The sequence below is a fragment of the Gigantopelta aegis genome, unplaced genomic scaffold (assembly GCF_016097555.1).
Source record: "Gigantopelta aegis isolate Gae_Host unplaced genomic scaffold, Gae_host_genome ctg1720_pilon_pilon:::debris, whole genome shotgun sequence".
In the NCBI taxonomy this organism is placed as follows: Eukaryota; Metazoa; Mollusca; class Gastropoda; order Neomphalida; family Peltospiridae; genus Gigantopelta; species Gigantopelta aegis.
Genome location: NW_024532780.1, coordinates 54957 through 127045, shown reverse-complemented (window position 1 = coordinate 127045; position 72089 = coordinate 54957). Strand labels below are relative to the sequence as shown.

The window sequence follows — 72089 nt, the reverse complement described above, 5'->3', positions numbered from 1 at the left end:
CAGTTCATTATTTTGTCACAAGTTCCCATTGTGTGCTATCTATACGTATACAGTATCATACAGGTAGAGTGTTCATTGACGTGTTAGTCGATTATAGTTCTGTCTTAAAGCGAGGCTAATCTCCTATGTATATTAGAGTCACTCTATAATGAAAAGTGATGGTACAACACACCCCCAACCATGACCAGACAGGATACACATGGCCTTTAGCAACACTGCAGGGGGTATGATCGGTAACAGAAAGCAAAAACGATTCACCAACAAAAGCCATTGACTAGCAAGACTGAAAAGATGATGAAGCTAGCCAAAAAGAACCACAATATAAAATATCATATCAAAGGTATTACTATATTTATACAAAATATGTATTTATATTTTTTCTTTTTTTTTTTTTTTTTTATAGTTTATATTAGATAAGATGTGGAATTATTTATTTTGACTATAAAAATGTTATAGCCAAGGATTTACAGATATCATCATTGAACATTTAAACTATCGATCATATTAATATTATCATTTCATATAACATCAAATATACCCACATTAGAAATTGCTATCAATAATAACAGACACCTTGTCTAAAAACATTATGTACAAGTTATTGACAACAGAGCAAAATTAGAGTTTAAAAACATCCACAAATAACCATCTTTGTATGTTAAATATCTTCAAGAAATTATCTTCAGCATAAAAGTGATTAGTGTATTTTGATATACTTAGGTATAAACCAATAATGTTCATATTAATAACAGTAGAAATTAATTCTAAATTGAAAGTGACTAGTGACATAACAATAACAGATTGTATTGATCAATAAGAGACCAATGATGTAATAGTATTTTGTAATACAAGTTTGGCAAGATTAAAAATCAACATTTCTCAGTAGCAAAGCCATCTTGCATTACAAGTTATAATATCAATCATATACTAAATATGGAGTCCACTGATTCACTTTGACCTCAATTACAAACTTCAGTGTAAGTCACCAACAATTATTTGATTATTTCAAGCAGGTTGAAAAGAAAAACCAAAAGAAACATAACACCATTAGCATTTGTTTATTAAAAACATGATCTATTAGTGCCAAAGCTTTTAGCAGTATTAAATGACTGTAGTAAATTAATGTCTTTTGACATAATTGTAACAAGATAAAAACATTATAAATAATGAACACTAAATTAGTCCCACTATACAGAATTAATGTACATTTACAACTTTGATACTGCTCAAATGGCCAAATTAATTCTTGATAAGTATTTTTCCATTATACAGTATATAAAAAGTACAAATGACATTTCAATCAGACATGTGGATGTGGTTTTGTGACTAGCTAACTAACATGACACCATTAGCATTTGTTTATTTAAAAACATAATCTATTAGTGCCAAAGTTGTAGTAGTCTTAAATGACTATTTTGAATTAATGTTTTTTGACATAATGTAACAAGATAAAAACATTATATTGGATTAAAAAATTAACAATGAACAGTAAATTCACAATGATCATCGTAGTGCTTGTGGTTAAGGCTAATGTTCACTGACAGTTCAGCACTTTTAGTGTACATATAATAATATAAAACAAAAGTGAATGAATGTGAAATTATATGTGACCTGATTTGCAAAAAGGGACCACTTCTGTCAGCAACATTTGTGACCTGATTTGTGAAAAAAAACACTGTTAAAACATAACAATAAACAGTTTTGCATACATGTAGAATAGTAATGCATATGTATCAACTGTATGTATACAAAACTAAGATGTTTGAGATGTTTTAACAGTAGTTTGTTCAAAAGTCAGGTCACAAATGTTTTGACAGAAGTGGTCCCTTTTGCAAATCAGGTCACAATACATGTGGTCCAAAAAGATTACAGGATGCCTAGCATGTTTTGAGAGCAATGCAGTAAAAAGACAAGATCTCTTTCCTTGATCTCAACTAAATACAAAAAAACGTAATTATTATTACCAATACACAGACCAATATATATTATTTAATACAAATTTTTGTTACATGTAAAAGTTACAAAACACACTTCAATCAGACAGGTGGATGTGACAATGTACTTAACAAACATGACACCATTACCATTTGTTGATTTATTTAACATACCCATTAGTGGAAAAAAGTTGATAGCAATCAAAAAGACTATTGCCAAAACCACCTTTGACATAATGTTAACAAGATATAAAACTATATTGAAAAAAATTAATCATGAAGACTCATATTGTGGGGGAGTCATTGTACAGTGTATATATACTTATTACACTTTCAATTGAAATGGCTATATAAAAGAAAAGCACCCATTGAGTATCATCAAAAACAAGATTTAGAAGATAAAGACTGAAGTAAATACATACAAAGATGTTCTTGATTATAGCAACTATAGCTTTGATCTGTTCTACTGTCAATGGAAACTGTCGTCATGATAATTCTATTTTATCACAATACCAGTGTTAATTTCATCATAAGTTAGTTCTATAGTACAATGTGACTATTTTTTCTTCCATAGATGATGTCCTATAGCTTGTGATTGTAAAAAATGGTTGAAAGTGGTGTTAACAAGAGTGGTATTTATTCTATAAAACTGATGGAGACAGTGCCTTTCAAGTAAAGAGCTTAGACAACTTGTATAATCAATAATTATCCCTCTCTACAGGTCTATTGTGATATGGAGACTGATGGTGGTGGATGGACTGTCTTTCAGAGGAGACAAGATGGATCTGTTGACTTTTATCGTAATTGGGGTGAATATGAGGAAGGCTTGGTAAACCTTAATGGAGAATTTTGTTTAGGCTTGAGTAAAATACATCATCTTACACCAGATGGAACAAAACACTCTACAAGGGATATTGGAGACTTTGAAAACAACACAGTTTATGCTCAATACTCTACATTCAGTACTGGAGATTGTATTACTGAGTACACACTTAATGTAGAAGGATACTCTGGTACTGCTGGAGATAACCTAGAGTATGGTCATCCCTCATTGGCATGAAATTCTCTACTAAAGACAAGTAATCATGACGTGGTGGTTCATGTGCCATAGACTACAAAGGAGCCTGGTGGTTTAATAATTGTATGCAAACTCATCTCAATGCACCTTATCAATGGACCTTACATCCCAATGGAGGACCTGTTAAAAAGTGGAGTGGAGTACTGTGGTATGACTGGAAAGGTAGCAGTTACTCCCTCAAGTTTTACAGAGATGAAAGTTCGCCAGAATTAACTAAATAAACACAGCTTCATTGAACACACAAATTTACAACAAAGCTATGAAATTGACATAATAATTATACTAAATCAAAAATAATTAATAATGAACAGTTAATATCAGTTTGTTTATTTCATTTAATTGTTTATCTATATGACATTATTGTTGTCCTTTAAATATAATGAACATATAAATTTTTCTTAAAAATTAAAGAATTATAAGAATGCCAATAAATTACAAATAGCAATATAAAAGTAGACCATAGTTACTCTAATATAATAATAGTATACAATTCTTACTACTTTGAGCCTTGATTATCATTCCTACTCTGAGATGTTTTCCATTGCTATACTTCATTAATTTTGCTACATAAAAGTACTTAAGTACTTAAATTGCACTACTTCCTATTGTACTTCCAATATCATATATCATTAACTTATATAGAATTATCCCTAATAATAGCACAAATACCTTGTATGATACACTGATTCTAATTATATGGTTTACTAACCAACTTTGTATGAAACACTATATAGTAAGAACAGCTTCTACAGTATTAATGTGTTCATTACAGAGAAAGTTTCATGCAAACTGTAGTAAAAGCTAGGTTCCTTAACAAGTTATTGAAATAAAATTTGAAGCCAAACACATCTTTTCTAAAAACTTTGAAAAAGATCGGTCATAACAAATGGTAAAGAATCTCACTCTCAGTTATTCATATGGAGTATACCAGCAAAGGGCAATGCATTAAGACAATTCCCTGATGCCTCTCTAGTTAATAAAGTAGAGAGAATATAAAAGCTAAAAGCAAGCTAGTTATATAGAAGAAGCTTCAAAATTCAATCAGACACACCCATCATTGTCGGACTCATGGTTAAGGGTAATGTTCTTTGGCAGTTAATGTTTAGTACTTTTATTGCTACATATAACAATACAAAACAAGTGGAATGCACACACACACACACACACACATACACATATATATACATAACATGTGGTTCAAAAAGATTATAGGGCTGCTGGAACATTTTGAGGGCATGGCAGTAAAAAGAAAACTCTCTTCTTTGTTCTCAACCAAACTACAAAAGTAATTATTATTACCTATACACAGGAAAATTTTGAAAAAAATTGTTACATACAAAAAGTTACAAAAACCACTTCTATCAGACATGTGGGTTTGAATTTGTGCTTAACAAACTTGACCCATTAACATTTGCTGTTTACTTAATGTGATCCATTAGCGACAAAGTTAATAATAGACTAGTCTTAAAGACTATTGTACATTAATGTTATTTGATATAAAGTAACTAACAAGAAGAAAATGTCACATTAAATAATGAACACTAAACTTGTCCCATATTCATAACGTGGGTGAGTTGTTTTTATATATATATACCTTCAAATAAAGTGATTGTATAAAGAAAGTACCATTGAGTAATCAACATTTAGAAGATAATGACTGAAGTAAATAATACTGTGAGTGTGATTTTGTGACTAATTAGCTAACATAACACCATTAGCATTTGTTTATTTAAAAACATGATCCATTAGTACCAAAGTTGTTAGCAGTCTTAAATGACTGTAGTAAATTAATGTCTTTTGACATAATGTAACACGATATAAAATAATATATTGGATTAAAAATTAATAACGAATATTAAATTCATACTGATCATCGTGTAGTGCTTGCAGTTAAGACTATGTTCATCAATAGTTACCACTTTTAATGTCACAATACAACAATATAAAACAAAGGGAGTGAACATAAATATATACATGTGGTCCAAAAAATTGATTATAGGACTGCCTGGCATGTTTTAATGCCATACACAAGCCAACATATAATTAACACAAATTTGTTACATATAAAAGTTAAAAACAACATTTAAATTAGACAGGTGGGTGTTACTTTGTATTAAACAAACATGACCCCATTAGCTGTTGATTTATTTAACATGATCCATTAGTAACAAAGTTGATGGTAGTTTAAAAGACTATTGTTCAAAACCATATTTGACATAACATAACAAGATATAAACACCACACAAAAAATTAAATCATGAAGACTCATATTGTGGTTGAGTCCATTATACAGTGTATATATACTTATACACCTCTAAATGAAGTGGCTATATAAAAGGAAGCACTGTTGAGTAATCATCAGAACAAGAACTAGAAGATAACGACTGAAATGAAAACTACAAAGATGTTCTTGATTATAACAGTGATAGCTTTGGTCTGTTCTACTGTTAATGGAAACTGTTGTTCACCTCTTCAATTTTATCACAATACTCGTGTTAATTCCATCATAAGTTAGTTTCTATAGTACATTGTCACTATTTCTTCTTCCATAGAATGTCCTATACCTTGTGATTGTAAAGCATGGCTTGAAGCTGGAGTTAACAAGAGTGGTATCTATCCTATCAACCCGATGAAGACAGTCCCTTCAAGTAGAGTACAGACAATTTGTACAATTAATTAATTATTTCTCTTACTAGGTCTACTGTGATATGGAGACTGATGGTGGAGGATGGACTGTCTTTCAGAGAAGACAAGATGGATCTGTTGACTTTAATCGTAATTGGATTGACTACGAAAGAGGTTTTGGTGACCTTAGTGAAGAATTTTGGCTAGGCTTGAGTAAAATGCATCGTCTTACACTAGATGGAGAAAAACACTCTACGAGTGGATCTTGGAGACTGTGAAAAATAACACAGCTTATGCTCAATATGATGAATTTGAGATATTAGATGTCATTGCTAAATATGCACTTGTTGTACAAGGTTACTCTGGTACAGCTGGAGATTCTCTGAATTATCATAACATCATGAGCTTCTCAACAAAAGATAAAGATCATGACATACACCAAGACAGGAATTGTGCACAAAATGCTCGAGGTGGTGGTGGTTTAATAGATGCTACAGGTCACATTTAAATGGTCCTTACATACCTGGATGTAACACTGATAATAATTGGTTGGTATTATTTGGTATAATTGGAAGGGGGAGAAAATACTCTCTCACGTTTACAGAGATGAAAGTTCGTCGCAAATAACTCAGTAGTATAAACTCTAACAGCTGATTAATACATTGATATCTTGATATTTTATTACTAGTGTTTGTTATGCTATAATAATTATTAAAACAATTGACTTTTAGTGCTATAATAAAACATATTTTGTAGTCTATTAACATTGAAGTCAATTAACGACTTATTTAAACAACAAAAACTTGAACGCATAACATTATGGATTTACAACTACATCATGAGTATTTATTGAGGACAAAGAAAAAGTATAGAGTCTGTCATTGGTTATGGTTAAGCTCTGTTATCCAAACATATCTACTAAATTGTTTCAATGTTTATTATTGTATACTTGTAAGGTCCAGTATTTTTTTTGGAAGTTATATTTTATTATCCAACCAGCCTAATTAAATCCTCAACAGTATTTCCACTGTACAGAAATATTAGTTAATAACAATGCTTCAATCAGACAAATAGCTGTAAATTTGTGATAAACAAAAGTGACTCTATTAGTGGCTGTTGACTTTTCTAATGCTAACATTAGTGGTAAAACTCTAAAATCTTTAAGCAATAAGATTATATTGGAATAATATTGAACACTAAAATTAGTCCCAATATACAGAATTAACATACATTTATGCCTTCAAATGAAGTGGCTATATATATATATATATAAACTTATCAATATTATTATTACCTTGTTACTGGCCAAATGGTCAAATTAATTCTTGATAAGTATTTTCCACTATACAGTACATAACAATTACAAACAATACAAACAATATTTCAATTCGGACATGTGGGTGTGGTTTTGTGACTAACCATTAGCATTGATTATTTAAAAACATTATCCATTAGTACCAAAGCTGTGTCAGCAGTCTTAAATGACTATAGTAAATTAATTTTTTGACATAATGTAACAAGATATAAATACCATACTGGAAAAAATTAATAATGAACACTAAATTCACACTGATCATTGTAGTACTTGTAGTTAAGGTTAATGTTTGTCAGCAGTTTACCACTTTTAATGTCACATACAACAATATAAAACAAAGAGAGTGAACATAAATATATACATGTGGTTCAAAAAATTGATTATAGGACTCCCTGACATGTTTCGAGTGTCATGCAGTAAAAGACAAGATCTCTTTCAACTAAACACAAATTAATATTATTACCAATACACAGACCAATATATATAATTTAATACAAATTTGTTACATATAAAAGTTAAAAACAACACTTTGATCAGACAGGTGAGAGTGACTTCCACTTAACAAACATGACTCCATTAGCATTTGTTGATTTAGTCAAATATGATCATTAGTGACATGATTGATTAGTAACAAAGCTGATGTTTAAAGACTATTGTTCAAAACCATATTTGACATATATGTAAGAAGATATAATACTACATAAAAAAATTTAATCATGAAGACTCATATTGTGGGTGAGTCATTGTACAGTACACTTCTAAATGAAGTGGCTATATAAAGAAAGCACCATTGAATAATCATCAAAACAACATTTAGAAGATAATGACTGAAATGAAAACTGTAAATATGTTCTTGATTATAACAACCATAACTTGATTTGTTCTACTGTTAATGGAAAACTGTCATGATGATGATTCACCTCCTCTATTTTATCATGATACTGGTGTTAATTCCATCATTAGTTAGTTTCTATAGTACATTGTCACTATTTCTTTCTTCATAGAATGTCCTATAGTTCGTGATTGTAAAGCATGGTTTGAAGCTGGCGTTAACAAGAGTGGTATCTATCCTATTAAACCTGATGGAGACAGTGCCTTTCAAGTGAAGAGTATATACTATTAAGAGTATAAATCATAATATCTTTTCTCTACAGGTCTACTGTGATATGGAGACTGATGGTGGTGGATGGACTGTCTTTCAGAGAAGACAAGATGGATCTGTTGACTTTAATCATAATTGGGTTAACTATGAGGAAGGATTTGGTAACCTTACTGGAAAATTTTGGCTAGGCTTGAGTAAAATCCACCATCTTACACCAGATAGAGCAGCAAACACTCTACTAGTGGATCTTGGAGACTTTGAAAATAACACAGCTTATGCCCAGTACTCTACATTTCAGTATTGGAGACAGTATTACAGAGTTCACACTTAATGTAGGAGGATATTCTGGTACTGCTGGAGATGGATTAATTAATGATGCAATTTATGGTGCTGCACATAACCACAGTGGTATGAAGTTTTCTACTAAAGACAATGACAATGATAATTATGGTGGTTCATGTGCCATAGACTGGAAAGGAACCTGGTGGTTTAATAGATGTATGCAATCTCATCTCAATGCACCTTATCATCCAATGAAGGGCCTGTTAAAGAGTGGAGTGGAGTACTGTGGTATGAAAGGTAGCAGCTACTCCCTCAAGTTTACAGAGATGAAAGTTCGCCAGCAATTAACTAAATCAACACAGCTTCATTGAACACACAATTTACAAACCTAGTTATGAAATTTGACATTAATAATTATACTAAATCAAAAAATTAATAACAAACAGTCAATAACAGTTGGTTTATTTCATTTAATTGTTTATAATATGACATTATTGCTGTCCTTTTAAATATAATGAACATATTAATATTTCTAAAAAAATTAAAGAATTATAGGAATGCCAATTAATTACAAATAGCAACACAAAAGTAGCCATAGTTGATCTAATATGATAATACTATACAATTCCTATTTAAGACTAATGCCTTAATATTCTGAGCTTTGTTTATTTAAAATCAGATCCATTAGGGCCCAAAGCTGTTAGTAGTCTTACATGATTTAATCTTTGACATAATGTAAAAAGATATAAATACTATATTAGATTTAAAAAATTAATAATGAACACTAAATTCACACTGATCATCGTAGTGCTTGAGTTAAGGCTATGTTCATCGGTAGTTTACCACTTTTATTGTCACATATAACAATATAAAACAAAGGGAATGAACATAAATATATACATGTGGTCCAAAAAAATTGATTATAAGACTGCCTGACATGTTTTAGGCCATACACAGCCAACATATAATTAACACAAATTTGTTACATATAAAAGTTAAAAAACACATTTCAATTAGACAGGTGGGTGTGACTTTGTATTGAACAAACATGACCCATTAGCTGTTGATTTATTTAACATGATCCATTAGTAACAAAGTTGATGGTAGTGTAAAAGACTATTGTTCAAAACCATATTTGACATAACATAACAAGATATAAACACCACACAAAAAAAATTAAATCATGAAGACTCATATTGTGTTGAGTCCATTATACAGGTGTATTATATATACTTGTACACTTTTAAATGAAGTGGCTATATAAAAAGAAAGCACTATTTAGTAATCATCAGAACAAGAACTAGAAGATAACGACTGAAATGAAAACCAAAAAGATGTTCTTGATTATAACAGTTATAGCTTTGGTCTGTTTATATTGTCAATGGAAACTGTCATGATGATTGTTCACTTCCTCCATTTTATCACAATACCAGTGTTAATTCTATCATAAGTTAGTTTCTATACTTATATAGTACAATGTGGGACTATTTCTTCTTCATAGAATCTCCTATAGCTTGTGATTGTAAAGCATGGTTTGAAGCTGGTGTTAATAAGAGTGGTATCTATCCTATCAAACTGATGAAGACAGTGCCTTTCAAGTAGAGCATAGAAATTTGTACAACTAATTAATTATCTCTCTCTACTAGGTCTACTGGTGATATGGAGACTGATGGTGGTGGAGGGGACTGTCTTTCAGAGGAGAAAAGATGGATCTGTTGACTTTTATCGTAGTTGGGTTGACTATGAAAGAGGTTTCGGTAATCTTAGTGGAGAATTTTGGCTAGGCTTAAGTAAAATACATCGACTTACACGAGATGGAACAAATACCACTACGAGTGGATCTGGAGACTTCGAAAATAACACAGCTTATGCCCAGTATTCTACATTCAGTATTGGAGATTGTATTACAGAGTTCACACTTAATGTAGGAGGATATTCTGGTACTGCTGGAGATGGATTAATTAATGATGCAATTTATGGTGCTGCCCATAATCACAGTGGTATGAAGTTTTCTACTAAAGACAATGACAATGATAATTATGGTGGTTCATGTGCCATAGACTGGAAAGGAGCCTGGTGGTTTAATAGATGTATGCAATCTCATCTCAATGCACCTTATCCATCCCAATGGAGGACCTGTTAAAGAGTGGAGTGGAGTACTGTGGTATGACTGGAAGGTAGCAGCTATCCCTCAAGTTTACAGAGATGAAAGTTCGTCGCAATTAACTAAATCAACACAGCTTCATTGAACACACAATTAACAAACCTAGTTATGAAATTGACATTAATAATTATACTAAATCAAAATAATTAATAAGAACAGTCAATAACAGTTTGTTTATTTCATTTAATTGTTTATTAATATGACATTATTGCTGTCCTTTTAAATATAATGAACATATTAATATTCTAAAAAATAAAGAATTATAGGAATGCCAATTAATTACAAATAGCAACACAAAAGTAGCCATAGTTGATCTAATATGATAATACTATACAATTCCTATTTAAGACTAATGCCTTAATATTTGAGCTTTTGTTATTTAAATCATGATCCATTAGGCCAAAGCTGTTAGTAGTCTTACATGATTTAATCTTTGACATAATGTAACAAGATATAACTACTATATTAGATTTAAAAAAAATTAATAATGAACACTAAATTCACACTGATCATGTAGTGCTTGCAGTTAAGACTATGTTCATCAATAGTTTACCCACTTTTATTGTCACATACAAACAATATTAAACAAAGGGAATGAACATAAATATATACATATGGTCCAAAAAATTGATTATAGGACTGCATGACATGTCTTAGTGCCATGCAGTAAAAAAGACAAGATTTCTTTTTTCAATCAGACAGGTGGGTGTGACTTTGTATTAAACAAACATGACCCCATTAGCTGTTGATTTATTTAACACATGATCCATTAGTAACAAAGTTGATGGTAGTTTAAAAGACTATTGTTCAAAACCATATTTGACATAACATAACAAGATATAAACACCACACAAAAAAAATAAATCATGAAGACTCATATTGTGGGTGAGTCCATTGTACAGTGTATATACTTATACACCTTTATGTGAAGTGGCTATATAAAAGAAAGCACTGTTGAGTAATCATCAGAACAAGAACTAGACGATAATGACTGAAATGAAATCTACAAAAATGTTCTTGATTATAGCAATTATAGCTTTGGTCAGTTCTACTGTCAATGGAAACTGTCATGATGATTGTTTACTTCCTCCATTTTATTACAATACCAGTGTTAATTCCATCATAAGTTAGTTTCTATACTTATACAGTACATTGTGATTTTTTCTTCTTCCATAGAATCTCCTATAGCTTGTGATTGTAAAGCATGGTTTGAAGCTGGTGTTAACAAGAGTGGTATCTATCCTATCAAACTGATGAAGACAGTGCCTTTCAAGTAGAGCATAGAAAATTTGTACAACTAATTAATTATTCTCTCTCTACTAGGTCTACTGTGATATGGAGACTGATGGTGGTGGATGGACTGTCTTTCAGAGGAGAAAAAGATGGATCTCTTGATTTTTATCGTAACTGGATGACTATGAGGAAGGTTTTGGTGACCTTAGTGGAGAATTTTGGTTAGGTTTTGAGTAAAGTACATCGTCTTACACGATATGGAATAAACTACTCTACGAGTGGATCTTGGAGACTTTGAAAATAATACAGCTTATGCCCAGTACTCTACATTCACTATTGGAGATGATATTACTAAATATACACTTAATGTAGGAGGATACTCTGGTACTGCTGGAGATGCAATTATTAATACTCAAATATGGGCCTCATCATGCCAATAATGGTATGAAATTTTCTACTAAGGATAACGAAAATGACAACCATGGTAGTCTAAATTGTGCTGCGCGCATAATAAAGGAGCCTGGTGGTTTAATGCCTGTTTTCGATCCCACCTCAATGGACCCTACTATCATGGAGGATCTGTTTCTAACTGGGAAAGGAATAATTTGGTATGACTGGAAAGGTGATAGCTACTCCCTGAAGTTTACTGAGATGAAAGTTCGTCACAACTAACACAAGTTCCTTGATAATAAAGTCTTATTGATTGTAATACTATGTAATACAACCTTGATAACTATACTTTTTATTAAAAAACTAGAAATGAACAGTCAATATGGCATTGTTCTTTGTATTGTATTAATTTGTTTAATAGTATTACATAGTACTCATTTGTAAATTCAAATTTAATCACTTTCTTAATACCAAAACAATAGTCTAACTTATTTATGGGATATGGTTTACAGGAATTTGTTATATCATCCGATAACCACCTGTCACATGACCTGTTATCATAGCTATATTCATACTAATGACTTAACGCCAAGTAAGATTTTTTGACTCAACAATCCTTACACTGTTAGAAAGTCAGCTTAAAGATTTTTACCTAGATATTTATTAATAAACTACTCTATATATTAAAGAAAATGACCATATGTACAATAATCATACTATCAAGAAAGTGAATCTAGCTGGATTATCACGTAATAGGTTTAAATTTTACAGTACAATAGATAGTAGCTGAAAAATGATAACAGTGTGTAGTGTATCTTTTTATCATATATACAACTCAATAATGCTTCATCATTGTCAGGTTCATCATGGTCACATAATGTAACCTTTATACCATTATTGGTAGCTTATCTAGCACTCTAGTAAACCAAGGCATTGGTTTGATCGAATTGCAACAAATCCTTTTCATCCTACAAGAGATCATCAGAAAACAAAGCATTATCATTAGATCCACTATGTCCTGACTCACAATAATAATTGGATCCAATTTCTCCTGGTATCATCATTGTCATTACAAGGCAAGTTAAGTATGGACATTAAGTACTTTCTCCATCCACATGCAAATGTTCATACATGATGATGTGGGTTAACACAATAAGTAATTGATATATCATTGACATAATAATTTTCAATAATTTGAAATTGAGATCTATAAAAAGCAGTTGGTTGACCATATTGGTACCCTACAACTTGTTCACAAATGTGAGTATAATACAAACCATATGTAGAATATATGGTAGATACACAACCAGCATCAGAAGTGGTAGGTCAACCACACAATCCATATCAATGTTGTTATATTGTTATAATGTCAGTCCAGGATGACAGGTAGCACTAGATTAGACATATTAAGATAGCCAACTCTAACCAAACTACTTTTACCATCATGGTGGGTTACTCTTTGCTTCACAGTAGATCAAATCAAAGAAGCCATTTCTGTTAAGAACTTGATAAACCCTGATTTAACAGATACATTATAAGTTAATATATCTTGACATAATTTGACTGTAGTGTGTTTTGAATATGAAAGTGGGAGAAATTTTCTAAAGTCTTTATTAACTTATTAGAGAGCAGTTCATTATTTTTGTCACATGTTCACATCATTGCTATCTATACTGTATACCGTATCATACAGGTAGAGTGTCATTGACTGTTTTAGTTGTATATAGTTCTGTCTTGAAAGGAAGTTAATCTCTTATGTCTATTAGAGTCACTCCATAATGAAGTGATGGTATGACCAGACAGAATACTGGCTTTTAGCAATGCAGGGGGTATGATCAGTAACAGAAAGCAAAAAAGATTCACCAACAATGCCATGACTAACAGACCGAAAAAGATGAAGGTAGTCAACTATAAAATATTATATACCAAAAAAGGTATTACTCTATTTATACAAAAATATTGTAATTTATTTTATAGTTATATTAGATAAGATGTGAATTATTTAGTTTTGACTGGTAAAAATGTTGTAGTCAAAACTGAGAGGATTTACAGATATCATCATTGAACATCTTAATTATCAATTATATTACATATTATCATTTCCTATATTTTTTCATAACATCAATATACCCACAACTTAGAAATTGCTATCAATAATAACAAACAGCTCATCTAAACATTATGTACAAGTTATTGACAACACACAAAAATTAGAATTTAAAAACATCCACAAATAGCCATCTTTGTATGTTAAATATCTTCAAAATTATCCTCAGCATAAAATGTATTAGTGTATTTTGATATACTTAGGTATAAACCCAATAATGTTCATATTAATAACAGTAGAAATTAAATACTAAATTAAAAGTGACTAGTGACATAACATAACAGATTGTATTGATCAAAAGAGACCAATGATGTAATAGTATTTTGTAATACAAGTTTCGCGAGATTAAAAATCAACATTTTCACAGTAGCAAAGCCATCTTGCATTACAAGTAATAATATCAATCATATACTAAATATGGAGTCCACCTGATTACTTTGACCTCAATTACAAACTTCAGTGTAAGTCACCAACAATTATTTGATTATTTCAAGCAGTTGAAAAAGAAAAACCAAAAGAAACATAACACCATTAGCATTTGTTTATTTAAAAACATGATCCATTAGTGCCAAAGCTTTTAGCAGTATTAAATGACTGTAGTAAATTAATGTCTTTTGACATAATGTAACAAGATAAAAACATTATAAATAATGAACACTAAATTAGTCCCAATATACAGAATTAATGTACATTTACAACTTTGATACTGGTCAAATGGCAAAATTAATTCTTGATAAGTATTTTCCATTATACAGTATATAAAAGTTACAAATGACACTTCAATCAGACATGTGGGTGTGGTTTTGTGACTAGCTAACTAACATGACACCATTAGCATTGTTTATTTAAAAACATAATCTATTAGTGTCAAAGTTGTTAGTAGTCTTAAATGACTATTTTGAATTAATGTCTTTTGACATAATGTAACAAGATAAAAACATTATATTAGATTAAAAATTAATAATGAACAGTAAACTCACACTGGTCATCGTAGTGCTTGTGGTTAAGGCTAATGTTCATTGACAGTTCAGCACTTTTATTGTTACATATAACATATAAAACAAAGTGAATGAATGTGAATATATACATGTGGTCCAAAAAAGATTACAGGACTGCCTGGCAAGTTTTGAGAGCAATGCGGTAAAAAGACAAGATCTCTTTCCTTGATCTCAACTAAATACATTATTACTACCAATACACAGACCAAATATATAAATTTAATACAAATTTGTTACATGTAAAAGTTACAAACAACACTTCAATCAGACAGGTGGATGTGACAATGTACTTAACAAACATGACACCATTACCATTTGTTGATTTATTTAACATACCCATTAGTGGCAAAGTTGATAGCAGTCAAAAAGACTATTTCCAAAACCACCTTTGACATAATGTTAACAAGATATAAAACTATTTTGAAAAATTTAATGATGAAGACTCATATTGTGGGTGAGTCATTGTACAGTGTATATATACTTATACACTTTCAATTGAAGTGGCTATATAAAAGAAAGCACCATTGAGTATCATCAAAACAAGATTTTGAAGATAATGACTGAAGTAAATAATACAAAGATGTTCTTGATTATAGCAACTATAGCTTTGATCTTCTGTTCTACTGTCAATGGAAAAACTGTCGTCATGATAATTCACCTCCTCTATTTTATCACAATACCAGTGTTAATTCCATCATAAGTTAGTTTCTATAGTACAATGTGACTATTTTTTCTTCCATAGAATGTCCTATAGCTTGTGATTGTAAAGAATGGTTTGAAGCTGGTGTTAACAAGAGTGGTATTTATTCTATAAAACCTGATGGAGACAGTGCCTTTCAAGTAAAGAGCTTAGACAACTTGTATAATCAATAATTATCCCTCTCTACAGGTCTATTGTGATATGGAGACTGATGGTGGTGGATGGACTGTCTTTCAGAGAAGACAAGATGGATCTGTTGACTTTTATCGTAATTGGGTTGAATATGAGGAGGCTTTGGTAACCTTAATGGAGAATTTGGTTAGGCTTGAGTAAAATACATCATCTTACACCAGATGGAACAAACACTCTACGAGTGGATCTTGGAGACTTTGAAAATAACACAGCTTATGCCCAGTACTCTACATTCAGTATTGGAGATTGTATTACTGAGTACACACTTAATGTAGGAGGATACTCTGGTACTGCTGGAGATAACCTAGAGTATGGTCATCCCCTCATTGGCATGAAATTCTCTACTAAAGACAACGACAATGATAATCATGAACGTGGTGGTTCATGTGCCATAGACTACAAAGGAGCCTGGTGGTTTAATAATTGTATGCAAACTCATCTCAATGCACCTTACCATCCCAATGGAGGACCAGTTAGTGTAAAGAGTGGAATACTGTGGCATGATTGGAAAGGTAACACTTATTCCCTCAAGTTTACAGAGATGAAAGTTCGACGCAATTAACTAAATCAACACAGCTTCATTGAAAACACATTTTCAAACCCAGTTATGGACTTGACATTAATAAATATACTAAATCAAATTAAATGAATATTGAAGATACAATATCAGTTTGATCATCTTAACTAATTGTTTTATTAGTATCACAATATTGCTCCTTTTTAAATATAATGAACAAACAAAAAATTTCTAAAAATTAACAAATTATGGGAATACTGTGTAACATACAAAAACTATATACTCCTAATATGTAATATGATATATCATAATCACCATATAAACGTTATCCTGAAACTGGCAGATGGTTAATATCCCAATATATATATATATATATTTATTTCTTTGTTCTCAACAACCTACAAAAGTAATTATTATTACTTATATACAGACAATTTAACATAAATTTGATACATAGCACTTCAATCAGACAGGTGGGTGTGAATTTATATTTAGCAAACATGACACCATTAGCATTTGTTGATTTACTTAACATGATCCATTAGCACCACAGCTGCCAACAGTCTAATTTTAAAGACTATTGCACATAAACATCTTCTGCCATAATGTAACTACATATAAAACACTATTTTGGAAAAATTAATAATGAAGACTGAATTTGTCCCATTATCATATAGTGGGTAAGTTGTTCCATGCATACATCTTCAATGGAGTAGCTATATAAAAAAGAATCATTGAGTAGTCATCATAACAACAAACAGAAGATAAAAATTGAAGTAAATAACATGTTCTTGATTATAACAGCTATAGCTTTGGTCTGTTCTACTGTCAATGGAAATTGTTATGATGATGATTCACCTCTTCCACTTTATCATAATACCAGTGCTAATTCTATCATAAGTTAGGTCCTATACTTATATAGTACATTGTGACTATTTCTTCTTCCATAGAATGTCCTATAGCTCGTAATTGTAAGAATTTGGTAAGGCTTGAGTAAAATCTATCAGCTTGTATCAGATAGAATGAACACTCGGATCTCAAAGATTTTGAGTGTAACACAGCTTATGCCCAGTACTCTACATTCAGTATTGGAAATAATACTACTGAGTACATACTTAATGTAGGAGAATACAACAGTACTGCTGGAGATGGACTAATTACTCATAGCATTCAAACTTTTCAACACAATGCTATCAAGTTTCTACTAAAGACAATGGCAATGATAATGAAAATGGTGATTCATGTACCACAATATACAAATGAGCCAGAAGATTTAACCCCAGTTTTTAATCCACTCCAACACAATTTATTATCATAGATGATCTGATTCTCAGTGGAAAGGAATAATTTGGTATGACTGGAAAGGTGACAGCTACTCCTTGAAGTTTACAGAATGAAAGTTTGTTACAATTACTAAAGTCCTTAATAAAGACCTAATGATTGTATAAGTATGTAATAAAACCCTTGATAATTATCCTTTTTATTAAATAGAAATTGAACAGTCAATGGCATTGTTCATTTAATTTTGTATTGTATTAATTTGTTCAATAGTTGAATAGTATTACATAGTACTCTTGTTGTCTTTTTATTACTTTCTTAACACCAAAACAATTGTTGAAGTAATTTATGGGATATGGTTTATAGTAATTTGTTATATCATCTGATAACTACCTGTCACATGGTCATGACAACGCATTATCATAGCTAACTCATCAAGATGGTAGTTCATATATCATTTCATATATTTTTTATAACATCAAATATACCCACATTAGAAATTGCTATTAATAATAACAGACAGCTCGTCTAAACATTACGTACAAGCTATTGACAACACAGCAATATTAAAACTTAACAAACATCCACAAATAGCCATCTTTGTATGTTAAATATCATCAAGAAATTATCCTCAGCATAAAATGTATTAGTGTATTTTGATATACTTAGGTATAAACCAATAATGTTCACATTAATAACAGTAGAAATTAAATGCTAAATTGAAAGTGACTAGTGACATAACAATAACAGATTGTAATGATCAATAAGAGACCAATGATGTAATAGTATTTTGCAAATACTAGTTTCGCGAGATTAAAAATCAACATTTCTCAGTAGCAAAGCCACGTTGCATTACAAGTAATAATATCAATCATACACTAAATATGAAGTCCACCTGATTCACTTTGACCTCAATTACAAACTTCCGTGAAGTCACCAACAATTATTTGATTATTTCAAGCAGAGTTTACAACATAAGTTTGAGCCTGAGTGAGCTTTAAAATTGCAATATTTCTTACCTCAACTTCTTTATACTACACTCTACTTGCTGATCAATCCACTGACAACGTCTCTGTTTGATTAGCTAAAATGTCATAAATATTAAGTATCTTAGCATCTGATACAACTGGTCAAATGAAGCTATTGTATGTATATGGCATCATCTGTACTACTAAGTTTAAAATTATCACGAAGAGAAATAAAGCTGTTTCATAAAGTTTCACATCAAAGACTTAACCATAGCTGATGACAATACCAACACAGTATAAGCTTGTAATATCAAGGAAAACTGTTCTAACTACAAGAGGAGAACTTAAAGGCAAGCTTAGTCACAAATTTATGAAACAGTATGAATTGACCAATACTATACATGTATATCCATCTCTTTTCTTCTTTTTTTAAAGGTCACTGACACAATCTGTATGCAGAGTATATATAACTTATTTCATATGTAATATGGGTGTTGCCAGTTATGATAAAAATTGAAAATAAATGTCCAGCAACAATATACTGCTATAATATTAATTCTGGAGTAAAGACATCTTCCAGATTGACTTTATCATTAGGTAATATTCTTATTAGTTGCTCCTTGAGTAACTTAGCATGTGACTTTTGATTTTTGGGTCTCAAAAAACAAATCATGTGACTATTTTACACCGTGGTCCCTTAACAACAAATGTCACCACCATCTCCCTCTATTATGTCATTGGTAACTCATTGTCCGCACATGTGCTTACATCAATATCATCCAGGTGGAATAAATAATAGAATAACATCATATGTTTCAATTATTAGCTCACTCAAGCTCATCTCATATTGGTTGTATATGACTTTATAAGTCATATACATCTTATTAAAGTCAAAGTGAAACCAGGTAGACATTAGTATTATAATACTGACTCACATTATTCCTTTAGAAGTGGCAATAGTAACAGCAGCTGGAGTACTATTCTTGAGACTGAAGAACAGACTAAATAAAAATCAAACAATAAGTATCAAAGGATCAATACTTGTTAATAAATTAATAACTATTAATTAATAACCATCTAAATTAATAACTATTAATTTAGATACAAACCTAGGATCTTATTCAATTATCTCTAAATAAAAGCCAGTGACACGTAATAGTTATACCAACAGTTGTGCAATGTATTAATATAAATACTTACTCTTACTCTCTTACTTGATTCTTTGCTGGAGTACTTCAAGTTCTTGTATTAAAAGAGAAGGTAACCTTTCAACAAGAGTACACACTTCATCACGTGAAAAACCTTTACTCTCTAATAAAGAGACTTCTTGTTGATTGATATAGCCGGATTAATGAGACAAGGCACTCGTTTTAACTATTAAATAGTTATATATATCATGCTAACATTATTAAAATAAGAACTTACATAACTTATAAATTTTTGTATTGATACTGCAGGTAAAAAAAGATTGTGAAGGTCCATTAAATGAGCTCTTAAGTTATTCTAAAGAAGTAACATAACAAGTTGAAATAGCTACTTACTCTTTATTATGTATTGTACATTATATGGGACAGAATGTGTTAGTTTTCTCATGCCTATTGTTATATTACTTGAAATAGAAATGTATTGACTGCTGTGTGGTCAAAATGTACAGCTATATATAACATTGAAGACTTACTGGGTTAGTGATGGTCATTATATGATGAGGACGATTGGTAATAATGGATGCTATTAATGAAGTGTCTAAGTATAGGGGTTTCCCACTCAGGACTTCTAGCAGTGAAATTAAATGATTGGCTAGAGAGAGAAGAGAGAGAGAGAAACTAGTATGTATTCACTACACACATACACACACACACACACACACACACACACACACACACATATAATTTATACCTCTCATTTGAAAGAACCCAGGGAATCTTCTAAGAATAAAATCAGGATTGATTGCAAACTGCTTCAAAATGCTGATCAGTTCACTTGTGTTTTCTCCTAACTTCACTTTTACTGGTCTATTAGTCTAAAACAGAGTAACATGAATGTCTTGTGATAACACATCACTGCTGTCAGACTCAAAATTATAAATAAAAACTTACCAAAGCATCTTTCAAACTAGTTTCAATCCATCTCCCTTGAAATCCTTTTGCCTATTAAAAAAGTGATTATTTGAAAAAATAAGCATGCTCACTCATACAGGGGAATAAATAAATATGATCCTTTACGATATCATAGTATACTAAATACAACAGATTATATACCTTGTAATTTACCATTAATGATGTATAGTAACTATAGTGATCATAACCTGTTTAAATTAACATTTGATATTTTTTTAGCAACTTTGTTACCAATAACAGAAAATTTAAATCACAGCTCATACAATAATTGCAATTATTATTATTATTATTAACTAAATTATTAAAATTAATACAAATTCTTAAAGCAGTTAAACGAGTCTTATTGTTGTGTTTTAATTAATTACTTATATCCTTTATGCTCTTCTACTAATGGGATATCTGCTATATAAATATGTTCACAGTTACTATTGAAGTGTATTATAAATACAGTTAAGAACTACATATTAACTTAATTGAAGTATGTTACAGTAATGACTAATGAACATTGACACTTCTTGAATACCCATATCACTGTTTTAAGCATTGAAAGCTAACAGAACATTATATACAAAATAAATTTTCAGAATATATTTTGTTAAAATACTTTAATGCACTATAATATATAATACCTCTGTCTCCATTATTGTCTGAACTGTCTCTGGTGATAAGGGACACACAAACAAGATACAATGATACATTAACATTGATTTTAGCTTTACACCTTGGAGACCAAATTTAGTTAACAAACTAAGATTCTTTTCTACCTATATAAAATAAAAAATTAATATCTCTATGTGTAAGTAAATCATGAAACATTACAAGCAAAGTTATAGACTACACAAGATATAAGTTAGAATATTAAAGATCACTAACTGTTTCTACTGATGATGCTCCTTGTATTAAACAATGAATATAGTCTCCTGATAGAAAATGTCGCCATTTAATATTGTACTTTTCTAAAAGTCGACAAAGATTGTGCAATGATTTGAAATCTATTTCCACACAGTAAGGAAGCCCAGGAATCAAAAGAGCAATTTCTTCTCGAGTGAATCCAACATCAGACATCTGTTGTATTCTAGAATCGATATCACTAGGGGCCACTCCTATTACTGAAGGAGCTGTAAAAATGTCTTTGAATGGTGTAAGATCAGCCTTGGCATCATGACCAAACTTTGTTTGAATATGGCTTAACAATTCATCTTGTTCTGGTAATGAAAATCTATCATACCGCATAACAAATGGTTCCTCAATGTTGAGATGTTGGGTTTTAGTTAAGATACTTTGACGTTTCTTTTTTACCTGAGTGGAGGTCTTTGGTATCTCAGTACTAGCTGTCTCTCCCTCCTCTTTCACTCTTGTGGCTTGTCTTCTTTTCTTTAAAGCTAGAGAGAGTTGTTTGGGTGACAATTTACGTTTGGTTAGTGTCCAATTTGGCAATTGGTCTAATTTCGTCTTATCACTCATTATAGGTCTCTCCTTGTCAGCTGTCGATTTTTCTTTACACTTAAGAGCTAGTGACGTTATTTGGACGTTTGGTAAAGTGATATGTCTTCTTAATTGGTAATACGTTATTGTATAGAGCACAGGACACCTCCATAGTGACATTGAGAATAAAGTCATGCAGTGACATGCTCTTGTGGGTGTGTCTAACGAATCCAATTAATTAACTAATTAATAATAACTATTAGATAATAATAATAATAATAATTATGAATAATTTCAAACAAACAAATTGGGACCTGCCCTCTCTACAAAACATGCATGCACGTTGTATACATATAAAAAATTATTAAATAATAGATATAAGTCAGTTATCAAGGCATATTGGCTCATATGTGTCTATATTGACATATTTAGGGAGTCATAAATATTATTTGAATTAGGTGGAAGGGTATCATATTTGGGGTGGTCAAGAGAATCATACTTTTGATCCAAGAAGTCATAATTTGAGTCTTTAGTTTGGTTAACTGCTACAAATGCAGGAATCATCTCGTAAACATGATCCTCTTCTTTGATTGGAGAACTTGACAATTCAGTCTCATGGTAAAGAGGGTTATCAAAATGTTTTATATCAGCCACTGTAGTATTGCTAGCAGCTTCAGAAACACCTTCATTGTCAGTAGCAAATTCATTACTTATATGTAGTGCTTTATCTTCATCAATGTACATTGGATTATAAATATTTCTCTCTGAGTCAGCAAATGGATTATGTGGTTTAGCATTGGCTAACTGTATCCTGTTTCTACATCTGTCACAAAAAGAATCACAGTAATTATTATATCTTTGATACACTTATTAGAAATAATTTAGTGCACATGGCTATTCTGTATAAGTTTCAAAATACTTAACAGTAATGACAGATGGCTTGCAAGACAAGCTGACCATACATAGTGCAATAGTGTCATATAGTCCACTGGTTATATCTATATATAGTTGTAGCATTATCTACTTTGACCATTTTTGTATGTGAATATGTTTAATTGACATAATTCATAGAATACTCCCTTGAGTCCATACATAGTATCATGTATATATAACACATTCATACCTTTGGAAAATGATAACAGATATTACAACTATTGCCAGTGTGGCCACAACACCTATTGTCACACCAGCAGAAATAGGAATAAAACTACTTTGAGTATCTATATGTGAAAAATGAAATGTAAAAGGTACATATTTATGACCAGATATTAATGTTTTAATCACATCTAACCTGAACTATCACCCCTCGTGAATCAGGTATCACTGATGCAACAGGGTTTAGTATCCTTTCACAGTAGCTACCAGTAAACCCAGAGGGACAGGTACAAACATCACGATTACATGTTCCACCATTTTGGCATTGAGTGACACCACAAGTGACTGTGAAAAGATGCAATTGTTGTAATAAATAAGATATTGCTAAAATTGCCTTACCAATTTCACAGTTCAATCCAAAGAAGTTTGGAGGGCAAGTACACTCATAGCTACCATAAGTGTTACTACAAGTTCCACCATTCTTACATATATTCTCTACACATTCATCAATATCTTCCTCACAGTAAACTCCAATAAATCCTTGAGAACATGTGCATTCTGCCTCAGTCTCTATCTGTGCACATGTCCCACCATTTAGACATCGTCCTTCCCCACACTTGGATAAAACTACAATATTACAACACTTGTCACCAATAAAACCAGGTAAACATAAGCACTTTACAGAATTATTCTCTATTGAACATCTTCCTCCATTACAACAAGGATTTGTAGCACAACTATCATCACAACAGATAGAACCAGTTTTTCCAGGTGGACAAGTACATTGGTATTTGTTAAGTACATTGTCACTTGTACAAGTAGCGTTACCACAGCATGGATTACTTTCACAATAGTCAATATCTGAACAACAGGTAGAACCAGATTTACCAGCTGGACAGGTACAGTGGTATTTGTTAAGTACATTGTCACTTGTACAGGTAGCATTACCACAGCATGGATTACTTTCACAATAGTCAATATCTAAACAACAGGTAGAACCAGTTTTACCAGGTGGACAAGTACATTGGTATTTGTTAAATACATTGTCACTTGTACAGGTAGCATTGCCACAGCATGGATTACTTTCACAATAGTCAATATCTGAACAACAGGTAGAACCAGTTTTACCAGGTGGACAGGTACATTGGTATTTGTTAAGTACATTGTCACTTGTACAAGTAGCGTTACCACAGCATGGATTACTTTCACAATAGTCAATATCTGAACAACAGGTTGAACCAGATTTACCAGGTGGACAGGTACATCGGTATTTGTTAAGTACATTGTCACTTGTACAGGTAGCATTGCCACAGCATGGATTACTTTCACAATAGTCAATATCTGAACAACAGGTAGAACCAGTTTTACCAGGTGAACAGGTACATCGGTATTTGTTAAGTACATTGTCACTTGTACAAGTAGCGTTACCACAGCATGGATTACTTTCACAATAGTCAATATCTAAACAACAGGTTGAACCAGTTTTACCAGATGGACAAGTACATTGGTATTTGTTAAGTACATTGTCACTTGTACAGGTAGCATTGCCACAGCATGGATTACTTTCACAATAGTCAATATCTGAACAACAGGTAGAACCAGTTTTACCAGGTGGACAGGTACATTGGTATTTGTAAAGTACATTGTCACTTGTACAAGTAGCGTTACCACAGCATGGATTACTCTCACAATAGTCAATATCTGAACAACAGGTAGAACCAGTTTTACCAGGTGGACAGGTACATTGGTATTTGTTAAGTACATTGTCACTTGTACAGGTAGCGTTACCACTGCATGGATTACTTTCACAATAGTCAATATCTGAACAACAGGTAGAACCAGTTTTACCAGGTGGACAGGTACATTGGTATTTGTTAAGTACATTGTCACTTGTACAGGTAGCATTGCCACAGCATGGATTACTTTCACAATAGTCAATATCTAAACAACAGGTAGAACCAGATTTACCAGGTGGACAGGTACATCGGTATTTGTTAAGTACATTGTCACTTGTACAGGTAGCATTGCCACAGCATGGATTACTTTCACAATAGTCAATATCTGAACAACAGGTAGAACCAGTTTTACCAGATGGACAGGTGCATTGGTATTTGTTAAGTACATTGTCACTTGTACAGGTAGCATTGCCACAGCATGGATTACTTTCACAATAGTTAATATCTGAACAACATGTAAAACCAGTTTTACCAGGTGAACAGGTACATCGGTATTTGTTAAGTACATTGTCACTTGTACAAGTAGCGTTACCACAGCATGGATTACTTTCACAATAGTCAATATCTAAACAACAGGTTAAACCAGTTTTACCAGATGGACAAGTACATTGGTATTTGTTAAGTACATTGTCACTTGTACAGGTAGCATTGCCACAGCATGGATTACTTTCACAATAGTCAATATCTGAACAACAGGTAGAACCAGTTTTACCAGATGGACAAGTACATTGGTATTTGTTAAGTACATTGTCACTTGTACAGGTAGCATTGCCACAGCATGGATTACTTTCACAATAGTCAATATCTGAACAACAGGTAGAACCAGATTTACCAGGTGGACAGGTACATCGGTATTTGTTAAGTACATTGTCACTTGTACAGGTAGCATTGCCACAGCATGGATTACTTTCACAATAGTCAATATCTGAACAACAGGTAGAACCATGTTTTTGTTACCAGACGGACAGGTGCATTGGTATTTGTTAAGTACATTGTCACTTGTACAGGTAGCATTGCCACAGCATGGATTACTTTCACAATAGTCAATATCTGAACAACAGGTAGAACCAGTTTTACCAGGTGAACATGTACATCGGTATTTGTTAAGTACATTGTCACTTGTACAAGTAGCGTTACCACAGCATGGATTACTTTCACAATAGTCAATATCTAAACAACAGGTTGAACCAGTTTTACCAGATGGACAAGTACATTGGTATTTGTTAAGTACATTGTCACTTGTACAGGTAGCATTGCCACAGCATGGATTACTTTCACAATAGTCAATATCTGAACAACAGGTAGAACCAGTTTTACCAGTGAACAGGTACATCGGTATTTGTTAAGTACATTGTCACTTGTACAAGTAGCGTTACCACAGCATGGATTACTTTCACAATAGTCAATATCTAAACAACAGGTTGAACCAGTTTTACCAGATGGACAAGTACATTGGTATTTGTTAAGTACATTGTCACTTGTACAGGTAGCGTTACCACAGCATGGATTACTTTCACAATAGTCAATATCTAAACAACAGGTTGAACCAGTTTTACCAGATGGACAAGTACATTGGTATTTGTTAAGTACATTGTCACTTGTACAGGTAGCGTTACCACAGCATGGATTACTTTCACAATAGTCAATATCTAAACAACAGGTTGAACCAGTTTTACCAGTTGGACAAGTACATTGGTATTTGTTAAGTACATTGTCACTTGTACAGGTAGCATTGCCACAGCATGGATTACTTTCACAATAGTCAATATCTGAACAACAGGTTGAACCAGTTTACCAGATGGACAAGTACATTGGTATTTGTTAAGTACATTGTCACTTGTACAAGTAGCGTTACCACAGCATGGATTACTTTCACAATAGTCAATATCTAAACAACAGGTTGAACCAGTTTTACCAGATGGACAAGTACATTGGTATTTGTTAAGTACATTGTCACTTGTACAGGTAGCATTGCCACAGCATGGATTACTTTCACAATAGTCAATATCTAAACAACAGGTAGAACCAGATTTACCAGGTGGACAGGTGCATTGGTATTTGTTAAGTACATTGTCACTTGTACAGGTAGCATTGCCACAGCATGGATTACTTTCACAATAGTCAATATCTGAACAACAGGTAAAACCAATTTTACCAGGTGGACAGGTACATTGGTATTTGTTAAGTACATTGTCACTTGTACAAGTAGCGTTACCACAGCATGGATTACTTTCACAATAGTCAATATCTAAACAACAGGTTGAACCAGTTTTACCAGATGGACAAGTACATTGGTATTTGTTAAGTACATTGTCACTTGTACAGGTAGCATTGCCACAGCATGGATTACTTTCACAATAGTCAATATCTGAACAACAGGTTGAACCAGTTTTACCCAGTGGACATGCACATTGATATAACTGTCCATCATTATTGCATGTAGCTCCATTACAACATGGATTAGATGAACAAAGGTCATTATATACACTGCATACATCCCCAAGGTAACCATTTTGACACTGACAGACACAACTAGAAAGACCTTTTCCGGTCCATATGCCTCCATTTTGACAAGGATTACCTGAGCAATGACCTAGCAAAGATTTAAATGTTTAAAACAAAAGAAAATTATCAACATACTTGTAGAATTAATTAGTTTAAAGAGCACACAAAAATTCTTATTGTTTTGGCAATTAACAGTAATGTTGATGACTTTTTCAGTGATTGTGTCCCAATGTTCAATATTTGAATTACCAGTTTCTAAGTTCCTACCCTGCACCCTAAAATGAACTATTATAAACAAGCACATTTCTACTGTGATGTTACAGAAGAAGTTATAATATAATGATTAACTGGTCTTTAGCATGTATGCAATTTCACGACATGACTAACTCACTTTGCTTGTGTTGAGTAGATAATATTATCTCCTGGAATTTGCAATAAAGAGCAAGTCTCATTGTAATAGTACTCATTATTTTGGTCTTCATTACATCCTTGCACATCTAAAAATGATGAATAATTGATATTATTATTTGTAATCAACTATAACTACCTTCTCCATTCATTTGGAGTATATTTAATGGAGGGTGAATAGGTGTATCACTTTGTGTTGGGCGTGAGAATTCAGGAATTCCTTAAATGAATTTTAAATTAATTATTAATCATATCATATGTATGTATACAACAAATCATCTACCTAGATAATCCAGGTATTTGAAATTACCATGGCAGTTGTTACAGGAGTTGTCTGCATAAAGTTTGTATCATTACACAAATGCCACAAATTCTCTTACTTAGGCTGACAGATTTGCCTTGTACTTTGAAACACAGTTTCTTATTTTGTTTACATTTGATTTTTAATCGAAGAAGTCTTCCCTGGAAATGTTCTGGTTGAATAGTGAGTTCATTTGACAATATCTGCATTTAAAAGTGCAAAAAAGAATTGAAAAAATGTTATATCAACAAAATTCCATGATAGCAAGGTGATTAAGCAAACCTGTGAACTTTGACATGAGTAACAAGATGCTTAAAAGGTGCTTCATTATTATAACAAGTCCACATCATTATAATAAGCAAATTCTGTTTCTACCGTTAAGCAAACTGTTTCTACCATTTAGAACATGACAGTTTTTTTATTCTATACAATAGGTCACAAACAATTTTAATACCTCAATATGACTTTTTCCATTAGATGTTGTCAAAGAGAATCCGTTATCATCAATCTCTATCCAACCACCCTCAGTCATCACCTCCAGTCCTGATACAGAACAGCCACTTGGCATATCTTCACCATTAGCTCTTTTCACAATTGGTAATACGTTACCAGTAGCTGTAGACTGAAGTTTATAATTGTTATCACTGTTCTGAACAAAGTACACAGTACTAATGGTAGTATCAACTTCCAAGCCATCTCTTGAGAACATGTAAAAACAGCCTCCATGAAAAGCGAGAAGTTATAATAAAGCATTTTATTGAATCACTTACTATTGATATTTTTACAAGATTGGTGACTATCTACCCAAGTGTCTTGCTGTGTCTTGCATTTACAAACATGACAGTCATTACCAAGGCAATATGCATTATGATTGCTACAGCTGTAATTACTATTGTCTGTTTTTGGAAGAAAGATATCTCCATCATCAGCTCTCAGTATCACACCCTTCTCATTGTAGGCTGCCTCACAAGTTTCACCAGGACAAACACACAGGACTGCAGTAGCTATATAATTATGAGGAATTATATTTTAAGATGAAAGATTTCTGGCTAACTTAACTTACCACAGAGCAAGAATACAAATGCTATCCCTACATTGTTGGATTTCATCTTTGCTCAAAGTGACTGATCAATTCCAAAAACTCTGATATATAAACACTACTATGATATAAAATATTGTACAAACTGTTTATAGTCAGCTGGTACAACTCACACACCATGTCAGCTGTTAGGTGGAATAATTATACATTTACAATTGCAGCTCATAATACATGATTAAATCTTATTCTTGTAACATATTCTAATTAAGAGGTAGCTAGTTTTGCCCAAAATGTACACGTATTTTCTATCTGTCAACGCATTCATAAGTGATATGCTGGGTGGTGTCAATCAGTCTTCAATCTCTCTGTCTATAGTACTCATCCAAACATCAGATTTTTGTCTCATCCCCACCCACAAAGCTTGCATGATAATCACAAGAAATCAATTTAACTATAGAAAAATCATTTTAAGCAAATTTTTAAAAAATAGATTTTTAGTATAAACAAGACTTTGCACTGTTCAGAATCTGTGCTATCGTTGTAACACTGCAGACATTTAACTTTGCAAGGACAAAGTACAATCTCCATCTACAAGTAATAAATACAATGCTAACAGGATAATCTAGACAAACTAAGTGATTCTCACTTTGTGCACTCTTCTCTTCAGTACTCAGAGCAGTCTCTGCATCAATATCTTCACAATTCAGAGCGGTCTCTACATCCACATAAAGTGGGTTGACAGAGAGGATTCCATTATCAAATACTACATTATGTATCTGCACGTTCTCAATGCTATTTTTTAATTTCTTATTTTGAATCCTAGAGTCATGTGACAAAACTCATTAAAAAGGAAGACTACACAACTCACTTTTTATAAATGAAAAAAATGCAAATGGTACACCCTAAAAGAACAAGTAACACTATGATCATAAGTAGAATAAGTAAAATGTTAAGACCATGATAACTGGATTCTAGAATGATAAAGTCATTTTGTATATCATATATAATACCTACCATTAGGAAGATGAGGAATATAAAATAAATTAGAGCTAAGTATCATTGACAACAATGTATCATGTGCAGTATGTGTTTGTGAATCACTAATGAAATAACTAATAGGATCACAACAGGTAGAACCAGTTTTACCAGGTGGACAGGTACATTGGTAAGTGTTGAGGACATTTTCACTAGTACAGGTAGCATTACCACAGCATGGATTACTTCACAATAGTCAATATCTAAACAACACATGGAACCAGTTTTACCAGGTGGACAAGTACATTGGTATTTGTTAAGTACATTGTTAATAGTACAGGTAGCATCACCACAACATGGATTATTCTCACAGTAATCAATGTTAATACAACAGGTAGAACCTGTTTTACCAGGTGGACAGGTACATTGGTAAGCGTTGAGGACATTTTCACTAGTACAGGTAGCATTAGTACAGCATGGATTACTCTCACAATAGTCAATATCTGAACAGCAGGATGAACCAGTTTTACCAGGTCGACAAGTACATTTGTATTTGTTAAGTACATTGTCACTTGTACAGGTAGCATCACCACAGCATGGATTATTCTCACAGTAATCAACGTTAACACAACAGGTAGACCCTGTTTTACCAGGTGGACAAGTACATTGGTAAGTGTCGAGGACATTGTCACTAGTACAGGTAGAATTACCACAGCATGGATTACTCTCACAATAGTCAATATCTGAACAACAGGTAGAACCTGTTTTACCAGGTGGACATGTACATTGGTAAGTGTTAAGTATATTGTCACTAGTACAGGTAGCATCTTCACAGCATGGATTTCTTTCACAATAGTCAATATCTGAACAACATGTGGAACCAGTTTTACCAGGTGGACAGGTACATTGGTAAGTGTTGAATATATTGTCATTAGTACAGGTAGCATCACTACAACATGGATTATTCTCACAGTAATCAATGTTAATACAACAGGTAGAACCTGTTTTACCAGGTGGACAAGTACATTGGTAAGTGCTAAGGACGTTGTCACTTGTACAGGTAGCATCACCACAGCATGGATTACTCTCACAATAGTCAATATCTGAACAACAGGTAGAACCTGTTTTACCAGGTGGACAGGTACATTGGTATTTGTTAAGTACATTGTCACTAGTACAGGTAGCATTACCACAGCATGGATTACTCTCACAATAGTCAATATCTGAACAACAGGTAGAACCTGTTTTACCAGGTGGACAGGCACATTGGTATTTGTTAAGTACATTATCACTAGTACAGGTAGCATTACCACAGCATGGATTACTTTCACAATAGTCAATATCTGAACAACAGGTGGAACCAGTTTTACCAGGTGGACAGTTACATTGGTAAGTGTTGACTACATTGTCACTAGTACAGGTAGCATTTTCACAGCATGGATTACTCTCACAATAGTCAATATCTGTACAACAGGTTGAGCCAGTTTTACCAGGTGGGCAAGTACATTGATATGACTGTCCATCATTATTGCATGTAGCTCCATTACAACATGGATTAGATGAACAAAGGTCATTGTATATACTACAAACATCCCCAAGGTAGCCACTTTGACACTGACAGACACAACTAGAAATACCTTTTTCAGTCCACACTCCTTCATTTTGACAGGGATTACCTGAGCAATGACCTTAGAAGCATCATTAATTTATATAATCCTTGGCTAATCTTATCTTACCATAGCTAGAATTACTAATTCTCACAGCAACACAAAAGGTTTTTTGATTCTGACAATTAACAAAAATTTGAAGAGCTTTGTCTTCAATGTGTTGCCAACTAAAGGATTGACAAGTGAGGTTTAAATATTACACAAAACATTTGTCAATGCTAATGTAATAAGGCAGACACTTCAATTGCAGATGCAATGACAACTCACTTTATTTGAATTACATTAGGCAACAAGAGAGAGAACATGTTTTTGTCCTCATATTGTAGTTATAACCATATATATAATCAATAACACAACCTTGCATATCTAATGATGAGAAATCATTAAAACACTGGTACTTTTTTTAAATATCACCTTTTCCATTCGCTTGCAATTGATTTAAGTCATTGTGTGTCAAGTATGGAAATTCAGGAATACCTTTGATGATATAGTAACATAAGAATATATAGAAGATAAGAACTTACTCAAAAAATCAAGATACTTAAAATTACCACAACACTCAAGACATGTATCTAAAAAAGGGCATTTCAATAATTTCCTTGCAAGTTTATAATTTGCTCACTTAAATTGATTGATTTTCCTTTTACTTTAAAGCATAGATATCGTTTCTGAGGACATTTAACTTTTAATTTAAGAAGTCTTCCTTGGAGATGATAAGGCTCAAATCTCATATGATCAGAAATTATCTGTTATAAAAGATGTGATATCTAGATGTGTCCATTAATGTCTTTTTCATACTTCAATATATCGTTTTCCATTAGATGTTGTCAAAGAGAATCCGTTATCATCAATCTCTATCCAGCCACTCTCAGTCATCACCTCCAGTCCTGATACAGAACAGCCACTTGGCATATCTTCACCATTAGCTCTTTTCACAATTGGTAATACATTACCAGTAGCTGTAGACTGAAGTTCATAATTGTTATCACTGTTCTGAACAAAGTACACAGTACTAATGGTAGTATCAACTTCCAAGCCATCTCTTGAGAACATGTAATAACAGCCTCCATGAAAAGCGAGGAGTTATAATAAAGTATTTTATTGAATCACTTACTATTGATATTTTTACACAAGATTGGTGACTATCTACCCAAGTGTCTTGCTGTGTCTTGCATTTACAAACATGACAGTCATTACCAAGGCAATGTGCACTATGATTGCTACAGTTGTAATTACTATTGTCTGTTTTTGGAAGAAAGAGGTCTCCATCATCAGCTCTCAGTATTGCACCTCTCTGATTGTAGGCTGCCTCACAAACATCACAGGACATGCACTATGCACTACAGTAGATATAGCTAAAAAACAATAGTGTTATATTGTGTTATGTCACTTTAGACTCACCATATGCAATGACTAGTAGAATCACAATCCAATATTTGCAGTGCATGCACTCCATTGCAGTTTTGAATTTTCCTCGTTGACTGATCATTGCCGGTTGCTTTCTGTGGTTTTAGCAATATTGGTCTCCTATAAGGTAATGTAACCAGGTATTATGAGACACACCATAAGACATTTGTATTCTCATGACACCAGATCTCATTGAGTACTCACTCATACAGTGAGTATTATAATGTTAAAAATGCAAGGCTTGCTTTGGAAACAGATGGCAGTAGACAAGGAAGATCATAACAGTATACCCAGTGTGCATTAAATGATTAAGGCTTTAAATATAATATAGTAACTTTTAGTTGTCTATATAGAATTCAAATATTTTTGGTTCAACTTACTACAGAAAATCTCATATATAGCTTGATTCCAGTTGATCTCTTAGCTAGCTCCTGTATGTTGACTTAAATATATGTGCAATCTGATTGACATAACATTTACTACAGACATCATAATAATGAACATTTGATATGAGGCTTTCATAACATTACATGATCACAAGCAATCACTCTATAAGCAGCAAAAAACAAGACAGACAAAATATGCTTGCATCCAGATGTCAAAGTTCCACTTTGCAGGCACAATGGAGCAACAATGCTAAAAGATTAAAGCATACTTACGCTATAGTCAAAACAGTCATGCTTTCTACTTTGACATTTAGAGGTTATTTTTTGTGGTTTTGTTTCTCCAATCAATGTAGGAGGCCAAAGTGCTTTGATGATGGTGATACCAACTTGTAAGGAATAATAAACTTCTAACATGTTTACAATTTTGTGGTAGAACAGGTGCATTTCATCAAACAGTTGAATACCTTGTAATATAATATAAACCATAAATCAAACATAATTAATGCTTGACTATATAGGTTCATTGTCATGATGGGAAAAGAGACATGCATCCAAACTATTTATTTTGCTCATAATAATGTCGCCATCAGTAATATTTTCTGGAGTTCTTTGATCATGAGGTCATCTCGAAGCAAATATAATATAAGCATCTTGGTAAATTTATTTGCTAAATACATATAATTAATATTATTAAATTCAATAGCAAGGACTATAATGAATAGGTATACAATTGATCGAATGAAGTTATAACAAAAATTATTGACAAATCTATCATTTTAAGTAATTAATATAATATTGTATTTTATCATTTACATTATGTCTGTATTGTTGCATTGAGTGTTCCATAAATAAATGGACAACGAGTTACAAATAACTGACAACGTGTTTGGACTGTACCAAAATTAAAACAATAACAACGAAAATTAGATTTTTTAAATACTTCCATTATGTCATCAGGATTAGATATTGTTTCACCTGAATTAACACGTCTATCAATTGACGTACTAGTATTTATAGTAATGTTAGCACTATTTTGAAGAGGCCTTGTTTGACAACTAAAATCAACAACAATACCTTCCTGTAGAATGTAAATAGAAATAAGTATAGATATATTAAACATTATAAATCAATTGTTATCAATTTGTTATAACTTACATCATTAATAATTGGTGCAGTTCCACCGATACATGATGCAATTTCAGCAAACTCAGGAACATTAAACACACAAGGATTTTCTCCAGTGATAGTACATCTATCAATGATATTAATAGAAACACTTGATAGTAAATCTATTCCAGTAATATGAGGTGATCGAGGTTGATTAGAAAGTGGTCTGATTTGTTCAATGGAGTTATTAATAGCTTTAATCTGAGACAGTAAGTTATGTAGTTGTTGACGAGTATCAATCACTGATGTATTCTGTAATGAGTTTAAATATATCGTAATGTTTTATTACTTTATTTGATGAATACCAATAACTTTAATGTATATTTATATTACATACTTATAGTGTGGTGCATGGTCTATAATACTATATATGCCCAAATTGAACAATATCTGTACTGATACAAATGTGCTATATGAAAACTTATATAGCACTGCATAGGTCAGATGGGTGGTCATTCATATTATATTATGATGATTATGAACTGCTAAAACAACTTTCACACTTCTCTATAGCCTTGCCATACGATTACCGGATGAATATATTGCACAAGGGTGTGGTTAAGATGCTCATACAACACTCAGATAGCATCATGTTGTATGAGCATCTTGACCACACCCCTTGTGAAACATATCCCCATATAGCAGCATTTAGAACATGATATAAAATGCATTGCAGTGTCCAAGTCTGGATGGTCTCCCTAAAGTCATACAGTATATACACACACACACACATACTCTCTCTCTCTCTTTATATATATATATATATATATATATATATATATATATATATATATATATATACAATAATTATATATATATATGAATACACATATAACACACAACGTATACATTATACACTAGATTGTACTCTCCATATGCTAAAACTCACTTCATTAATTTTCAATTGCTGTAGTTCTTTTGAAATATTTAACAATCTGCCTCAAGTTCTTGTAAAGATAACTACATACCCAAAAATATATTACAATTATGATACTACAGATGATGTTGTCTTGTAAAAACTCATAAATACATGTACAATGTAGTTGTCTGATGACTTACTGTCAAGTTTTCAGGAAATGGTTGGACTGAAAAGAAAGGTAGATAAATATAAAAAGACATAATTATGAAAGTATACATGTTTTTCTACTTATTACAACTAACTATGTATATCAGACCATAATAGTTAATATCTAATAAATTCCAATCATATTTGAGGTATATGAAACATATACAGGTATAGTATTGATTAGTTGGATTACTCACGTGAACAATTACACTCATATGAAGTAGATGGAGTAGATGAAGTAGCTGGAGTAGTTGGAGTAGTTGGTGATGCTGTGATAGGAGCTATAGTAGGTCGTGTAAAGCCATTAGGCTTGACAATACCAAATGATAACAACAGCACTAACACAATTGCTGCAACTAAAAGGTGAGGAGAGTGTGTGTAGAGGTTTACAAATTCATATGTTCTCTTTTGTAAAACAAACCTGACAATAATATAACAAGTAAAGAAAAAAAACACACAATGTAGCATCTGCTGAGCATTTACAACAAGACTCTCGATCATCAAAATTAGAATCAGGCAAGGGAGAAAATTCACAAGGTTCATTTGAATTTAATGTGGGGTGTTTCAAAGTGTCTCCTCCTCCACATGAAGCATAAATGGCATTTGAGGTCACTGTTGTCTTGTGACTGGATGGAGTCAAGAGGACAGAACGACTACCTTTAATTTCATCATATTCACTTTGTTCTACACAACAGTAGCTGTTTGTAATGACTGATACATGGGATTGAGCCTCCATCATCTGGATTCGACAATGATCTCTACTAATAAAACTTCCAGTAGCACTCATTGCTATTAAATCTAAGTGAAAGAAAGAGTATGCGTATTGATGTATTATTGACTTACTTAATTATTGTAGGTGATGTAATCTCATATATACTATGTAATTGCTCATAACAAATCTTAATAATAGTTTAGAGGGCATGTACTCTTTTCAAAAACTCAAGAAGCAAAGTCATCATCAACCTGTACTACTGTTTGTTTAAAGCCAATAGGCCATTGATTGTATGTTAATGTAATGAATGAATGGCTTTGCTCTTCAATGAATTAGGGAAATTTAAGATATGAATTTCAGTAACAGAATAACTTATTTAACTCATTATTAGTTGACAACATATATCTCAAACCACAAATATTATAAAATTATGAATATTATAATCCTTTTAAAATCCCTAACTGGCAACCTCAACAGCTATAAGATGAGACCAAGAGCTCACAATTGTTGTATGACCACAGTACTATCGATTATTATATTCATAACATGATGTTTAATCAATTGCAAGGAATCAAATTCATTTTTCTTAAATTGTATGATGCAAACAAACTGTCCAATGCCATCATTCTAAGCTTAAGATGAGGTAATCAGTATATGTCACACCCTCTTGAAAAAAATGATAAGGAGTGGTTAAGATTGGTAGATACTCAAACACTTACTTACTTTACTACCTTACTTAATTTGAGCAAGAATTAACAAGTCTTCATAGTACAAGGTACAACGACAAACAAATTCCTTCGCTGGTATACACTTACCATTTAACGGTATTAATTTCTTTAGAATGAGGTTTTAATACACTATAGACTGTGAAAGTAGAGAGAGTAGATATTTGAAGTCAAGTTAATATTCACGTTTACAATAACACAATGTCTACAGTGGGCAATTCGTTATACCACGTGATCTAAAGGATATTAAACTACAGCTATATGATTGATTTGATTAATCCACACCCGACGTCTCTCATCAAGAAGGTTTTGCTGTTACGATTTGTTTGCGAAATATTGTAAACCAGGAATCATATCCACGAAAGACTGGATACAATACGTAAGAATTAAGCCTACACATTTTATCAAGTTAACCCTAAGGTATGAATTCAGAAGTGGAGTTGCGACGTTTCGCGAGTTATAATCCACAAACAAGTTCATGGGACCACGTAAGATAATAACCGTGCACATGTGTATATTGTGTGTACAATGATAGATGAATGGGTGTACAGTAATAATGGTTAATACCTTTAAATTTGTGATTTATTCAATATTGCTGTGATGTCCATTACACTGTTAATATTTTTGATAAGCTTAAAGGCCCATATGGTGAATTTTGAGGATAAAAAAATTACTATAATTATGTTGAATACTGTTTGTTTAAATGGGAAATATTATATACGATGCAAGTATTAGGAGGTTGGGTAGTATGGGCACATGTCTACCATGTGGTTACTCGTTATGTGCTGATAATAATCAAGGGAACTTTTTCATTGCTCATATATTACAATTTTAATATGAATTTGTTTGAACAGCTTTCTTTGAACATGTTATTACTAGATTAGAGTCTAAAGTGTAGTTTTAATAGCTTAACAATGACAATGTCAAGTTTGCAGGTTACCAACGCTGTTATTTAATTTTATGGCAGTAAACTGTGACAAGAGTTATGGTTTCTTGCTATATGTTGTTTATCATCAACTATTATGAATTTACTAAAAAACATTCTTTAATTTACTAAAAATCTATATTTTTGCATCCTCTAGACTTCTGGAAGTAATCCTTCATATCAATCATATAACCATCAAAACAAACCTAATGATGTTGTAGACCCCCAACCTCCAATGACAGAATGTATGACGTTGTCCCAGGGGAAAAACCACCACGCCTCCCAGATGCACGACAGACCACACCAAACACGCTTTACGCTTCTCGTGGAGAAACACTTTCTCACCCCACAGCTACCCTGGAGATGCACCATATTCTACAGATAATGCAGCTGAAGTAGATGTTGATTATGTATCATCCAAATGCTTACGTGTCTTGTGCTTGTCCATCTTAGTAGTCGTGAGTCTCTTCTTAGCTATTGTGGCCGTTGTCTTGGTGATGTTACTTTGGTTTGGTGTATATACACCTGATTATACTTGTCCTACCATTTCTTCTCCTACTACACAACCTCAAACAGGTAGTACACAGCCTAGTGAATCTCCTAGTGAATCTCCTATAACCTGTACGTGTCCAGGTGAGTCTTTGTATACTTGTTTTGTATACTTGTTTTGTTACTTGTGTGCATTTACCTGTTTTCTTGAGCTTACATATTCTTAAAATTATGTGTAATCCCCACATCATTTTAATTGTGTGCTAATTCCTCCCAGCTGTGCACAACATTTGTTGTCTCTTGTACTTGTTTGCTTACTAAGCATCCAAATGGTTGGTCTAGAACCTATTCCCATGATGATAGCTGTTTAGAATTACTATCTTTATGCAAACAAACCACATGACCACTAGGAGGTATAACAGTAGATGTAGAGGAGGGGGAGGTCCAATTTGGCTGTTGTGGTTTGGTTTCTCGTCTACTAATACTTACATGTGTATTCACTAATGGTATTTGTCCTGAATTTGTACTATCAATGAAGTTAGACTTAAGTTCCTGTTCTAGACAAAGCTTTATCAATGGTAATAGTATATATAGTTATGATTTCATGCTAATTGTTTTCATAGTCATGATAGTCAATAGTCTTTTGTTGACAGGGAGCCCCATTCTAAAAGGAGGAGGTTTATTTTACACCTTTATTATGTTAACAAGCAGATAGCAAAGAAATGCCTTAAAAGGGCATCTCAAATTAGCTAGCATTTCAAGCATACTTGGTCCTTTAAACTACATAATACAACATAATATTGTTATGTTTGAGGTGGACAGGATTTTATTTAGTCAATTGTTATTAATTAGTGAGCAGCTTGTTCATGGACACATCTTATATCAATGGCATTGTAAATGCTGTAAGGTTCCATGTCTATATATATACATATATTGAGAGCAGGTGTAATCTAACACTAAGGTTATTTATACTGTAACTAGTGTGGAGTAGTGTTGACATATTGGTACTTATTCAATTAGTGTTAATACAAGAGCCAAGCCATGTGCAATATCTCTTACTGTTGGTGGTAGATTTATTGATACTCAAACCTTATCTAATAAAGGACTATCCAGTCCTGAATGCAGAGGCAATTTTCAATAGATTTCTTGTAGTCTTGACTGTTGGGGCTGTGAACATTGTATTGATTGCTGACCAAAAACCACCCCTCTTGTAGTAATAGTGTGTGATAAATATGACATGTGTTGTAATGTGTACCAACATGAGCACATAATGTAAAAACCAGACAGGATGTATTAATTCTTTGATTTTTATGTATTCTCTTCCTTCTCTAGCTCCAAATCTATCTTCTATAATAATACGTATTGAGGTGAAATATTTAAGTTAATTCTACCTGTGTATGTGTGAATAATAGTAGATGTATTCATTGGTGATAGCAAGTATCATCATGAACTATGGGAACTGTCACAGTATATGATAATATGTTCATGATACTAGATGGATGGATTACAGAGAAGGATGCTTGTGTTAGTGTTAGTAAACACAGTTTTTGGTCTTTTTGTTTTACCGTATACTGTTATTGTTTTACATAATATTGTTTTCTTTGGGTAATTGTTTTACATATCATTTTTCTTGGGTAATTGTTTTATGTAAGATTGTTTCTTGGGGTATGTATGTTTTATGTTTATCGTCATTCCCATTCTGTCTCATTCCCAATCCAGGAAGAGACTGAAAATCTGACTAACCTCATAAAATTATTGGACAGTGATATCGATGCATTTGTATCTCAGGTACAAATTAAACAGTATCTGTTCAGATCTAACTCTCTCTCTCTCTCTCTCTTCTCTCTCTCTCTCTCTCATACACACTCACACATTCAGAGTAATACCACTGATAACAGTCTCAGATTACAGGCAAACTCTATCAGCACATTTATCACTAATGTTAATGATACTTGTTATGAAACACTTGTCAATGTGACATCTCAAAATGCTTCTATAGCTGGGCTCAATTTTAATGCTGAACTACATAATGTGGCTGTCTTCAACAGTTGTATTTATGAATATGTGGATAATTGTTCTATGCCTCAACATGTCTTTAATTGTACCACAGAGTTCCATAATGTCATAGTAGATGTAAGTTGTGTAGATATTAATAATATTGTGTATGTTTGTCATGGAAACTGACCTCTAAGTGGAAGTAACAAAAATGTTAAATTGCTTTAAAAAGCAATAAATGGAAGATGAATGTATAAAAAAATGACAATTATATATCCAAATGCTTTGATAGACACATTCAGAATTGGCTACCTTTATCATGCTAGTATCATCCAATGTTAATTAAAGTAATTATGTAATTTTTATTTTAACTGTTTAGTGGCAAACTGTTTAATATTTTCGCCTCCAACAAAATGGCTGTATGGTATTTCAATTCTTAGTAAGCTTTAAGAAAACACAAGTTCTGTTGTTAATGACTTTTTGATATCCATATCATACTAGCTAAATTAGTTACTTTATAGCAAATAGTGAATAGTCTTGTTATACTTTAGGTTATTACAATTTGGATTTAGCCTGTCATGTTAGTAACACAGGAGTTAATCAAGCTGTTTTATATGGTCCACTTTCTAATCTTCGTTTCACTCCTCAAAATGGACAGACCATAGTGATACTGATCCTGCCAATGTCGTCTTCTCCAAATCACAGATGAGATGTGAGTGTTCGTTAATAGCATTGACTGATACAGCAACAAGAAATGAAATAATTACTTGTAGTCTGTTTCGTTTACGATGTCCAATTATAAACACACTAAATGTATCTATAGTGACACCATGACACATACCCTCATGTTAAAACATTTTCAATCATAAATAATTATATTAGTTAACAATATCATAATTCTATTGTAGTTGTTTTCTGTTGTTGTTATTATATGTTACTTAAAACCTCTTATATTTGTGGTTGTGATCTATTTTTGAATTAAATTTCTATCTTTGATCATAAAGACCACACCTATTTAATTCAGCATACAGCAGGGGTGTCGTGATGGCCAATTTGGAATATGGTCTCTTAAGTAAGAAAACTAACCAGGCTATTCCTCTGAAGTATATTGGAGTTAAGGGTCATCTCACTGGATATACTGTTGGTTTGGAAGCTAGACTCAGTTATCATAATGATTCCAATGATCCAGTGGAAGTTTTTATTTCGATTTCCTCTCGAGGAGACCATGGCTTTGTAGGTCTCGAAGAAGCGTAATTGGAGGGATAACAATTCGAGGAGAAGTAAGTATATAATTATATCACTTGTCTCCAGACCATTTCATAGAGATGAGGCTAGCCCTCATAATAGTTGTCTAGTGAATGCAATTAGTCTTAGCTGTTCTTTTTCACAGATACAAGAAAAGGAGAAGGCAAGAGTAGTTTATGATGATGCTATAGCCTCTGGGTTAACAACAGCTATAGGTGAAGAGAAAACTGGCGATATATTTAGCCTAGCACTTGGTAACCTTCCTCCTAAAGGAGATGCTACAATATCTTTGAAACTGGTCAATGAATTACCAATAGAAAGTGAACCAGAAGCTGTACGCTTTACCCTTCCCACTGTCCTCAAACTTCGTTATACACCAGCTGGCTCTGTTGATCCATTGGCTCCTGTTAAATACGAGGGAGGTTTCTCAAGTAGCACATGGAAATGCCACTGTCTCTGACTTTAGTCTTGAAGTTGATGGAGTTAATAGTATATCGAATATTACTTCACCTACTCATGACATTGTTGTTATTGATAAGACTGACCTCAAAGAAGTATCTTTGAAAAGTACTAGTTCTCTTGACAAAGATTTCATTTTGTTTATTACATATAAAGAGCCTCACCAACACGAAGTGTCGTAGAAGGGAGGGCAACAGGAGGGAATGACTTATGTCATCTCCTGTTGTAATGCTTGATTTTTTTCCAGATTTTGCTAGCATACCTGCTTCTTGTGAGTTTGTTTTCCTCATAGATCGTAGTGGTAGCATGGCTGGTACTCCAATAAAGCAAGCTAAGGAGACACTGATTCTCTTCTTGAAAAGTATTCCTCCCGTTGTTGCTTTAATATCATTGGGTTTGGTAGCGACTTTCGTCATCTTTTTCCTCAAAGTGTTCCCTATAACCAATCCAATTTGGATAAAAGCATTAAAACATGCTGAGACATTGAGTGCTGATCTAGGGGGCACAGAACTCTTGCCACCATTGCGTTACGTATTCAATCAAGAAATGGTTCTGGGTTTGCCTCGACAAGTATTTGTGTTAACTGATGGTTCTGTCAGTAATACTAAAGCATGTATTAGCATTGCTAAGGAGAATGCTCATGTAGCAAGGTGAGTTACTATAAGCTGGAGGTAGTATCATAACTATATGTAGATATATTGTTATCAACTATGAATTAAGACTTAATCTCTACATTGTTTTCAAGAGTGTTTACATTTGGAATTGGTTCTGGTGTATCAACTGAGCTAGTGGGAGGACTGGCTAGAGCTGGCAATGGAAGTGCTGAGTTTATTCAGGCAGGAGAAAGAATGCAACCAAAAGTAAATTTTATTATGCTATTTTGATTATTCCATGTTCTTTTTTATTTATGTACAGGTCATCAGTAGCCTCAAAAAGGCACTGCAACCTTCAGTGACAAATGTACAACTTCAGTTCACAGTTCCTACTGGTATTGAAGTGCTACAGGCTCCTGCCAAAATCCCTGCTGTATTTAAAGGAGAACGTCTCATAATGTATTGTGTTTTGAAAGGTGGAGGTATAGCACAAGGGCAATGTACGGCAACACTTACTGGACAGGTCCTTGGTAAAGTTATAGAACATAAATTAAATTTTGAGATTGGTTCTGCTCATCTTTGTCATCGTTAGTGCACCAATTGGCTGCAAAATGTCTTATTAAAGATTGGCAGTCTGGGAATGGACCTGCTATGAATTGGTCTGAGCCTGAGAAGAAAGCATCCATTGTGAAGTTGAGTCTAGAATCTAATGTATTATCATCGTATACTGCATATGTGGTAGTCAATGAAGATCAGAAGGAACCCATTGAAGGTGCACTCAAAATCTGGGATGTGACTGCTGCTAAAGAGAGGCTGAGAAGATACTCTGATTCTAGTGGCTCTAACTCCAGTCTTAACTCATTTGAATCATTTGAATATGATGAGAAATATTCTGAAGATGATGATAATATGGCTGCAGCTGTACAGTGTGAAAAAAACTTTGAAAATCAATTACTGGGCTTTAATCAAGAGTGCAAAGAAGAAGATGAAGAATCAGGCCTTCAATTGTCCATCGTAAAGTTTTTGGGCAGCAATAAATTGCCATCTAAGAAAAAGAAGACGCAACCAAGTATTGATACTAGTATATTTGATCGTTTATCACAACTTGTGAGACTACAGACTGCTGAGGGGTACTGGAAGTTGAATGATTCTCTGGCTACATTACTTGAGCAAACCCTTTCCCATTTACAGAGTGTTTGTCCAAGTGGTCAAAATTTTGAAGTATGGCAACTATACTGAGTTTATGTTGCCTTGAGACAAGTTTTTAGCTCAGAAAGATGAATGGGAATTAGTTGCTGCAAAAGCTGAACAATGGCTATTGACTGTTGTTGGATTAGAAGCTCTCTCTTCGCTCAAACAAGCTGCAACGAAATGCTTGAATTGAAGCCACTAACTGTTTGATAGTTCTAGATTCTTTCCCCATTTTTATTGCATAATATAATATTAATTTTTTTACTCTCTATTTTAATTTTATATGGGCGTTGTTGATCCCCCTTGCTTGCTCAATTCTTCTCAGGATGAAATTTGTGTGAGAGGTTACTATCTACAGTTCTAGTTGTCTTTATATCTAAGACTTCCATTTGAAAAAGAGCAGAAAATGATCGGTGAAGAAGAATCAATCGAGTCGTACAGAGTAGGAACTGTGGTAGCTCTCAATCCTACATATGGTGTTTCGTTTCAAGGCTCCGATAAAGCCTCTGAGACAAGTGGCAGCAACGATTACTTGTCGGTCTCTGTCAATCCTACATATCAATTTATCGATCAGTCTCGTTCGCGCAGCCAAACAGTATTATCTGATTCCAGTGTAGATGAACATACTGGTGGTATTTCCATTCCAGGAGGTACTAAGAGAAGTCGCGCTGTTTTTACAAATCCAAACAGTCCCAATTTATTGTGCAACACAAACGCATTCTTAAGTAGTTCAGCACCTCCAGTGTCTTACAGAAACATGCCATCAGAGAGATCATCATCAAGTATCAGCAGTGATGGAGGAGAAACAGAGCCAGTCACCACCACAGACAACTGGAAACTCACCGTATTCATATGCTCGTCACAGTACAGGACGAGGCCGTACTACAAGCAATGGATCTACTCACTCAGAGAAACGAACTCAGCCATACTTTATTAGTCGTAAAATTGACGAAGAATGTGAAAAAACAGATTCTGGAAAAGGCAGTAGTTCAGCTACAAGTACAATTGGTTCAAACAGAGCAAAGAACTATTTGACACCTGCGACAACTCGACAAAATGGATCTTATTCTCTTCCGAATAGCAGCCTCGATCAAAATCTTATTCTTGTGAAGATGATATTAAAGTTTGATATCATTTTATGTTTGTTTGCTGTGCTTACAATAATTATATCTATTGTGGCCATGCCTTGTGCATTGTCGTTAAAATTAAAGGGACCCAGGTGACTAATACAGATGGAAGCCCAACTAATATCGTCATAATTGGAGGCACCATTCCACCAACAACTGGCCCTATAAAACAAGAACAGCTCTTGTAATTGTACAAGTAAGTATATTAGTTTTTGCAATTATACCTAGTCTAGGTATGTTTTGTTTATGATTAAAGGTTTTGTAAACTTTGTTTAGAATCATAAGCAGGATTGCCATTAAACTGCTATTTGTACAATAAACAATAGACCAGTGGGTGTGTTACCTAACTTAATGGGTGTGTTATATACCTACTTACCATGAGTAACAGGTTGTGTCTGTGGAGAATAGAAGCCTTCCAATTAAAGGATGTTTGAGGTGGTTAGTCAATCCTCAAGCTGGTATATGCTTATAAACAAAAGGAAACATCTGTTTGTTAGTGGTCCTTTCCTCAATACCCCATTATATTTTAGCACCAAACTTGTTACTGCTGATTGAACTTGTTGAATCAATTGTAAAAATATTGTACCTCATTGTTATTAGTTTTCTTCTAGTACCTTTTGAATGGAATGACAACAGTTTATATCTATACATCTACAACTCTAACATATAGTGTGTACTTATAATTGAATTAGTTATAATAAAACACTAGAGTAATCTTTTACAAATATATGAGTATTGACAGTCAATCAACCATATCTAAATTATTAATTTATCTGCTACTATTTATTAACTACAATTAACTTCTATCTTTTTTTTAGTTGGACCTCATGACAACTTCACAGTAAGTATCCTTACACCTTATCTATAGCAAGCTGTTTCAATGACTACCATTAATGTATACAATGCACACTGGAGACACATCTCTTTGACCAGAAGTCTAGTCATAACTGAGTTCTTTCTCTTCCATTAGTTTACTTAAAGCCTTGATAAGATACTCATATATTAATACTATATTATAATAGATGTAGTATTATGATGTGAATAGGAGGAGTAGACTAGTAGACTAGTATGCATACATGTGTTTTCAAACAATACAATGTTAACATGACATGTTGTATGTTTACATGTACAGCTGGTGTTTATCATGTCATCCTTTGTATCTCTACAGCTTCCAAATTCGCTCTTGCAAAAGTTGAAACAAATTAAATTAGAGCTTGCTCGTTTAAAATCACAAGTGAGTAGTTGTTAATGTTGTAACTTAGAAGGTGTGACAGTTGCTCCCAATATCATTGTTTGCTTGTTTGCCCTGTAAATGATCTGTGTCTTGCACATAGTACCATTAAATTAATTGATACTGTACAAATCTAATTTATCCTTTTACTAGTAACATAGTGGTTGTCATGGTAATTGTGTACACCTTAATGATAAAACAACTTATACAGATTCTATGTTTGGTTGAGTGATGCCATCTCTCTCCTCGACTCTCTCTTTTGATGTCTAGTATGACTTCCCTAATGCTACTATTGTAGTAGACTGTACCATTAATGTACATATGTTATAAGTCAATTGACTTAGTAGTACATAGACAATATATCATTATGTACCTATAATTATTGCAATGCATAATTCTACAAAACACTGCAATATACTTTGTCCTAAGTACTGATGTATTGTATAGCAATATTTATGCCATTTGATGGCAGAGAGCAGTTAGTTGTTGATGATATTAGGATCAATGGCATGTTTATATGTTGTACCTGACACTACTCATGTTGTTGATTGATCAGTAATGTTTATGTAGGTCTTGTAGTCAATGTATTGCAATATGACAATACATGAATGGGCAATACACAAATATTCTAAATTAGTGTGTTGTTTTAATTCTATTGGTTAATTGATGAACTGTTACAATAGGATACTAATTTCATGTTATTATCTGTAATAATAATATTACTGACATGTTGGTGGCAATGCTTTGTTATATTCTCAAGTTTATGTAACAAAACCCTCATGCATTGCAGATGCAATGGAGGGTGAGTATGTGTAGCTACTTTATGTATATTGTGTATTGTAACTTTAGTTTATTTAGTTGGTTTATCAGTGATGTTAGCATTGTGTTATCTCTCTCTCTCTCTATATATAGAAACCAGATATCTTGAATAAATCTCGAGATTTACTCCATAACTTATTGTCTCAGATTAAGGCTATCAATAACTCCATAGAGAAAGTAAAGCCACTCGCTAATCAACCTCGATCACCTCATCTTACTGGAATAAACTTACCATCTAGTTTCTCTATTAATATCATTGACAGATGTACTATCACTAGAGTGGTAATACTAATGTTGACCCTCCTGGAAATTTTAATTCTTATTCAGGTTTTTGCACCAGGACCATTAACAATTATTAATAGCGTAAGTCATATTTTACGCAAAACAAAAAAATTCTTACAATAATTATAATATATCATTCATTATAGGAGGCATTGTTGTTGACTATGTGTGTCAAACATTTCATGCATCCAATCTTCCAATCAATACCAGTACTTCAATACTAACACGTACTCTATCAGGTCAAACAATATCCAATCCTAATAACATAATAGAAGTATTCAAGAAGTCTAACTTTATTTGTCAATGTTTTAATTTTGGTTCATCACCAGTAAAAATGTCGTTATTTTGCTACTCGTTGTCCATTTCAATATGGATCAGTTAATACAACATTACACACATAACATTGACCACAATTTTGCTTAACTCATTCTTGGAATTTTATTTCTATATTTTTAGTTACAATAAGTCACTTATTTGTAACAATTGTGTTAGACAATGTCCTTATAACAGGAACATAGTCACACTTACCTAGTTTAATAGGTATTTTCAATTTCAATATGATCATGATTATATTATAGAGATCTTCATTTAATACTGTCTGTGACAGTATTTTATGATAATATAACAAATTAACTTTTATTTCTTCAATAATTATTATTGGAGTAGACATTATTGTGTTTATAAATATATGATTTATTTTATACTATTTGTTGTAACTGTTTGTTTGTCAACATTTTTTTGTCAACTGTACTACAAACGCGTATAATTTATAAAAATTATGTGCCATTGAATCATGAAGAAAAAAAAAGTCTAATCAATGATGTGATACTTCTTTTTTAAAGACCTACATGTAGTAGTAACTGTTATATAAGTGGATCACATTATATTGATGATTGGTCATTGAATAATTGAGCTATTAGTCTTTCTTCTATTAATGCCCTCATGATTTTTTGGTGTCATGCCATTTCGTCTAATCCCATTTCGTCTAACAAAGTGTATAATTGTCCCATTTCGTCTATTAATGTCTAATAGTGTAAAAGGTCTAAGATAACTGAATAAAGGTCAGTAAAGGTGATGGAATTCTAATTCCAAAGAACTAATAGTGTAAAGGCTTTGATGTCTTGATTGGTAGAGTACTTAAGAGGAGCTATTTCATACATACAACATATTGAATCAATGGAGTTTGTTACAACAACAAGAGGAGCTAGATCACTTATACACCGGGGTTATAGGTACACACTCAATCGAAGAACAGCAGATGGGCAGATATATTGGAGATGTGCAGACAGAAGTTGTCCTGGAAGAGCAGTCACAGATGTTCATGATCTGCTAGTCTCCTGCAATGAGAACGTTAAATGGTGTGGAGTTCATGCTAGGCTCTAGGGATGGTGTTTTCATGTTTTCAACCCACAATAACCTTGCTCTCATAGCAGAGGCTCCCACTCTCTATATGGATGGAACTTTTCCAGATTTGTCCTCGTTTGTTTTATCAGGTCTTCACCTTGCATGTTTTTAAGCATGGACAACAGTTCCCTCTCGTCTACTTTCTCCTTCCGGGTAAAACTCGAGCAGCCTACAACACCAGCTTCATGCTACTTAAAGAAACAGCACAGAACTTAGGTCTACAAGTTGAACCCCAGAATGTACTTACTGACTTTGAAGTAGCATTACAACAGTCTGTTACCATTTGCTTTCCACAAGCAGAGAGAAAAAGGATGCTACTTCCATTATACTCAAGCCATTTGGAGGAAAGTGCAGACTCTCGGGCTCCAAACCAATTTACAGGGAAGATGCTGACTTCAAATTATACATCCATCAAGTGATAGCACTTGCCTTTGTTCCTCCAGCTTTTGTTAGGTTAGCTTGGAGTGGACTACAAGAAAATTCTCCAGAATTTGACAACAAGGAGAGTTTTGTTCAATACTTTGAAAGTACATGGATAGATGGCAACTTTCCTATTCGATCATGGAATGTTTATGCACAAGAGGGTCCTCGCACTAATAACAGCGCTGAAGGATGGCACAGTAAAATGAAGAAACTTGCTGGGAAATCACACCCAAACATTTTTGAGGCAGTCACCCTTTTCAAGTCTGAACAAGCTGTGACAGAAGTGACTTTAAGCAGCTGGCTGCAGGAGGACTTCCAAGAAGAAAGAGAAGAAAGTACAGAAACCATGAGAATAGACTGAAAATTATTAAAGAAAAGCATGAAGCAGGAAGATTATACATTACAAGAACTTCTTAGGGCGTATAGCCGCTGGGTATCTTTGTAATTACTGTTATTTAAATCATTATTTAAAAAATCAATTAAAACTTTTTAGACGAAATGGGACAATTGTGCATTTTGTTAGACAAAATGGGATTAGACGAAATGGCTATAAACCGATTTTTTTCAGAGAACAAGGGTACAATGACACAATCCATTTATTACCAGCAGTGAGTAACTCTATTACTGTTTGCTATAATATTATGACATTTAGATCTTCACTGAAGATAATATATCTCCAACTCCATAACTTTAACTGTTACATCAAATAACATACTTGTGGGAACATGTCAATTAGATAATAATAATATAATAGTACTCTATTCTCAGTTGTCATATGTTTTAGCTACTTGTTGTTCATTTGGTGTGTGTAGTAGTAGTATTGATAGGAGATAAAAATGGCCAAGAGATCTGCTGACTATGACATCTCTGTTTCTTCTAATCCTGTTATGAACAGACTGATGTGATGATAACTATCACAGACAATGAAGCTTATGAAGTAAATCATTCTGTTATACAAAAGACAAGACCATCTAGTGATGAAGTATATATTGAGTCACTTTGCCCTCCTGCTGACTATGAAATACCAGTGTCCTCATATCAGGAGAAAGAACAAACCAAATTATCTGGTGATCTCCTTGAATACCTCAAAGTTATTGATGAAGTGACAATGGTTCTACTACTAAAGGATCTCAACAGTAAGATTACCTGCTGACTACGAAATACCAGTGTCCTCTTATGAGACAATGGAAAGTGTTTTGAGTGACAATGGTTCTACTACTAAAAGGATTTCAACAGTAAGATTACCTGCTGACTATGAAATGCCAGTATCCTCTTATGAGATTATGGAAAGTGTTTCAACTAAGAGTACTGACAATCCACTTGGAATTATTATTGATGAAAGTGGAGACAGTCCTTCTACCAGTAAGGTCTCAGCAGTAACTAACATTGCTCATCATTTGCTACAGTCAATACAAAGCAATGGATCTTCCAGTTGAAAATAATGTGTTAGACAAAGAAGTTGACGCCATTGTCCTCCCCAAACCAGTCATATGTCCAAGTTTTGCCACAAATCAACACCTTGTCAAAAAGAAAGGAATAAAATCTTGTTTACATCAAGATCTTACTACTAAAGAATATGTTATTGGTGCTGTGGCTATCATATCAATTATTCTATCTTCTATAACAATTGGTATGGGAATTACAATGCCAACAAAGCAGATTTTTATTCCAGGAAATGCAACTGTTCAAGAAGAAAGGAAGGAAAATTTAATAAATGTGTGTAATTGTTCAGGTTTGTCTTTAATGATTTAATATATTATTAGTCTTACATTTTCTCTAGTTCCCTCGTTTCCAATAAATAGGTTCTCATCAGTAAGTAGTGTCATGTTAATGTTTATTATCTTTAATACTTTTCTATTAGCAACTTGTTGAATTATTATCATTTCACAAGAACTAGAAACAATTGAAGTTTAATCAAGTTAGTATATAGTATGTAATATAGTTGTATTTTGTCTGTTAAAATGTAAATTTTATTGGCACTCAAAAAGGCTTGTACAATGAAAATAATTTTGGGTAGAGTGTCTACATTATGTGTAGTTATTTATTAGGTCATACTTTATTATATATTAAACTAATAAACAAACATACATAAATTAAAGTATATAGTTCTGCTGGACCAATAGGTATTATTAATATTGTTATGTATTTTGTCTTACAGAATACATCAGTAATTGGTACTCGTCAACAACTACATAACTTATTGTCTCAGATCAAAGCTATTAATAACTCCATTGAACAAATCAGAACACTTTCTAATCAACCCGATCACCTCATATTACTGGAATAAATTTACTATCAAGTGTTTCTATTAATATCATTGATAGATGTACTATTACTGAGAAAATCCTTGTGTTGTTAATGTTCCTGAGTTTGCTGAAATTGCATCATGTATTGGTGGAGATGCACCAATTATTAATGATGTAAGTTATAATATAACAAAATTGATAACAATTGTTTTTAATATTTAATATATCTATACTTGTCTCTCTTTACATTATACAGGAAGGTATAGTTGTTGATTTTATTTGTCAAACAAGTCCTCTTCAAAATAGTGCCAACATTTCTATAAATACTAGTACATCAATTGATAGACATGTTAATTCAGGTGAAACAATATCTAATCCTGATGACTAATGGAAGTATTAAAAAATCTAAATTCGTTGTTATTGTTTTAATTTTGGTACAGTCCAAGCACGTTGTCAGTTATTTGTAACTCGTTGTCCATTTATTTATGGAACACTCAATACAACAATACAGACATAATATGTATAGTGAAGGATAAAGAACACCTTAAGTAGTTTCTGTGATATCCTTTCAACTCTTTTAAACTCTAACACTTAAGTTTTGTTTGTAATTATGTTAGTATCTTACTGTAAATTGGTGCTAATTGTGTTAATAGTTATGTCACTTAGCTCTTTTCTTTATTGTTTTTGATTTTGTATAAATAGGATTTAGTTTTTACTTGTACTAGAGTTTCATTCTATTCATTAAAGTTATTTCAACTTAAACAAATACTACAGTTTCTATCTTAAAGAGTTTCATTATTTACTTTTATACTGGTACCTTTAATTATGAATGCAGTAGCAAGTACAAAATTGGAAGTCAAATTTAGTGTGTTTCAATATTTATTATCAAGAAATAACTCAAAACATTATAAAGACTATCAAATTAATTATTAATTGTCCCCAGTGTAACTTAATATCTCCACTACTTTCTGTGGTCGGCCATCTCCCACTCCACAGATAACAGCCATTTTGCCATCAAAGAGAGCAGTAGAAGTTGAAGCACGTTTTGTCCTCATATTAGGGAGACGTTCAAAGGCATCCTTGCCGTGGGTAAGAGCATAAGCATAGTGCATACAATTAGGCATTTCTCAGGACCAGATGGCATACCTAATCCGGCAGCATACACTACTCGATCACCAACAACACCAATAGATCCATCGGACTGTGCTGCTCGAAAGATCTGTATTTCTAGTCCATTGATTTGTTTAATATCATACCTTTCTACAATCTTACTTAAGCCCACCATTGGCACAAGACCACCTACAACGTAAATACAATCTTTATGACCAATAACGTTATAGAAAGACACGTAATGATGTCATAGGTTTTAACTCTGTCCATTCTTTAGTCTCCAAGTCAAAAACCTCAGTAGATAAAATAGGGTCTTTCACTTCTCTACCTCCAACTATGTAGATCTTATTCTCATAGACGTATCCACCGCAGGCATATCGTCTGGTCTTCATTGGTGGTAATTCTTTCCACTCATTACGATCAAAATCAAACACGACTGACTGATTGATTTCCTTTTTATCTGTTCCGCCAATACAATAGATTTTCTCATCAACTTTTTGTAATATAAGGTCCAGTCACACCACAGGGTAGAGGAGGAAGTTGTTCCCACGTCTCACGTTCAATATCAAAACAATCTACAGATGCTAAAGGAGTTTTGGTTTCATCAACACCTCCAATAACAATCATTTTATTCTCATGGAAAACCAACTGATTACAGGCTGCTCGATATGACGGCATGTTTGGAAGTTGATGCCAAGTTTGGTGGAGAAATCATATATTCAGCTACATTGAGGGCCTTCCCCAACTCGTCACACCCACCTTCGAGAAAGATAAATTAATAATTATTACACACATTGTGGTAGAAATGTTAAACTAAAAGTTACAAAAATGAAGAAAGGTGATGAAGCAAGTACTTAAAGCCATATCATATTGACGATGCTGAGGTAAGACTTTCTCTGTATCCTCAACTTTCACTTTACTGAATCGAAACAAAAATACATTATGAATAGAGCTTTAACCACAATGTAGGTTGTAGTGTACAGCTTGTATAAACAGTTCCATGTAAGCATTATCACCATCTTACCAATAATTTCTGTTTTGTTTCATTAGTAATCAATAAAAAAAACACTACGTAACTTAGTCATGTGCATTACCACAGGCTCCACCTTTCTAACATTTCAGAACGTACGTCTTATTTGTAGATGATGCAAACATTAAAGGATTTTACTCTACCTTTACAAATTACAATACACAATAAAATGTTGAAGTAGATATAACATAACAGCCTTCAAGTTGCAATATAATACATATAAGGAAATCCATATAATATAGAATAATATAGAATACATGAAAATGTGGGCGTAACAATTGGCTCCAATTTAAAGTGCTATTCTGACCTAAAACATAGAGCTTTCCTTCATTATAGCCTCCTACACAATAGACTCTGCGGTAGGCATGTCTGGAAGTCTTTCCCAGCGATAGGAGCGTAGCTCTGGCTTTGATGGTTGTGCCATGTTGCTTATTAAATTGAAAGGTGTGGCTGGATATGACTCACCTATTTAGTTAATTAAATTAGTCATAGCGAAGGTATGGAGACTCTTGATGTTCTTTCTTTCTGCTAAATTTATCGTTCCCATTCCAAATATGTGAAGGTAAACGAAAAAGGAGTTAAAAAAAGGCGTCAATTGGTCAGTTGTTTCAAACATCATATCAATATTATTTTAATAATGAGGATTAATGTTAGATCTTGAAGGAGTGGCCCTTGAGAAGAAGCAATCATGCACATAATCTTGAGCCTCCAAATCTGAGTGATAAAGAAGTTCTTGAATGGTAGGGTAATTAATGTTACAATCATTACAATTTTACATCAATTAAGCATTTATTATTCACTTTGATAGTACTATATCAGTTTAGCGTGACTCCACTAGACTCTGTATGTAGTAAGAAAATGAGTTTCTATTGTACATGTACTTAGTAATTATAATGGAATAGAATCTATTTAATTATAAAGAACCAATTTACTCTAGGTTGTTTCTTGTGGACACATTAAACTTTTGTTTTTGGTCAGACTTGATGACACTTTATTCACAATGGAATACAATGGTCAACAATGGAATGGTTCTTATTCTCTCTCTACTTGTTTGCAAAGAGCTGTAGAAGTAGGTCACTTAATAATTATAGAGAAATATTTTATATTTTATTTAGGAAGGTATACTTATTTACAAGCCTTCAGTTTATGGTCATATTACTCAGTCACAGTTAAATCAAATATTACGTTCAAGTAATGGTACTGAAATTCCTCTCCTTTCTCAGAGGTTGGAAAACCTTCGCGAGGCAGCTAGAGTACTAGATAAGGTATTCAATAATTAATGCAAGGTGTTTTAGTTTGTTAAATTAAGATTTGTATCATAATTTTAGTTCTGATAAAATATATTGTTGATATAGGAGTTTCATGGAGATGTGCGTGAACTAGTGAGACAATGTAACAAAAGTGCTTACAAGTTAGTTCATTTAATGGCAGAGAAATTTGCCAGTTACAGAGACATTGGTACTTATAAAGAAAGACCAGGTTAGTAACCAAGACAATAGTATTATTATGAATTGCCTATCGTTATAGTTGCATTTTTAAAAAGAGCTCAAATATTTGTAGCCGATGTCTGGTCTCGATTTGGTGGTAAAGGGTATGGAGAATTTACTGATATCGGTAAATTAACAATGTTTGCAGGACTAGGTAGGCCTTACCTAAACATTTGTACATTTTTATATCATTTAGAGTACCACAAGCTCTCCTTCATATTGGTGCATTAGAATACAGAGAAGACCTCATGACTGCTCTAAAAAAAGGTTACACTCTAAATATGTGGAGTTTGTTCTTTATGACAAATGTGTCTTGTCCAGGAACACATTTAGAGGCAGGCAGTGAAGAAGAAATGGAAATTAGAGGATGTTCAATTTGGGCAATTGAAGTAGGTATTGATTAGAAACCTAATAGCATTTATCTTGGATCAAACAAACCACATGTTAAGTTCAGCATTGCCCCATAGTAAAGGTACATTCATTTAGGAATAAGGTAACAATGTAGACCTCACATTGGAGAATACTACACTTTTTTATGTTTTTTTTTTTTTTTTTTTTTTTTTTTTTTTTTTAAATACTCATATATGGAGTTAGTGGCCCAATGTAAATAGGTCAATATAGGTCATTGACAAACTCATGTTCACACTTATTATTTTAAGACACATTTATATACTCTATTAAGCTAAAACTATTTAGTAATACATATACTTTTCTGTTCTATGTACATATTAGTTATTCGTAAAGGACTGTTGTTTTTTTACCACAAGAAATGCAATCGATGTACTGGCTTGTGAACTTGATTATTACTTTTGGAGATATGCAAAATCTCTTCCAAGTCACTACAGTTGGTACCAATACACAAAACACTAACATATTTTATGACATTGATTCATCAAAAACTTTCAAATAAAATCATAGGAAGCAGAGTGGTTATATTTTATTACATTCATGTGAAGTGAAAGCTGCCATTTTAAATGAATTGCTTGCTAGCAACAACACTGCTATTAATAAGCTTCACGTGTCTTTAATCTATTGAAATATAACCTAAAGATTGAGACTTGTGATAAAACTATTATAAAGTGAAAGAAAAGTAAAACATGTGCTAAAATTACAGCTCTTTCATGTTTTTTATCGGAGACAGGTGTTGGAATGGTTCGATGCTTCAGTTGGAGATGTTGATTGGTCTGGTTGTATGGAGTCAACTGGTAGGTGTGTCGTTGGTAGAAGAGGTCAAAAAACATTTGTTTCTTTATCATTATTATTATTTATATCAGTAGGTGTGTTAGAAGGCTGAGCATTGACCTCTAACTCTGTCTAGCTGTTTCTGGTTCATTCTCTTCTTATCATCATCATACTGTCATCGTCATCATCATCATCATCATCATCATCATCATCACTGTCATTGTCATCATTGTGGGGGAGAAAAGACCAGAAACAGCTGAACAAGGGCAAGAGGTATCATTACACATTATCAATTAACAAGGAGTGAACATTTGAATTTATGCAATATTAGATGAAGTGAAATTGATTACAAAAAATGTAAAAAAATTTGAAAACTAAAATTGAACACTCCTGGGCCAAATTAATTCCATCATGTATACATATAGTTCAGTAATGGTACCATAGATACATTATACCATTTTGTGAGCTATTAGTCCCATTGCAACAAACCCAAACAATGTCCAATTGATGTTATATCGTAGGTTTGAACATACTTATAACTCAAATAAAATATTGTCACTGGTAGGAGGAGGTGGTACCAAGGAAAAAACGACCCGTTCATCCCTTTACCTGTTGCTTTAGCTTTCTTCTTCTTCTGCCTCTTTTCAATTCTTGTTGGCGTTGACGTTCCTCCGCCTCTTCCCATGTGATACCATGGTTACGTACTCGAGTATAGCCCTGCTTTACATTACAACTGTAGGAGCCATAATCATTGCTGATACACAATTCCGATGTTGTATTACAGAGATTTGGACTACCTTCACATTCATCAAGTCTAAAGGAAAATATTAATACAACAGTAAGTACTACTGACACAAATAGGATAGTGGACATTGCCATCAATGTTAAATGGAATAGTTTGTTGCTTATCTGCTAAACTGACCTTCACATGTGTCATTTTTTTTGTCATAGCAAACCATCAGCACATTCAGTACAGCTTCAGGCCCACCTGATGTACACTTGGTACATGCATAATCACAATCTACAAGAGATAACGACACTAGAAATATGGTGACAACTACACTATACCTCGACAAAAGAAAAGTACTTCACGTGTTTTTCACAGTAAAGTACCTTCTTTACAATCAGATAAACCTTCCTCACATTCATCAATATCTTTAAGACAAAATTATTACTTGATTTTGTGTATCTTTATTCATCTACCTGTACAACGTCCTGACACATTTTGGTATCCTTCACTACATTCTACACAATCATCAAACAGTACCTCCTGTGCAAGGACCTTTGCAAGCATAATGGCATTCTAAAGAGAGAGAGAGAGAGTAAATACAATATGGATTTCCTTCCCATAAACCAGCACATTCATAGGCCCCGAATATTATTACAAAACTCTGTTTGGAGGCAGTCAGTCTTTTCCAATCCACACACTCATCAATATCTGAGAAGATAAGCCATACCATTTTCAATTCCTGTTTCATGTTACCTTTGCATTCATTGTCATCATCCTCTTTAAATCCCTTTGCACATTCAGTGCAGTTAAAAGGAGTGTAGGAAATGTACATTCCTTACATGCATCATCACATTCTAAAAGTAAAATATGGAAGCTCACAAGATATATTAACTTACAACAGGACTGGAGAAATTTAGGTTTAAACAACTCACTTTTACAGCGTTTGTTTTCATCAAGATAGTATTGTTCATTACAAGTGTCACAAAGTTCACCTGTATATGCTTTATTACAAACCAATGTCCCAGCTCCTTTTTTATCATCCTTGTTTCCCTCTCCCTAATGGCAAAGATAAGTACTTCTCTATGGTTCTCTATTACCTTACAAGTACCATGGCCCGCTACAGGATTTGTCTTTACCACCAGGACATTCTAAAAAAGAAACGAGGATAAAATTGCAATGGTCTGTAGTTAGTACCTTTACAATCTTGTCCATAAGTGCCTTTAGGACAACAAACTAAATAAAATAAAATGAGGATCAGAACATTCAATAATTAATTAATGTTATAACCATCAGCATGAGTGTAACATAACCACTGACGGAAATCAGAATGACCATTGTTTCTCCTATTTGAGTGAGAGAGCAAGTTGATCATTCTTTAATGGTAATGTAAAACTTACAATTTTAACCAACATGTTTCAATGTCCTCCTGTACCTCTCTAACAACTTAATACAATGTTAAGATGACATGTGTTACCCCCATGGCAACAAGTAGTTTGCATAACAACTTACTTCAAAATCTTTGTGGAAACACATTGAATCCAAAATTTCAACCAATCTAATTTCACTAAAAGGGAGTTAAATATGGATTACTAACATCATCAATGTTATTTTAAAACATGTTACCTGTTAGCAAATACTTTATTGTTTTTTTCTTCCCAATGGGCATCCCCTTCCAGTGTACAGTGGAACTTTTCAGTTTTCTTTAAACCCTGTCAAGCAATTACCATTATCCAATGTACCATGATGAATTTTAAAAAAAAAATAATCTCAACTTTTTGAAATGCCGAGGCAAAATCATGACAGAGTTCACATATTCCTTTGTTACTAGATTTCCGTTTCTTTTGGCTACCCCATGGCTCCATATCAAGGCAAGCAGTAAGAGAGTAAACCAGAAACTTCATCTTAGATGTGTACTCTGTCATATACAGGGCCAGGTCCCACAGCTGATTTGTTAAAATACAAACCCGCGAGGGTTCCCGGTTTACTCTAACCATCAAATTCATCCACGAGCGAGCACATGTTCAACTCGACCAATCAGAATAGACCCGCTCGCATTAGCGAGGGATGAAGGCAAGATAAATTTGCTAACCCACTATTTTTGATATTCAGATCTTACGAAGGCATTATTTATTACAGAGATGAAGTGGAAGTTCGTTTTATTTGTAGGGGTGGCTTAGCTTAGCCTGTTTTGCAGGTAACAAAAACACTGCCCTATCAATGTACATGTACATGCTAATAATAATATTGTTATATATAATTATATTGTGTATATTGTCTACAGGTTGTCGAGCAGGAAGATGATGGTGATGATGATGTAGTCAATGAAAACACCATCCAACTGTTGACCCTGATATTGGGTGTAGTAGAGATGCGCTTCGAAACTGATGACGAAACAATACAAAAAGTGAGTTGAATATTATTAACATTTAAAATTTTTAACAAAACTCTTGTATGTTTAATTATGGTATTTATTTTAGGGAGGAAGAAGCCATTAAACTCGATGGACTTAGTGTAGCGGAAATGAAAGCATTAAGAGAGAAAGAAGAAAAAGTTCACATTTCAAGCTGAGGTCAACAGAATGATGCAGCTGATTATTAATTCTCTCTATAGAAAACAAAGAGGTGAGTAATTATTTCAGCTGATGAAAGATAATATAGGTAGTATTTATGTGATGATGATTTAAGAGACATGGCACAATGATTACATATGACACCATAGGTATGTTATAGGAGGCAAAGAGGCTTTGATTTATAGGGTGGTAAATTGTAGTGTCATGAATTAGTAGTCTGTTGTTATGAAAGTAGTTAATCATGGGTGTTAAATGTGAAGTGAAAGTAAGGTTGTTTATAAAACAGACTAAATAAAGTTATTGATTTCTACTTCTTTTTGTTTGTGGTTAAGTAGTTTCACTTTGTCATGACTTGTTGGACAATAGTAATTTGTGTTTGTAGATCTTCCTACGAGAAACTTATTTCAAAGCATCTGATGCTCTTGACAAGATTCGTTTCATGTCGTTAAATGACAAAACAGCTTTGAGAGCCACTGAAGAACTCTCTGTTAAAATTAAAGTAGGGATATTCTGTCAAATTTGTATTGTATTTGAATTTTGACTTTTAACTCTTAAGGCGGATAAAGAAAAATAACGCCTTGCACAAACCAGATACAGGGATAGGTCAGTCCCCTCTCGTTTACATTTAAATTGACTCCATTTTGTTTATTTCTAGGCATGGACAAAGAAAGATCTTGACTAATCTTGGTACCATTGCCAAGTCAGGGACAACAGGTTTTTGGATAAACTTTTCTTTGGCGGACTCTGCAGGCACTGCTAATGATTTAATTGGTCAATTTGGGTGTCGGGTTCTATTCATTTTCTTGGGTACATATTATCTGATACACTCCAACTTATATTAACTTATCTCTTAGTTGCTGATCGTGTGGTCGTAATTCAAAACACAACGATGACAAGCAGTATATTTGGGATCTGATTCCTCGTCTTTCATGTTGTTGAGGATCCTCGTGGCGATACACTGAAGAGAGGAACGACAGTTTCATTGTTTCTTAAAAGAGGAGGCACAAGAATTTTTAGGAGATGAAAAACTAAAGACACTTGTGGGGGAAAATACAGTCAATTCATTAACTTTCCTATTTACCTGTGGGCAGTAGGGTAAGAAGATTCACACACATATATAAACGCATATTATATTGTAAGATTTTTTAAAATTTATGTTTGTAGTGTAGAACATGATGTAACGTGATGTAATGTGTACATGTAAAGAGTATAAAGTAGTCATGTATGATACATGACTCGGCCAATGAGGTTGTACTCTTGTGTCATTCTTTAATAAGATGGATGACTCATCTTTGCCTTGGCCAAGATGAGAACACCTTTAATACCCAGACTCAGTTCTTGAAAATACTGTTGTTCTGGAACCGTCAGGTGGTACCAAAAGCTAAACAGAGTCACAATAGTGTTTCTAATTAGTTACAAACTTGATTGCTTATTTATCTTTTCTGTCTTTAGACTGAAACTGTTGAGGACACCAGTTGATGAAAGAGGAAGAGTCTGAGACAAAGAAAGAGGAAGGAACAGATGATGATGAAGCAACAGTTGAAGAAGAGAGGAGATAAACCAAAAAACTAAGAGGTAGGGATCAATATTTCATCCCAATATCACACACACATTGTTCATGTCATCTTAATTAGGTGAACAAAACAGTTTGGGATTGGATTCTTGTCAATGATACTAAACCTATCGGGCTAAGAAAGTAAGACCATAATTTGTAATGACATAAATTTAAAAAATAAATGGATAGTCCTAAAGAAATTGATGATGAAGATTATGAAGCTTTTTATAAGCATTTACAAAGGTACAAAGATATAGATGGTAAACAGGTTGTAAACATTGTTATTGTGTCTCGTAGAAACTCTGAAAGCCTCTAGCTAAAATTCATTTTACTGCTGAAGGTGAAGTCACTTTTAAAGCTATCTTATATGTTCCAGCTGTAAGTTGTAGGACCTTGTGTTCACTTGGTTTTTATGTTTTCTCTGCCTCTCTCAGACTGCTCCTAATGACTTGTTCACAAAGTATGCAAAACCCACTATAAAATCAAAGTTATGTAAGAAGAGTGTTTATAACTGATAACTTTGGAAGATATGATGCCACGTTACTTGGATTTGTGCCTGGAGTGGTAAGTAAATACATTGACATAATAACTTGTTTCAATTTTTCCCTTCTAAGGTTGACTCTGATGATCTGCCTCTGAATGTCTCACGTGAAACACTTCAACAACACAAAAACTTCTCAAGTTATCAAGAAGAAACTTGTCCGTAAAGCACTTGATATGCCTCAAGAAGTTAGACGAAGAAACCTATGAAAAGTTCTGTGGCACAATATAGTACTAGCATTAAACTAGGTGTAGTTGAAGATTTCCCAAACAAGAGTCGTGTTTTTTTTGCTAAGTTACTACGTTTTGGCGTCATCCAAGGATCCATGCGAAGTTGACTAGCTTAGATACAGTACATTGAAAGGATGAAGGACAAACAAGAACACATCTATTTATGGCTGCTAACACTAGGAAAGAGGTGAGCTACTATGTATAATGAGGTGTGGTTTAGTAAACATTCAGTAGTATTTTTATTAATGTACTCAGTATATAATACCAATAAAATAGAGTTTGTTTTACATGCTATTGTATTACCAATTTGCCTATAAGCCTGTACTGCTATTTTCTCTATTTTACTACATTTTCTGTATAGGCTGAAAGAGTCGCCATTTGTGGAGCGATTGTTAAAAGAAAAGGTTATGAAGTCCTTTATCTTAGTGATCCCAGTTGATGAATACGGTATGGAAGCTTTACCAGAATATGAAGGCAAAGGCCTTGTACAAATGAAAACACTTTGAGCGTCGTTAGTTTGTTGCCTCTTTTATCTTTTTAGGCAAGAAGTTCCCACAGTGCTGCTAAAGAAGTCTTAAGTTTGCAGATGAAAGTGAAGCACATCAGCAACAATTTGAGAAATTAGTGGAAAGATTTCAACCTTTAACTACATGGCTCACAGAAACTGCTCTTTCTGGATCAGTAAGTTACAATAAGACAGTCTGACTTTGGTCATGGCCCAGTGGGATAGTCTGAAACTCAAAACTACATACTTTAATACTTATGTTTAGAGTAGGATCAGTCAGTAGTAAAAATATGCTGATCTCAGACTGTCAACACTGTACTTTTGTAGTAAGTATTAGAAATCAAAGACACTTTGGCCAGTTACTTCTATGAATTGTCTTTATTGTAATGGGTAATTCATCTTCGCCCTGGCCAAAATTAGAACACCTTCAAAACCCAGACTGTCAGTATTTCATACTGTGGTTCTGGAACTGTCGGGTGATACATTAAACCAAATAGAGCAATTAGTAATAAATGATACGATTTGGTTTATCTTTGTTTCTTGTACCAGATTGGAGAAAGCTGTAGTGAGCAATCGCACTGACCACTTCTCCTTGTGCACTTGTTGCTAACCAATATGCCTGGTCTGGTAATATGGAAAGAGTTATGAGAGCAACAGGCCTATGCTCAAAGCAAAGAACCCCAACACTGAGTAAGTGAAACCTGCTCATTTCAATTTAATTTAATTCCCCACTATAATTATGATAGATTTTAGTGAATCAAAAGAAGACTCTAGAGATTAATCCTCATCATCCACTTATAAAAGAACTTCAGCAAAGAGTCGAGCTTAATCCTAAAGATGAAGTGACAATTGATTTGGCTCAGATAACTTCTGGATACAGACAAAACTACGAGGAGGCTATTTTCTGGATGAATCTATCAGTGAATTTGCAGGTCGTATAGAGCGTATGTTGCGACTGAGTATAGGAGTAGACGTCAATGCTCCAGTAAGTACTGAAGCATATCTAATAAAGGTCTTCACTTGTCAGTTTTTTGTGTCAAATGTAATTTGTCTGTATCCTCATAATTTTTTGGTTAATTGTTTTTTAATCAATAACTTATATCTTTCAGACGAGGAAGAAGTTTTTGAGACTCCAGATGAAGAGGAAGGGGAAGAGGAAGAGTAACAGATGATGATAAGAAGGAAGAAGAACCTGATGTAGAAGAGAAAAAGAGGATGTGGAAGAGAAAAGGGAGGAAGAAAAGACTGAAGTAAGTACAAAAATTATGAGATGCAGTCATCTAATTTGTTGTTATTTAGGCTGTAAGAAAACCCAAAAGATGAGCTTTGATATTGAACTTTTTTTAGATGGTTTCCTACTTGTTTAATTTTTAGAGTATTTCTCAATTTGTTGTACAGCATCAGGACAAGGGACGGTTGGTTTAGTTGTTGATAATAGTACCAATGATAAAAAATAACTTACTAATGTTAAAAATAAGTAAATGTTAAAATTTAGTGCTCTCTGACTACTGTTTAATGTCAAGTGGACTCGTTGTATATTGACATGCTTGTCTGAGACCGATGAATATGGAACTTTCCAAGAATTCTGTTGTTGCTTAACATTTCTAATGCATGCTTAGATATTGAAGCTGTCCTCCAGCCTCTGATATACCAGTATTGTCATTATAACAAATAATGTTAATTCAAATTTTCACACATTCAATTGATGCAAGAACAGTTTATATTAGATTTACTGTTTAAATGTTGTTAACAGCTGATTGGTTGCTTAGTACACAAGACAATTGCAACAGCAAGGTCAGTTCCAGTACTCAAGTAAATTTCCATCTTCCAGTCCTAAAACATATATCCAGTTCAAATATTTATGAAGACTAAGTAGATGAATGTCAGTAATGGTTCTGAAAGGTGATCTAGTGACATGGACTGGAATGTTAAAAACGACACAATTGTGGTTAATAGTTGACCATATATAGGAATATCATAAGGATAGATAGTGTTGTGTCGTGATACATGACCGCTTAGTGGTCAGGATATGTATAATTAGTTCAATCCTTTAAATCCAGAGAGTAATATGATAACATCATCTTACTTTTGTATAATCGGCTCTCGTACCTTATGCCAAATATTTTATACGATATTATGGCATTCATTCCTACACAAGAAGGTTAAAATAAGTAAGTGCAGGAAATTATGTAATTGCTCACTTGTAAAAAATTGTGACGTGCTTATCCACATGTTAGTGCTACTTCCTGTTTAATAGGATATATTAGAAATCTGGAAGTCTATATAAAACAGATTCTCTCTCTGTAAAATCATAGCAGCTACTTAAAAGTGGAGAGTTAGTATGGAAAAATTCTGTCAAGTTCTTACTTCTTAGTGCTCCTGTTCATATACTTTCTGATCTGTATACATTTCATAGTAAGACTTTTTTGTCATAGTCTACTACGTACTACCATATTGGTTACAGCTACTTGGAAACAAGAAAGGGACTCAAAGAAAAAGTACATTACAAACATCAACAGGACTACATTTGGACTTTTGATTGTTTGTGATAATACTGATCACAAACCTTACATCTGCAAGAAACTTGCTATTAGATAGATATATATATATATCATTAAATTCATTGTCAATATTATCAATTTGATTGTAAAATTATGTTTTTTGTTAAATATGTAATGATAAAATGTTACTAAATTGACATTAAATAAAAGCAAGTCATACTTCAATGTTGTGTTATTTATCATGATGTAAGTTGTCTTAAAGTTGTTATTGTCAAGACAGACAGACAGTGACTGATCTTGGATGAATGAAAATGAATATTGTCAAAAGTACTACACAGATTTTATTAGATCTTTGTAATTTACATTGGAAATGATTATAATGGAAAAGCGTTTTTGATGCACTGATCTAGCCATGACAACATTCAGGCTTTTTGACAAAGGATATGAGGCTATATGATAAGCAACTTACAACATATCTTGCAGTTGTTTCTGGGCCTTCAGTCAGCTTAAAACCTAATAAATAAGCATTTTATGTGTTATATATATAGTATATTATTTTAGTCTATATGCAACTATGAAAAAATCACAAATTTATACTGGTATAGTCTGTGAGGTGGATGATGATGCTATAGTGCAATAATATTATACAATATATAATGTTGTTTTTTGGAGGCAGTTTGGTGCACATTCTTTGATTATTGCTGTTACAAGATCATATGATATAGTAATTATAATTGTCTTTCTGTCCAATTATAAATTTGTAAAGTTCATCCAATCTTAGTACAACCAAATCACATCAACAGCAAATTATAGAAAATGTTTTCTCTTTATTCTCTTGTTTTTTCTATTTGCTGATCTGTGTGTCACTGATCCTAACATTATTGTTATAGGGTGCTCTGCAAACCTATATTCAGGACAAGTACAATTGTATAACTATAAATAAATATACAGACTTAATCAGAATCTCAAATCACAAAGACTATTAATATGAAACAGCAAAATATGGACTGTTTGTCATCGGACAGTTGTTTATTTTGTTGCCATTTGTACTATGATATCCATAAATAATAATATACTCCTCTCATGCAAATGTTTTCAATAATATTTATATTTTTAGCATTTTATCAGTGTTTTACAGGACCATCTACTAGTATAAAGAAATATGTATTATACACTAATGAAAGGTGTGCAAATATTGCTGCTTGTGATATATAATAGAAATATAATTATATTCTAATATTAATCTGTCTTCCTTTTATCTTTTAATATTATTTGCCTAAAGTCTAGGACAAGCACAGCTAGCTAGTTATTTACTAACACCAATTCTTGTCATCTATTGTTTGAGTTATTGTATTAGTATCTCCTCTTATCTTATTAGCCCATAAGGTCAACCCAGGAGAGTCCCTTTAGTCTAATTGTATTGTCTCAGTGATATTTATTAACAACGAGATCATAATACTTTACTTGGTTGTATTGTTACTAAAGAAAACGTGGGTTGATAGTGTCTAATTAAATGATGTATGGCACCACTATAATCATATTAATTAGGATAGCACAGCTTAGTTATTACTTAACCACTATTCCTGTCATTATATTGTTTGAGTTATTGTAGTATCTCACTCTTATTATTAGCTCCATAAGTGTCAACACGGAGATGTCAGACCTTTAGTCTACTTGTAGTGTCTCATTTATTAACAACAGATCATAATACTTTGGGTTAGATGTACTAAAAGAAAGTGTGTGATAGTGTCTAATTAAATGATGTATGGCAACACTAAATCATATTAATTGGGGTTGTTATTGTTAATAACGAATGTGTAAAAATGATATCATATATAATCCCTAATTATGGCAAAACATTAATCAAATATTTAACCCTTTATCATCACTAATGGCAATGACTGTAGCAAGTGATTCGCTGTGCTGTTTACTGTGGTTCTCAGAAGGGGCAAAAGACCAGAGTATGAACAACACGCAATAGGTCAATATGAATGGTATGAGATATGATGTCACTTGAACTATTAAAACCCCAATGTACTCTTAATTCACACTGTGTCATTATTCCTTTGAATGGATGATTGTGATTGTTGTATAGTTACAATATATTCAGATTTATATGTTTTTCTCCTTTTATGTCACTAGTCAGTACTGAATAGTAGGAAGGAAAATATTTTTGGCTTCATGAATTACCTCAAAAAATTCCCCAGATATATACAATAACCATATATAGTGGAGTATAAATAAAATGTTAGTCTGAATAATAATAATGATAATAAAAGTGCATATTTATGTTAAAATCATTTCAAACATATTCAGGGGAATTAGCCCAGTATTTGGCATTGTGGCAACATTGGTATAGTTTATGGTGGTGGTCGCATGTGGACTAATGGGTGCGGTGTAGCTGATACTACAATTAAAAATGGTGGGAGATTGACTGCCATAATAACCTAAATCTCTTGGCAGGTAATACATTTCCTTAATTGCATGTTGTACTACTAAATGCTTAGTAATGCCTGAACACCAGACATTTGGAGAGGAGTTTGTAGTACAAGATAGCAACTCACGCAAGAAAATGATATTTGATAAAGTACTTTCTGACATTTTGTTTACTTAATAATTTCATTTTAACTGGTAGTCAGATGCTTTTATTGCTTGCGCTGGTGATTAGGAACCATGGGGAGTTGACTGAAATGCTTACATGGTAAACTCATGATATGTAACATTCTATGGAAGTCCAGAAGGATACTCCAAATTCATTCCAGGTTCAGGACCTGGTACAGGTGGACACCAACATGTAACACTGGTATTTAAAGGGGTAAAAATTGGAACTATAATGGTAAACTTGGACCCGAATTCAGAAGGTTCTTCTGGACATTTGTTTCTGTCTATTGACCCGTAATATACTAATATTTGAAATATAACATTACCCTCATAGTCTGGTATTAATGATTCGGAGGATTATGTCATTCTACATTCCAGGAGTAAAATGAGACTCCATTCTCGACCCGTGGCTCTCTTGAAACACATGTGGTTATTATGATCTTTTTCTTGAATGGGTAATTAATGTATATTTGAGACTATGTTTCCTTGTTTTCATATAGTTAAAGAAAGCTTTGGAAGATGGATTTATTCTGCCACAAAGTAGAAGGATATGACTTGTGGTTGAAGAAAAACCAAAGTCACTAGTGACAAGTTACGTGCAATTTATCAAAAAAAAAAATAATAAAATAGTTGTTGTGGATTTATTAACCATATTATTTATTTATTAATTATTATACATTGCACTTTGACTTGACAAGAAATGTGCATATAATACAACAATGGCAAAAGTATGGCTACCAAATTATCAAATTATTCTATCCTCTATTATACCAGTTCTTTCCTAAAGTTAGTTAACAAATTACGAGCGGACTAATTGTAGAGACTTTTTCAAGTGAAGCAGTTATATCTATTAACTGATTAGGATCACTAACACTAAAAGATAAAACAAAAAAAACAAAATGTAATTACAAGTATTAAGTTTAATAAACTTTTAGTATTACTCATTTACTAGATGGTATTACATAAAAGGTTCTTTTCTCCATACCATAAAAATAACGTCAATTGTATCTTAATATAGAATCCAAAATAATGTCAAACTGTCAAAATTACTCACTGCACGCTGTGTAAGTTAATCAATTATTTTTAAACAACTAATTTGTAGCTTACATGGATAAATCATTATGGAATCTAGAGTTATGTGAATCCTAATTCAACAATTTGTTGGCTTTGTTAATTAAACAGTGTGTTTAATAGTTGGTGTGAGAGTTATAACAAACATTAATTAGCTAATTCATAACATTACACAGTGAGTAATTAATGTGAAAAAATGTTTATGTTTTAAAACTAAATTTTGCTGTAAACAATGCTAGGCTTAAATAGACTTTAAAAGCTGGAAAATCTATGATATATCGTTTGCGTTTAATATATATATTGATTCAAGCACATTTCTTAAACCATTTACAATGTAGCACAAATCTTGAAATTAAAAGTATTTTATTTATTGTTGCATTGTCTAATACAGAAAGAAGACAAATGATGACAACGTACCTAGCTAAGACTTTAGTTGATGATAACATGATTTTTGCTTTTCCCAATACTCCTATAATAAAATCAAAAGAATGTTATGTACAGTGAGTTATATGCAAGTAATACTTCATAGTTTCAGATTTGTATTTCTTAAAAATAACATCAGGATCATTTCTCTATATAAAGATAATCAGTATGACCTCAATTATGGTATATATATATTGTATATATATTAGATATATATTATATATATATATAGTGTACTTTGTACCTTTAATGACAAAGGAGATGGAGGGTTTTCTATCATAGTTTCTTCTTCATCTTTCTGCATGACATTAGGGATCTGGATGACATTAGGGTCCAGAGGTTGTGGGATGACATTAGGGTCCAAAAGTTGTGTATGAGGACTAACGTCTGCGATAAAAACTGTCTGATATTGCAGGCTCATATGAGACAGATGGATATTAGTAACAGGTATAGTATAACTATCAACGGAGTCAAATTGAGTCTCTAAAGTTGTGTGATTTGGTTCTGAACAAAATGGTTTATTTGATGTTCCACAGAGCCAACTTTGTTGTGCTTTGTGCAAACTGGATTGGTATTAGAGCAATAGGAGGTGTAGTAACAAACAGAGGAGGTAATAGTAATAGTACTATTGTCAGAGTGAAGTGGGCAGTATCAATTGACTGTGTAACGGAATTTGAGAAATTGGAGCAGATTGCAATTTATTGTTAAAATTAGTAGATGTATATGTAGTAGATGAGTTTGTTGTAATTCATCAGTACTGTAGTAGCAATAGGAAGATCTGAAGTATTAGATGGTACTTTGTTCTCCACTATAGGTGTAGTAGTTGTAGCTGGATGAACCTCCTCTGTTTCATCCATAACAGGAGTGCCCGTGATCGAGATGATCGTGTGATTGTTGGACTATCTTTACTGGATATGGCCTAGACTGGCTGATGGATTTGTCAACGCTAGTTGTGATAATGCGTTAGTAAACATTTGTTGATATTCAGGAGTACAGGGTAAATATATAGGAAACCCCCCATTATTGGTACAGTGGGCGTAGTAGGTGCACTAGAAGGTGTAGTACACTAGTTGATGTAACTAGAGGTGTTGTAGAGGCCAAGGTAGGTACCATAAGTAGCAAGAGGGCCAGGCATAACGGATGGGTGTGGTTATGCTGCTGGTAAACTAGAGGAGTTGAAGTCAAGGCAGGCCAATATTAGAAGGAGGACCAGCAAGTATGGGTTGTGTTGTAGTAGCGTGGTGTCGTAGGTGTGGTTACCGTGGATGCTTGAGACATTGCATCATTCTTACTATTATCAGTGCCTTCTTTGGACTCATTTTCTTTGGAGTGAATGACAATTCTTTGCTTAGAATTTTCTTTACTGTAGGTTTGGTTTTCTGGTGGAATCATCTCTTGTTGGAAGGACTTTTCAGCCTTTTTTAGATTTGCCTGATGAACTGTCCTTTTAGGCTATTTTGTTTGTGATTGTGTAGAGGAATGTTTACTGGCTGATTAGAAGTTGACTACTTGTATGCTCTTTCTTTGTCTCTTCTAAGAACACCTGGTCTTACCTGATTGGGTACCATATTCCTTCGAGGATCGGCTAGAATGCTTCCCTAGATGCCTTGCTAGTAGAATGTCTTTTGACATGCTCTTCCTCTTTTGTGTGGATTTTTCTTGACCTGAACTGTCTATTTTAGAAATAGTTTCTTTACTTTGTGATGATCTTGTGGAATCATCACTTTTAAGGGGACTAGATTCATGTTTGATTTACAGATTCTTTCCTTTTCTGGTGTACTTGACTCATTTGATTTATGATGATGATCCTTTACTGTGTTGACTGTCATCTTTCCTACTTTTTGGGCAACTTCTTTGGGGCTGAAGTTCCTTACTGCCTTCGGTCTGACTCCAAGTCTTGTTCGTTGTGGACTCTCTTTCTCTTGTGATGGTCTCTCTCTGAAGAAGTGCGACGACTCTCTCGAGGATTCTTATGTTTCTTAGAATCGTTGCTATTGCCTGTTTATCCTTTATCAACAGATTCTTTACTAGCTTTATCAGTATCAGTTGGAGCATTAGTGTCTTGCCTCAACATTGCCAGACAGTCACCCAAAAAAAAAAACTAACTGGTTAATTTGGCCATTGTTATCAGAATCATCTTCCTCATTTCGGAATGTCATTTGTTGGTTCCTCCCGTAAACAATGGGATTAGAGCCATATATACTCCACCCATTCTGTGTTGTCTTGTGAAAGAATACCTGTACTGTCTGTCTCAACATAGTCCTGTGACTCACATGTAGTAATATTGTTCATTGTATCGTATGTATAATTAGGATAAGAGGGTGTCCCTTTGTAGCATTGAATCTTGAGGCATATATCACTCAGAGACTGAGATGTGTGAACGGCTGCTATTATAGGACTCAGTCCTATCTTCTCTATATCTCTTCCTGGAAACTTCGTGAGCTAGTATCTTTCTTGGTAGTGTGACTAGAAGATGTTGATGATGAACTACGATGGCGTCTGTGTCTTTCA

At 33.1% G+C, this 72089-nt stretch overlaps 1 protein-coding gene and 4 pseudogenes across 1 annotated transcript; 4 read left to right on the top strand and 1 right to left on the bottom strand.

Annotated features, from left to right (window-relative positions):
* Nucleotides 1-12303: 12303 nt before the first annotated feature.
* Nucleotides 12304-16682, top strand: LOC121391113 (annotated as a pseudogene).
* Nucleotides 16683-22839: 6157 nt separating this feature from the next.
* Nucleotides 22840-33204, bottom strand: LOC121391112 (annotated as a pseudogene).
* Nucleotides 33205-42067: 8863 nt separating this feature from the next.
* Nucleotides 42068-44704, top strand: LOC121391110 (von Willebrand factor A domain-containing protein 5A-like). The gene is given in 11 exon segments (XM_041522850.1): nt 42068-42163; nt 42414-42656; nt 42913-42938; nt 42940-43094; nt 43097-43185; nt 43187-43377; nt 43473-43587; nt 43643-43802; nt 43946-44450; nt 44577-44579; nt 44581-44704. Coding segments are annotated over 11 exon segments (1707 nt in total).
* A 15215-nt stretch (nt 44705-59919) lies between these two features.
* Nucleotides 59920-62584, top strand: LOC121391109 (annotated as a pseudogene).
* Nucleotides 62585-62611: 27 nt separating this feature from the next.
* The window catches only part of LOC121391108, an 11519-nt pseudogene continuing 2041 nt past the window's right edge, over nt 62612-72089 (top strand).